This window comes from Thrips palmi, unplaced genomic scaffold, assembly GCF_012932325.1.
Source record: "Thrips palmi isolate BJ-2018 unplaced genomic scaffold, TpBJ-2018v1 HiC_scaffold_19, whole genome shotgun sequence".
Taxonomy (NCBI): Eukaryota; Metazoa; Arthropoda; class Insecta; order Thysanoptera; family Thripidae; genus Thrips; species Thrips palmi.
In genome coordinates this window covers 12,606,039-12,676,641 of record NW_023144628.1, presented here as the reverse complement: position 1 = coordinate 12,676,641, position 70,603 = coordinate 12,606,039, and the positions used below count along the sequence as shown (strand labels likewise).

General features: G+C 45.0%; 5 protein-coding genes and 1 long non-coding RNA gene across 6 annotated transcripts; 5 read left to right on the top strand and 1 right to left on the bottom strand.

The window, feature by feature from the left end:
* The first annotated feature begins 1,704 nt into the window (after positions 1 to 1,704).
* LOC117646041 (mannan endo-1,4-beta-mannosidase-like) lies at positions 1,705 to 6,006 on the top strand. Its single transcript, XM_034386687.1, has 7 exons — positions 1,705 to 1,806; positions 2,164 to 2,200; positions 2,841 to 3,073; positions 3,655 to 3,798; positions 4,318 to 4,458; positions 5,316 to 5,527; positions 5,791 to 6,006. Exons 1-7 carry the CDS (start codon positions 1,756 to 1,758, stop codon positions 5,933 to 5,935), a joined length of 963 nt encoding a protein of 320 aa, XP_034242578.1. The 5' UTR covers positions 1,705 to 1,755; the 3' UTR covers positions 5,936 to 6,006.
* A 1,500-nt stretch (positions 6,007 to 7,506) lies between these two features.
* Positions 7,507 to 8,331, top strand: LOC117646042. Its single transcript, XM_034386688.1, has 2 exons — positions 7,507 to 7,663; positions 8,013 to 8,331. Exons 1-2 carry the CDS (start codon positions 7,576 to 7,578, stop codon positions 8,237 to 8,239), a joined length of 315 nt encoding a protein of 104 aa, XP_034242579.1. The 5' UTR covers positions 7,507 to 7,575; the 3' UTR covers positions 8,240 to 8,331.
* A 5,303-nt stretch (positions 8,332 to 13,634) lies between these two features.
* On the top strand, positions 13,635 to 32,717 carry LOC117646363. The gene is made up of 8 exons (XM_034387244.1): positions 13,635 to 13,705; positions 15,014 to 15,222; positions 20,067 to 20,157; positions 20,896 to 20,987; positions 22,584 to 22,739; positions 26,762 to 26,914; positions 30,644 to 30,925; positions 32,587 to 32,717. Exons 1-8 carry the CDS (start codon positions 13,672 to 13,674, stop codon positions 32,701 to 32,703), a joined length of 1,134 nt encoding a protein of 377 aa, XP_034243135.1. The 5' UTR covers positions 13,635 to 13,671; the 3' UTR covers positions 32,704 to 32,717.
* A 2,754-nt stretch (positions 32,718 to 35,471) lies between these two features.
* Positions 35,472 to 54,143, bottom strand: LOC117646211. Its single transcript, XM_034387018.1, has 7 exons — positions 54,064 to 54,143; positions 40,824 to 41,086; positions 39,849 to 40,001; positions 39,374 to 39,496; positions 38,237 to 38,515; positions 37,803 to 37,871; positions 35,472 to 37,546 (listed from the first exon to the last, which is right to left on the bottom strand). Exons 1-7 carry the CDS (start codon positions 54,101 to 54,103, stop codon positions 37,355 to 37,357), a joined length of 1,119 nt encoding a protein of 372 aa, XP_034242909.1. The 5' UTR covers positions 54,104 to 54,143; the 3' UTR covers positions 35,472 to 37,354.
* Positions 41,548 to 42,339, top strand: LOC117646212. The gene is made up of 3 exons (XR_004587767.1): positions 41,548 to 41,677; positions 41,747 to 41,910; positions 42,118 to 42,339. It is a non-coding gene; the product is annotated as an uncharacterized LOC117646212 (long non-coding RNA).
* Positions 54,144 to 57,203: 3,060 nt separating the features above from the next.
* Positions 57,204 to 59,481, top strand: LOC117646406. Its single transcript, XM_034387303.1, has 2 exons — positions 57,204 to 57,356; positions 59,125 to 59,481. Exons 1-2 carry the CDS (start codon positions 57,279 to 57,281, stop codon positions 59,419 to 59,421), a joined length of 375 nt encoding a protein of 124 aa, XP_034243194.1. The 5' UTR covers positions 57,204 to 57,278; the 3' UTR covers positions 59,422 to 59,481.
* Positions 59,482 to 70,603: the final 11,122 nt, after the last annotated feature.

Genomic DNA, 70,603 nt, shown 5'->3' with positions numbered 1-70,603 from the left:
GTTCCGAGGTCCAGAATGGGATGAGGATAATAAGATTTAATCACGAACTAATATTATGATTTTGAGTTATTCATTAGAGTGGCAGGAGGTTTGTTTGTCCTCGCGATCGCTTTCGGTCCTGTCTCTATGCTACAATACAAGATCGCCAAGGCGAGTCGACTAAACGTGAACCCACGTCACTTGTTACACACACCTGTATAACTCCGATTCATGACGCGGCAAAGCATAACTAGTAACTAGGAGACACACTGAGAAAACCTTACAAACTATTTTGGGCCTTACAAAGAAAAGCAGTTTATACAACAAAGTATTTTGAGCATACGTAAGCTTACAAAGGAAATACTTCGTAATTTACGAACTATTTCCTCGTATAACAAGTATTTTAGCTTGTTATATGTATGTTTAAAATACTTCGTAAGGTTTTAAGAATGCATTCCCCAGACCGAGGGGTTACCCACTCGGTACTTGGGCGTACACACGATTCCGGATTCCCGCGATTCCTGAACAAATCTTGCATAAAAGGAGAGGTTTTTGAAGATTTTTCTTACCTTTTGAGTGTTTTCTGTCTATTACATATCCCTCTCCATTGAAACTTTTAAGATTTTCGATAAAATTTTGAGCAAATTACGAACGATTCCCGGACTGAGTGTACACACGATTCCCGGAGTGGGTAACCCCTCGCCCCAAACAGGCACTTTTGTGTTGTTTTCAGGGATTCATACTAAATTTCGCATACACCGGTGCTGATAATAGCCCCGCAGACGATTGAGAGCCCACTATGAAAAAATTCTATCACATGGCGCCGAGGCTTAGTGAAGTTTTAGCGACTTATCTTCGGACTCTCGTGAAAGAGGCCTCGTGGGGTCCCATGTACTCTCCATGTTTTTTTTTTACAACAGATTTGGGACTGCAAAATTACTCTTTGTCCAAACATCATTTGGCATAACACTATCAGCACGTTACTAACTTTTTTCTTATTCAGTACATATTCGTATAAGGAAGAATAATACTTTTTCTAAGCAAGTACGTCTAATTTCCTTTGTAAAATTATTTACAAAACCAAATTTATTTAATAATTCCGAAGAAGTTCTTTGAAAGACGAACAGTACGTAAAGTGCGAAAAGCACAAATAAGTACTGACAAAATGAGCAAAAAGTCAGAAACGTCCTGAGAGAGCACGGACACTTCAAATTGGATGGAAAGACTTCGCGCCAATATATGGCGAGACTTGAAAGTCTCGCCAAGTTTTGGCCAGACCTGAAAGTATCGCCAAAATTTGGTTAGACAAAAAAGTCTTGCCACAAAATGGTCGGACGCAAATGTCTCACCACAAAATAGCGAGACTTTTGTGTCAAAGGCCGCAATGCGCCGGACAATTACGGCCTAAAGGCCGTGTTCAGACACTAAAGTCTCGCCATTCAGTAGTGAGACATTTGTGTCTGACCATTTTGTGGTAATACTTCTTTGTATGACCAAATTTCGGCGAGTCATTCAGGTCTGACCCGAACTTGGCGAGAAGTCAGACCATTAGATTTGTAGTGGAACCAATTTGTATTTATTCCGTTGAGTTAACTAATTATTTTGTTTTTCGTAAAAACATCTCTTACTAGTACTCATGCGCAGCTGAATTGAAGATAAAAAACTCGGGCATATTGGCGGCTCCAGGTGTGCAAACACGAGTTTGCAAACAAGGGCGATCACCACACCATTATAAATTGCGTAGGTTCCCTCACGGCAGGCACTTGCAGAGACAACATGCTCGGGCGAACAGCTGTGTTTCTTTTGATTGTGGCTTCGGCCTCTCAGGTGAGTTCTTTCGACGAGATTGAGGCATTCACAGAAAAACGTCTGCGAAGCATCGCTTCATAATAATTCGCAGAAAACGAAGGCATTGTAAAGTCTAGGAATAAATGCTTCGTATCGCGAAGCAAAATCCTTCGTGAAATGAAGCATTTCTTCATAATAAGAGGCAGTTCTACAATGCTTCGATTTTCTTCGTAGTTGCAAAGCAAAATCTTCATAGATATTTTTGAGTTCTGAAGAACTATTATAAACTCTAGACGCGGGACGGAGTCTGAAAGTTCAGCGTGAAGTTTGGCCTCTTTCAGGCTGTCGATCGTAAATGATGTTCTGATTGATGGTACTTTATTTTTCACTTTACAGGCTGTGAGTGGGGCGAATGGTGGGCTCCGAGTTTCGGGTAAGCAGGGTGGGAAACGCCCATCCACTGGTGTGGTTTTATTTTCACTGTTAAAGAAACAATTGTAACACAGATAAAGATAGGACTTCACTGCAAAGCCAGTGGTACACTCTAAATGTTGTACTGTGAAGATTCTCCATATCATGCTGAAAATGTTTCATATTACGGTGGTGCAGCTGCCTTCGTACCATACCATTGAGAATTCACTGTACCTTATAGATATTTTGACGAATTTTGTTGGTATTATGGAGAAAATCTCCACCATAATATGTTGGTGCAGCCTTTCACCGTAAGACATTTACAGTGTAAGTTTTCTTGCCACAAATTTGGTAAGCCGTTTTGAATGCCAAAATTTGGTAAGCTTTGGTCAGAAATCTTCATAAGCTTGCCAAATTTTGGCAACCTGTGGGGTATTTCCGGGCCAAGCTTGTTAATTTCTGGCATTCAGACCGGCTTGCCAAATTTGTGGCAAGTAAATATACCACCGGCTTTGCAGAGAATTCACTTCGCTGTTGTCATTTTGATTGTTGAACGATATTCACTTAAGATTTAATCTTGATTCCCAACACATTGTACATGAGCTTCCTAAAATATTTTCTCGCTTCACAAACGTCCTGATGCTGCCCTCTTCCTCTTGCAGGAACGCAGATCCTGGACGGCAAGGGCTACGGCTTCGTCATGAGGGGCATCAACTACGCCCACTCCTGGTTCAAGGACGACGCCGAGAAGTCCATCCCGGCCATCGCGCGCACGGGGGTCAACGTGGTGCGCATCGTGCTGTCCAACGGGGACACGTACTACAAGGACGACGCCGCCACCGTGCAGCGCCTGCTGGACCTGTGCCGCCAGAACCACCTGGTCGCCATGCTGGAGGTGGGCCAGTGTTCGAAGTAACAATTCGCGAATGGGCACTAGAACCGAAGCGTAGCGTTTAGAGAAATGTAAAGGAAACTCAGTGCTAAATTGTGTCGAGGCAAAAAGTGTTGCCAAGTTGTGGCCCGATATGAACGTCTCGCTAAAATGGGGTCACACTTCAATGTCTGGCCGCAAAAATGCTCAGACCGGACGCACTGGGTTTAAAATTCCGACCACGTGGTGAGACAAAATAGTTTCACCATTTCATGGTGGGTGAGACATTGTGTGACCACACTCTCATTCCAGGAACGTGACATCACGTTGAAACGAACGTGACAAAATATCATGCTCGTTTGAGCATTGTGTCACATTCGTTTGGGTGTGAATTGGCCAAAATCAGCTTGTTCACATTCAAACGAACGTGACACAATGCTCAAACGAACGTGACATTTTGTCACGTTCGTTTCAACGTGATGTCACGTTCCTGGAATGGGTGTGCATATTTTGGCGAAACTTTCAGGTCCACTCAAAACTTGACAAGACATAGCTTGAATGAAGCATATTTATACATACGCTTTATTTTTTCCCGCGTCCACCAGGTGCACGACGCCACGGGCTCCGACGACGTGTCTGCGCTGAACCGCGCCGCCGACTACTGGATCAGCCTGGCCGACACACTGCGGGGACTGGAGGACCGCGTCATCATCAACGTCGCCAACGAGTGGCACGGCTCCTCTGGAAAGGTAACTTGGGAAATTATTCTGGAGTTAGTTGCCCTGACGATGGGTCAAACAACTTTAAAAAAATGGACATCGTAATTTTAGATTTACTTCATGGGTATGGCGTTACTTCACGCTATTTCGGCGTTGTCTCAACGACGTTTCACGGGGAGGGTAGACACCAAAATTTAAGTTGCTCCCCCCTCAGCCAATACTTATCCAAACACTGTAGAAAATATAAACATCGAACGGTATAACGAAGTTTTAAATTCTTTGCCCTCGGTGTTCGCGCAGTAACAATTGTGCGGATTTCGTTTGCTTCCAATATTTGCGCTCAGAGAGCATACCTCAGACAACAAAGAAAATGAAAACAAATGTAGTTTTCTTTAGAGATCTTTGCATCGGAAAGACTCTAGAGCATTGCTTTAAGGTAAACCCGCTGATGTCCAAAACAAAAGGCAAAGTGGAGATATGCATTTGAAATACCCGGAAATAGTTCTGTTCCTTCCTTCATATTGATGTGGTTGGTTGGTCGGTGTGCAGGCCGAGGAGTGGGCTTCCGCCTACCGCTCCGTGCTGCCCCGGCTCCGCAGCGCCGGCCTGAAGCACCTCATCGTGGTGGACGCCGCAGGCTGGGGCCAGGACGCCGCCGTCATCGCCCAGAAGGGCCGCTCCGTCTTCGAGGTGAGCAGAGACCCTTCGCCTTGAAAAGTTGCTGTCACTTAAGGACCAAAATGAAATTATGACGTTTTCATCACTTTCACGTGACGATATTTTCACCACTTTTAATGCTGACATTTTCACAACTTTTGAACTATGGCATTTTGCAAATGATGTCTTTTTAGCAGATGATACCTTTAGTACTTTAAAACGTACCTAGAACAATATAAAACACTTAAAGGTGTCAGCTAGCTTTTACTCGAGAGTCCAGAAACCAAGGCTGTATCCTAACAATAATGGGGGCTGGCTGCCCGGGCGGGCTGGTGAGTGAATGAGTGAGGCACAGCCTGCGCGACGCATCGACAACTCCTCCTCCGGGTACAGCGCGAGCGGCACCGGCCAACAATGCCCTCCCCCCTCTCGCACAGTCCCTCCCTGGGTACAGTGCACGGAACAGCAACAATGCCTCACGGCTCGGCACGGCTCAGCGCGCTCGAGGCACGGCGCGGCGGTGCAAACCACAGCTCGGCTCGCACGGCTCGCACCAACACTGTCCAGCTCGCTTAGGTCTATGTATTTTATTGGGCCATCTATTTCATTTCATACACAATTATGAATAATCCCGAAATACTACCTAGAAGAAAACCAAACGAGTATCATCTGCTTTCATTAACGTTCGTTGAATGATATTTTTGTCACAAATTAGGGATAATGTCACCACAAGTTGGTGATGAACGACATGACATTCTAGGAATGTAAACTTGCCTTGAAATTGACTTCAGACAATAGCCGAAATTTGGCTCAGACTCCAAAGACAGCTAATGGCGAATCATGGTCTGACTCCGGTGGGATCACGTGAATTCATCAATCCTTCGTTTCAGGCGGATCCCCTTCGCAACACCATCTTCTCCATCCACATGTACGAGGTGGCCGGCCAGGACGAGGCCACTGTCAAGCGCCACATCGACAACAGCCTGGCCATCGGCGTGCCCCTCATCATCGGGGAGTTCAGTGACGCCCAGACAGGCAAGCCCGTCGACTACAAGACCATCATGTCTTACTGCCGTCAGCGATCTGTCGGCTGGATCGCTTGGTGAGTTCCCAGGAGTATGTGCGTGAGAAAGAGAGTGGGGTAAACCCCCAGTGATGGGGCATTTTTGGCGCACATCTCCGTTTACCAGGAGGCCAATTTGAAGACGACTTAATGACTAGCATCATCTGGTGGGGCTGACCTCTTCACTGAAGTCTCGGATCCCCTTCTTGATTTGAAATAGCTCGGTCCACAGATGATCCTCTTCTTTTCGGCTCCACGAGTGTCTGGCCATGGTCATTTCTGCACGTGCCGCTTTGTTGTAGGTCCTGGTACGGCAACAACGCAGACACGGCCAACATGGACCTCGCCACCGGCCCTGCCGGCGAGCTGACGAACCTGGGATGGGAGATTGTGAATGGAGAGTACGGAGTTAGGTCCACCGCCTGGCCAGTCAGCACCTGGGCTTAATTGGCATCCTCAGTGCACCGCTCTCAGAACTTCCTGAAGACGTGAATAAAAACGCAATAAGATGTAACAACTCTGAGTGAACAGTCATTGAAAACCTGACATCCGCGACACCTTGGATGTTTATTAAACTGGAAATCAACAAACTACTCGACTTGAACAACACCTGCGCGAGTTATCGGCAGCAGACGGCGCTCTGCTTGTCGGCACGGAGTACAGCTAACAAAAATACCGAGCAGTGGCGCACTTATCTTTCGCACAGTACCCCACCGCAATGGAAGACGATGGGCGTACAGGGTTCTATCAACAGAGACCGATGCCCTTTAGATCGATTATCGATTTAACATTGATGTCCGTTGCGTCGCTGGGTCAAAGGCCGATCTCGATTTCCTGACGTGACTCCATTGCAATTGCCCCAGGCTCTATTCGGGTTGGGAGAGTAAAATTTTCTTAGACCTCCTTCCACTGCCTCGGACTCAGTTGCGGATGGGAGATGAAGAGTGTCAAGTGACAAATGATCCAGGAAGCGGAAGAAGGGAATAACTTGACTTATCCTCAAATTGAGTTTTTATTTTATTATTGTGCCTTAGAATGGTTTACATCATTACACCAAATTATTTGACTGAATTCCAAGGTTTAGGAGAAAATCCACATGGAAAAAGGGTATACCGTAGAACGGGGTAGGTTAAAATTTGAAAAGTCCTGAAGTAAGATACTGTCCAAATGGCACCTCATTATTTGATGCAGCAGAAGCATCTAGTTGGCGCAACTGTAGAAGGCATGGAACATTTTATGAAAAAAGATACGTAAATGTCTCTCTTTATTCCGTCTCAATTGTTTTATCTTTTTATTTAAATCTGTATTTCGTGATATCACAACCAATGCACTGATATTTCTATAATGTCGTGTATTATCGCATCCGTTGCAGCATTAAAACTTATTGCGTGACGCAGTGACATTTTGAAGTAAGTGTGCATTTTGAGGTTTCAAAAAATTTGACACGTTTCGATTCATCCATTTGAAACCAAACCGGTACACATGTGTCGGATGTCCTTCAGCAACCGCGCGAGTTCACTGGTGAAACAAAGGCATAAAAATTATGCCCTTTAAGGGCGTAAACGATTTACGCCCTTACAGGGCATAAATCGTGAATGCCTTTAGGAAGGGCATTTAGCTTGAAATTCCCATACCATTTACGCCCTTCCCCAGGGCATAAAAAAGATTTATGCCCTTGTAAGGGCGTAAAAGATTATTTATGCCCCGAAGGGCATAATTTTTATGCCTTTGTTTTACCAGTGTTCAATAAAAGGCTAATCCAGAATCGGTCTTTGTTCGAACGACCCGAAGGACATCGTTCGACGTTCTTTATGCACTCTTTCGTTGATATCAGAGCCTTATGTCGACCCAAAGGACTCTGGCAAAGAGGGCCCAAGACGAGTTTCACGGAACAGGAAAACTGACCCGAATTCGTCGCGCTCTCGCTGTGGTGGTTTTATTTTTAAAATCTTATCTCGTCTGAGATATTGGCGTCCTTTTCCTGCTCCTTTCCTCGTTGCTGGTATAAAGGCGACTGCCACCGTCATTTCCTGCATCGTGAAGCAAGGCAGCTTGGAAAATCTTCGACGTGATTCGAGACAACTACAATGCAGGCGGTTGCCATCCTCTTCTCTGCCCTATTGCTGGCGGCAGCGTGCGCGTCTACGGAACAGAGGGCACAAAAAGCGCTGGAAGGTAAACATAGTGAACAGCAGTTTTCATTTAATCTCTCTTTGACCAGAACTAATATTAAACTTACTTAAAACGGTACACTCTTAGAAAAACCAGAAGTACACATTAAATTTCAGGCAATTTTTTTCTCAGGAATTTATTGTACTCTCAAAGTACAACAACAATTGTTGTACAAAGCACAATGGAACAAGCATGACGAGTGCTGTGCAGTCCAGGCCTCGTTCTGGTTTGTACAATTCTCGTTGTACTTTCTACAGTCCCTGTTCAATTTTTTGTTGTACAGTTTTTGTTGTACTTTTGTTGTACTATTCACAATTTTTCTTGCACAATTTGATTTGCCCTTCTGATTCAGGTGAACGGACCCAAGGCAAGTTCCCAATCATCTGCGGAAACACCGAGAACTGCAACATCATCTGCCAATCCTTCGGCTTCGGCCCAAACCATGGAAGCTGTTATAACATGCAGTGTACTTGCAGCCCGTGCACGTTTGACGGCCATTGTATTGGGTACTGCTGGGCTCAGGGGTACCATGGGCGTGGAAAGTGCGATTGGAGGTCACGGTCTTGCATATGTCAATAGATTTTTGCCCGAGAGGAGCTTTTTGTAGCGTCGACGCAGGTGAATATTCCCCCTCCCGGTTATTTTATAAATAAAGAGTTTCTAAGCGAAAAGGTATGTTTATTCCTTGAATTGAATACACTTCTGAGATGAGTTCTTCTGTTAAATCACCACAAGAAACGGCAACGTGCAGGAATTTGCACACAAACATTCAATTATGAAAGACTAATATTATATACACGCAGCGTTTAAATAATAAAATTGGACTTTATGTACACGCAGCGTGCACATAACAAAAAAAAATTATTGACACGCAGGATTTTTCCCCTCAGACGTCCACCTACGGTGGCCATGTGGGACAAAATGTTCCTGCGTGCAAATAATATTTTGGCTTTTATTTAAACGCTGCGTGTCTCCAAGACACCAAAAAATTATTGGCGCGCAGGATTGTAAAAAGTCTTCCGACCGGCGACTGAGTCCGGCATGGCGGCTTGGTGGATGAGTGAGTCCGTGCTTGTGCGGGAATTTTTTTGACTCGGGTTCGAGACTTCGCCTTTTTCTCAAAACATTTCTGCGTGTAAATAATAAAACTGGGTCTTGCAGACACGCTGCGTGTAAATTACATGTGAATTTATTATAAACACGCAGCGTTGAAACAACACCGGTTTTCATTATTGACACGCAGAAATTTTTTGAGAAAAAGGCGAAGTCTCGAACCCGGGCCAAAAAATTCCCGTACAAGCACGGACCCACTCATCCACCAAGCCGCCATGCCGGACTCAGTCGCCAGTCGGAAGACTTTTTACAATCCTGCGTGCCAATAATTTTTTGGTGTCTTGGAGACACGCAGCGTTTAAATAAAAGCCAAATTATTATTTGCACGCAGCAAAACTTTTCCTGCGTGTAAATAAAAAAAACTGGAATTGCAGACACGCTGCGTGTAAATTACATGTGAATTTATTATAAACACGCAGCGTTGAAACAACACCGGTTTTCATTATTGACACGCAGAAATTTTTTGAGAAAAAGGCGAAGTCTCGAACCCGGGCCAAAAAATTCCCGTGCAAGCACGGACCCACTCACCCACCAAGCCGCCATGCCGGACTCAGTCACCGGTCGGAAGACTTTTTACAATCCTGCGCGCCAATAATTTTTTGGTGTCTTGGAGACACGCAGCGTTTAAATAAAAGCCAAAATATTATTTACACGCAGCAAAACTTTCCCTGCGTGTAAATAATAAAACTGGGCCTTGGAGACACGCTGCGTGAAAATAAGATTTGTCAAGAACCTATATAGCCCCAATCCGACTGACTGACTGACTCACTCACTCATAGAAATGTTTGGGGTCAAGGAGTGGTCGTAGAGACATGCGGTTTTTTCCATTCGATTCCAAATTTTATGGGAAAATTGGGAAAAATCCCAAAAGTTGAAAATTCCTAACCGTTTCCGAGCAAACTTACTTAATCTTCCAAAAAGCGGACCAAATTCCTCACAGTTTCCGAGCAAACCCACTCAATCATCGAAAAAGGGGACCGACCGACTAAAAATTTTTATTCGCCCCATCGGTAGGTCTGGTCGAGACATTTCCGAAACTGTGCCGCAATCGGGTCTCCGTCACTGGCAACATCCTCAAAAAACAATTACATAGGCCTAAATTCAACAAAATCCACTCAATCTTCAAAAAAGGGGACCGACCGACTAAAAATTTTTAATCGCCCCATCGGTAGGTCTGGTCGAGACATTTACGAAACTGTGCCGCAATCGGGTCCCCGTCACCGGCAACATCCTCAAAAACGATTAAATAGGCCTAAATTCAACAAAATCCACTCAATCTTCAAAAAAGGGGACCGACCGACTAAAAATTTTTATTCGCCCCATCGGTAGGTCTGGTCGAGACATTTCCGAAACTGTGCCGCAATCGGGTCTCCGTCACCGGCAACATCCTCCAAAACGATTAAATGGGCCTAAATTCAACAAAATCCACTCAATCTTCAAAAAAGGGGACCGACCGACTAAAAATTTTTATTCGCCCCATCGGTAGGTCTGGTCGAGACATTTCCGAAACTGTGCCGCAATCGGGTCCCCGTCACCGGCAACATCCTCAAAAACGATTAAATAGGCCTAAATTCAACAAAATCCACTCAATCTTCAAAAAAGGGGACCGACCGACTAAAAATTTTTATACGCCCCATCGGTAGGTCTTGTCGAGACATTTCCGAAACTGTGCCGCAATCGGGTCTCCGTCACCGGCAACACCCTCAAAAACGATTAAATAGGCCTAAATTCAAAAAAACCCACTCAATCTTCAAAAAAGGGGACCGACCGACTAAAAATTTTTATTCGCCCCATCGGTAGGTCTGGTCGAGACATTTCCGAAACTGTGCCGCAATCGGGTCCCCGTCACCGGCAACATCCTCAAAAACGATTAAATAGGCCTAAATTCAACAAAATCCACTCAATCTTCAAAAAAGGGGACCGACCGACTAAAAATTTTTATTCGCCCCATCGGTAGGTCTGGTCGAGACATTTCCGAAACTGTGCCGCAATCTGGTCTCCGTCACCGGCAACATCCTCAAAAACGATTAAATAGGCCTAAATTCATTCAACAAAATCCACTCAATCTTCAAAAAAGGGGACCGACCGACTAAAAATTTTTAGTCGCCCCATTGGTAGGTCTGGTCGAGACATTTCCGAAACTGTGCCGCAATCGGGTCCCCGTCACCGGCAACATCCTCAAAATCAATCATCAATTGTCATCAAGAACATATAAAGCCCCAAAATCCGACTGACTGACTCCCTCACTCATCAATCAAGAACCTATATAGCCCCAATCCGACTGACTCACTCACTCATAGAAATGTTTTGGGTCAAGGAGTGGTCCTAGAGACGTGCGGGTTTTTTCATTCGATTCCAAATTTAATGGATTATTTGAGAAACATCTCAAAAGTTGAAAATTTCTCACTGTTTCCGAGCAAACCTACTCAATCTTCTAAAAAGGGGACCGAATGACTAAAAAATTTTATTCGCCCCATCGGTAGGTCTGGTCGAGAATTTCCGAAACTGTGCCGTAATCGGGACCCCGCCACCGGCAATTGGGCAATCATCATCATCAAGAATCTTTATAGCCCCAATCCGACTGACTGACTGACTCACTCACTCACTTACTCACTCAAAGAAATGTTTGGGGTCAAGGAGTGGTCGTAGAGACCTAAGGTTTTTTTCGTTTCACCTCTATCCTTGTCAAAGCAGTCTTCAATATTTTCCGGACCTTGTATGCAGGGGCATTCCACGCCGGTTCATCCGGGACCCCAAATTTCACACCTCGGATTTGGGTTCTGGTGACTTTTTCTTGAAGTAATCATCACTAACAACAAAACCATAAAACAGTTTTTCAAAATTTCAATTTGTATGGGAGATATGGCCAAAAGAAAATTTCAAAATCACACATTTAAAAAAAATATAAAAAAAAAATTTAGAATTTTTTTGTTTGCTTTTTTAATGGAGTGGTGGTCTAAAATAAAGAATGAAAACCCATCTTGGGTCATACGTCTCACCAGTTGGGTAAAAAAGCTGAAAAACATAAAAAAAGTTACGCGTTTTGGATTTCTCAAAAACTGCGTCTCCAGATTTCAACCAAATTTTTTTCTAAGGAAGGCCTAATGGTGCTCTAGGATGCCTCAAAATATTAGGACTGGCAATGGAAAAGGCGAGGGGGTAACCACTCGCGTAATACCCTGTACACCAAAACCGTGTATTACGCGTAATACACGAGATCGTAATACCATTTTTGGATCAAATAAGCCAAATTTTGGCATTTTAAAGCCGTAATACACGTGTAATACACCGTAATACAGCGTAATACCGAGTAGTCTGTACACGATTTCTTGAAGTGTTTACCCCCTCGGGAAAAGGATCTGAGATAAACGACATTTTGTGTTGCGATACTTCAAAAATCAGGAAATATCGACTCGTAAAATACAGTCAAGTTCATACAAAGCAGTTCTGAGACATCAAAAGTTGTTCAGAATTATGAGGTTTGTTTCCAGATGACATGAGAGTCCATAAGGTACAATAAGAACAGTCTTTTTATCCATTGAAATTTTGTGACACTCTTAAATAAAATTTAGACGACCAAATTGTTATCAACGGGTGATGACATGTCAAGGCATGGGTGAGAAGCAGTTTGTCAGGTGTAAGAGCACACCTAGTCAGGTGTAAGGTATGTAAGATAAAAGGTATGTTTAGAGATTTTAAGGCCTAGTAACTGCTTACAAGCATATCTAGGTGTGCACTTCTGACACACTGTTTCTCACCCATGCCTTGATATGTCATCACCCGTTGATAACAGTTTGGTCGTGTAAATTTTATTTAAGAGTGTCACAAAATTTCAATGGATAAAAAGACTGTTCTTATTGTACCTCATGGACTCCCATGTCGTCTGGAAACAAACCTCATAATTCTGAACAACTTTTGATGTCTCAGAACTGCTTTGTATGAACTTGACTGTATCTTACGAGTCGATATTTCCTGATTTTTGAAGTATCGCAACACAAAATGTCGTTTATCTCAGATCCTTTTCCATTGCCAGTCCTAATATTTTGAGGCATCCTAGAGCACCATTAGGCCTTCCTTAGAAAAAAATTTGGTTGAAATCTGGAGACGCAGTTTTTGAGAAATCCAAAACGCGTAACTTTTTTTATGTTTTTCAGCTTTTTTACCCAACTGGTGAGACGTATGACCCAAGATGGGTTTTCATTCTTTATTTTAGACCACCACACCATTAAAAAAGCAAACAAAAAAATTCTAAAAAATTTTTTTATATTTTTTTTAAATGTGTGATTTTGAAATTTTCTTTTGGCCATATCTCCCATACAAATTGAAATTTTGGAAAACTGTTTTATGGTTTTGTTGTTAGTGATGATTACTTCAAGAAAAAGTCACCAGAACCCAAATCCGAGGTGTGAAATTTGGGGTCCCGGATGAACCGGCGTGGAATGCCCCTGCACCCATTGACTGCCACAGTAGCCAATGCAATACAAGCTATGTATTTGGGCAGTAAAAGTAGCCTTATTATATGGTCAAAAGCGGTTAAATAGAGCTTTCAAAGAAGCAGGACATTTACTTCCTTAGAAAAGTTGCCTTTGGTCACCACGGACTTACTAAATACTCCGGCACGCGCTCCACACATGCGGGGGTCTGGGGGCGGAGCCCCCAGCGAGCAGCGCGAGTATATATTATATACACGCTGCGTGCATGTCGCGGAACTGATTCAGTAAACATGTTACCCCAACCCCCATCCCCTCGACTACGGCCTAGGGAGGAAACGCAATCATGAATGAATTATCCTGTCATGCATTGATCCGTTCCGAAATAGGCGTCCCCCGGTCTCGTCGTTCACCGACTGAGGCCAGCATTTCGACGCTCCTGGAGATCTCTCCGCACCACGATCCAGGATGGGTGGCAGAGCAGGGAGAAGACAGAAGGGAGGTAGGGAGCTGGCACCTGTCACGATTGCGAACGCGATAAAAATAATCTCATCAGTCTCCCCCCCAAAAAAGGCAATTGAGAGCGGATTTACCGGCATTTACTCACGTCGTCGGCGTCGTAGTGGTGTCCGCGATTTCTGGTATTTTCCGAACGTAGCGTAAAACGGGGTTCAATGCACGCGTCCAAATTAAGACGTATCGACTATCTGGAAGCTTTGGCGGAAGCGCTGTTCGTCAACGAATGGGACGTCATAATCATTAGATTGTAAAAGCATTTTCGCGTTCGTTTGAATGCACCGCCACATTCGTCTGGACGTGTCGCGGCCGCTTAATAAGGATATCACGATTAATTGACTGTGGGTCAGCGTTAAAGGGGACGTATCAAAGTAAAACATTCATACAAATATCACAACGGTTGTCAATAACAATAACAATATCACAACAGTGCGCTTGTTGTGGACGACCGATTGAAGCTTGTGACCAAACGTGCGCTCCACAGGCTCTAGCGACTTTATCAGGATGGCGTTCAAAGATGAAAACATGAAAGGAAAAAAAATAGCCCACTGGTTCGGTTGACGTTGTCATTTCCCAAATTTTCCACACATAGAATTCTATAGTCAAGGTTCATGCCATTTAAATGTCTTGCCATTTGCGTCAACCTTCTATTTCTGGGAATGAAGTTTGTGGTCCTGAAAGTTTCTTTTCGAGAAATACTTTGAACAAAATGTCAGTTTTTGGCCCGTCCCGTTTATTTTTTGTAAAAAAATGACGGAGGGACGGGCATATAGTATGATCCCTGCTGTGCGTCCGTCCGTCCGTCCGTTCGTCCGAGGACTTTCCGTGGTCCGATCTTGACCAAATTTGGTATGCAGCCTCCCTGGGTGACCCTAAGAACCGCCCGGTGGCAGCAAATCCGATCCGAGCCCCGGGGGCGCTGCTGCAGGTGCATCATGGTCTACATGGGGTCGAGGAGGATCTCGGCAACGGATGCAGCTAGGAGGGCATGTAGGGGTATTTTTGGAATCGGGGCGACGAGAAAAAACCAATGGTGCCAGTTTCGAGCGAATCGGAGAAGTTCGGACCCGGGTTCAAATCCCAGCGGGGTATTTTTTTGAAAATTCTTTTTATTCGAGTTTTTGCATTGTTTCTGATGTTTTTGAGGGTGCTGATGACGAAAACGACATTTATTTTAACCCCAGACTCAGGTTTAATTCCCGTCAGGGTTAAACATAGGCGAAATTCGTACGTTTCTTAATGTACGGGACGGGCCAAAGTTGCCGATGTATATCGCTACTTTTCCTGTTATTAGTCGCAGCAATAATCGACGAATTGATTCGTGGACTTCCCAGCTCCAAATGGAGCCAGGCGTTGCACCTGCTTGGCCTCCTATTTAGCCTTTTGGCCCAAGTAAGCTTCCTCGTCTCGTTCGGCGTGAGCTTCAAGAAGCAAAGCTACGACCAGTCAGCTGTGGCGTTGTTTTTCGTCCTCGGCTTCTGCTGCGTCGATTACGGTCTTTGGGTACGTTCTGCTCGCACATTCAACCTCATTTATCCCTTGGATTGTTGTCACGTTCGTTTGAATGACGATTCATGTTCCGACGGCCGTGACGTGTTCCAACGAAAGTGACATCGTATTCAAAGAAACGTGGCACAACTAGCATTGGAATTGACGTGACGGTTCGTTCGCGCGCACACACACACACACACACACACACACACTCTTCCCTCAGGAGCACCCGTTAAGTTCAGATGGGAATTCTTTAAAATGCTCCACCATCCCTCACGACACGAACCCTTGCATGAACCTTTTACACTGGTAAATCAAAGGCATAAAAATTACGCCCTTTAGAGCACAAGCAAACACTCTTTTACGCCCTATAAATGCGTAAATCATTTTTATGCCCTTGGGATGGGCTCGAATGGTCTGGGACTTTTAAGCAAAATTTTAATGCCCTTCCAAATTTACGCCCTTAAGGGCCATAATTTTAATGCCATTGCTACCGTCAACGGGGGAAACTTGGGACACCGGGGGTAACTTGGGACAGTCTGCCCTGTACAGCTTGTTGGTGCTGCCATTCAGCGACGGGGGTTCCTAGCGTCAAACCCGCAGCAGGGTTTTGTTTCAGAGGCCTCAGGGCACGCGCGGAAAGGTAGAAAAGGCGCACAACATCACAATTAGTATTTGAGAAACGGGAAACTACATAATAGGGTTTTTGACAAAATATGTCAAACATTGACAAGTTGACCCTAGTGCAAGGAGTGAAATGCAGATTTGGCCGATTAGTCTCTCTGGGCTGTTAGATCATACACAGACAATAACGTCCGCAAAAGGCCGTCGATTATAGTTTTCCCATCTTCGGTCCAGACTGCATTTTATCAAAAATCGAAATTTTACGGGGTAACTTGGGACAGTCTTTTCCTCATGTTTCCAGCAGTCCTAGCCTCCAAGGAGTTGACTGACCCGGTTCCTGACATAACATAAACTTCGGATTTTACGCTGGTAGTGGAAAGAGATGCCTTGCTCTGCAGATTTGTCTTCTGGTAATGCATATTTCGAAATTTTCAGAAAATGCCTAGAAAATACCAGTAGAAAAGAGAGTTCCGTGTAGAGCCATAGATATAGTCCAATATCGGTTCTACAAGAGTTCCTAGGCCTGAATTCTTGGTCTACATGTTGTGACTTAAATTTTTTACGTCCATTAACATCAAAAGATGCACGGAGTCATTATAGACACGCAGCGTTTAAATAATAAAAATGGGTCTTATATACACGCAGCGTGTATATAATATATATACATCTTATTTTCACGCAGCGTGTCTCCAAGGCCCAGTTTTATTATTTACACGCAGGAAAAGTTTTGCTGCGTGTAAATAATATTTTGGCTTTTATTTAAACGCTGCGTGTCTCCGAGGCACCAAAAAATTATTGGCACGCAGGATTGTAAAAAGTCTTCCGACCGGCGACTGAGTCCGGCATGGCGGCTTGGTGGGTGAGTGGGTCCGTGCTTGCACGGGAATCTTTTGGCCCGGGTTCGAGACTTGCCTTCTTCTCAAAAAATTTCTGCGTGTTAATAATGAAAACCGGTGTTGTTGTTTCAACGCTGCGTGTTTATAATAAATTCACATGTTATTTACACGCAGCGTGTCTGCAAGACCCAGTTTTATTATTTACACGCAGAAATTTTTTGAGAAAAAGGCAAAGTCTCGAACCCGGGCCAAAAAATTCCCGTACAAGCACGGACCCACTCATCCACCAAGCCGCCATGCCGGACTCAGTCGCCGGTCGGAAGACTTTTTACAATCCTGCGTGCCAATAATTTTTTGGTGTCTTGGAGACACGCAGTGTTTAAATAAAAACCAAAATATTATTTGCACGCAGCAAAACTTTTCCTGCGTGAAAATAATAAAACTAGAATTGCAGACACGATGCGTGTAAATAACATGTGAATTTATTATAAACACGCAGCGTTGAAACAACACCGATTTTCATAATTAACACGCAGAAATTTTTTGAGAAGAAGGCGAGTCTCGAACCCGGGCCAAAAAATTCCCGTGCAAGCACGGACCCACTCACCCACCAAGCCGCCATGCCGGACTCGGTCGCCGGTCGGAAGACTTTTTACAATCCTGCGTGCCAATAATTTTTTGGTGCCTTGGAGACAGGCAGCGTTTAAATAAAAGCCAAAATATGATTTGCACGCAGGAACATTTTGTCCCACATGCACTGATAATCCAAGTGTGGGACAGGCATGCACTAGATAACGTGGGACAAACTGTCCCACGCTTGTAGTAAGCGTGGGACAAAATGTCCCACGTTTGCAAGCGTGGGACAAACCGTGTCCCACACTTACAAGCGTGGGACAAATCCGTGTCCCACACTTACAAGCGTGGGACAAACGGTGTCCCACGTTTGTAAGCGTGGGACAAATCCGTGTCCCACACTTGCAAGCGTGGGACATTTTGTCCCACGTCATCTAGTGCATGCCTGTCCCACACTTGGATTTTCAGTGTGGCCACCGTCGGTGGACGTCTGAGGGGAAAAATCCTGCGTGTCAATAATTTTTTTTTCTGTTATGTGCACGCTGCGTGTACATAAAGTCCAATTTTATTATTCAAACGCTGCGTGTATATAATATTAGTCAAAGATGCATGGGAACGTGGCTAATTACCTACTGTCCCAAGTTACCCCCGGTCATGGGGTAACTTGCGACACTCTTTCGAGACCGCTTGGAAACGATGTAATCGAGGCAAATGAACCGGACAAGCATGAAATCATGGGGAAAGGGTCAAACTTTAACATAGTTGGGATCCAATGGTCTGGGTTGAGAATCTTGCCTCTGGCGTTCAAAAAACGTGAAAAAGTGTCCCAAGTTACCCCCGTTGACGGTACACCAGTGAAAGCGTCAGAAAAGAAAAGGAAAATCTCAACGATCCTTGTTGATCGATGTTCGAACACCTAACATTTTATCCTATGCCGGGGCATTCCACGTCAAACCATCATGGTCCAAAACGCACTTGCTCAGATCCGGCTCCCAATTTTTTCTATCATAGCCTACCACTCAAGGACCACTCATGTAATTTTTTTTGAAAAAATATGCAGAACTTTGGCCGTGGCAATTTTTTGAAATTTCAAAAAAATTTCAAAACCTTTTTTTTTTTATTTTTAAAAATTATGTCTTTAGCCGCTCAAATGGGTTGAAAACAGTAAAAGGCAACATAATAAAGTGAGAAACAAGGTTGGGGCCCTCAGTCTTTGCCTAAAAGGGTGTTTTTGACTAAAAATAAGGGTTTTTTGAATTCTCAAAATACGTCATCTTACTTTTTGACCATATTGGTATCAAAGAGCCCTAGGGGGGTACTCTAACTGCCAGCAAAATATTGGGGACGGCAATCCATAAACACGAGATATATTGTCAAAAAACTCTAAAAGTTATCTTAGTGGATCGTCAAAAATTGACTATTTGACACCTATATTGCTCCCGTGCATGAAAATGTTGTCCTAGTGTCTGTCCTAACTCTCTGGAACCATTTCGAGGTGAAGGTCAGCATTACAAGAGTTGAGGCACTACACAGCGAGAAATCGTAGGCACATGTGTACAGGGTGTAAGCTGCATGCAGACCAATCAGGGGCAAGAAATTTAGCACTTACTACGGGTGAAACATTTTAGCACCTATACGTGCTCTCACTCAACAACTTAGCACTTTTTGGTCCATTTTTGCACTTAGAAGTGCAAAGAGGCAGTTATTGCACTGCTGAGTGTGATTTGACGAGTTCGCACTGGTGAAGTGCTAAATTAGCACTGCTAGGAGCGAAATTGGGATAGGAACTTTTTACTGAGTATAGTTTGTATAGTATGTTTTAGACCTTACGAAGAAAAGTACCTTGAAACACGAAAGTATTTTGAGCCTACATAAGCTTACACGCTAAATGTTTATGTACAATTTTGTACACGTGGTGATGCATAATTTTAAACTTGTGTGCCGTCGTGCATAAAATTGTGCGTGAATTTGCATAAATTTATGCATTTTCACGCATAATATTATGCAAATCCCCCGCATGCACCAAAATCGTGCAAGTGGCACGTACAAAATTCTACATAAACATTTAGTGTGTGTGAAGTATGTAAATTAAAATTCGAAAACTTATGTGCGCTCCAAATGCTTCAAAAGGTTTTAAGAGTGTACGTAGCGACCAAACGCACAGGGAACTTGTGAAGAGAAACATCTGGGTTGGGCATGGGTTATCAGGCCATTCACACAGCCGACGTTACAGACCTCGAGGCTTCCGTACACCTTCCTTGTAGTGCTTGGGGTTGGTCCGGTTGCGTCGAAATATACCCTTGCGCCTGCAACATTACCCGACACTCGTTCCAGTACATTAACAGAATACCAAAGCGTAACTCTTTCTAAAACAAAGAAGCCTGTCCTTACTACGTTTTGACGAAACGTATGCCAACATCCTTCCCTTAAACCGGGCTCCCTGTTTTCTTCTAACTCACTAGTTAGTCACGTGTTTATTTTTGTTCTTCAGTTGACGACGGCTAGGACAGTCGATTGAGATTCGTGGCGTTTTTAGGTTGAATCGTGTCTCCACAATCCCGTTTTCTGTTTGCTTGCTTGACAACGCAAACATTCCATGCCTCTCTGTGTTCCTCCTTCAGCATGGGGAAATAACTCTATCGAAATTTGTACACCAAAATTCAGCAAACATGTAAAATTTATCGAAATTCATCAATTTTTTTTTGAAATTTGCTGAAATTTTTCTGATAATTTAGTAGTGTTTGCTTGAGATTCATCAAAATTCAACTGAAATTCATTGGATTTGTTCATTGAAATTCACAGTGATTTCCCCTTGTCCTTCAGATACGCGGCCGGCGTGGAACTGAGGCCATGGTGAGTCTCGCGTCTCTAGTGGATGTACTAAGAAGCATCGAGACTCTTGCTCAAGACAAAGGTGAGTAGAATGTAGGGCACTTTCAAACCAAGCGTGGATCTCGTCAGAATTTTGTGCAATCGTATTCAATTTTTTGGGAGGGGTCCTTTTTCTTTTAATTATCCTGCGTTTTTCTCTACACACCAAATGTTTATGTAGAATTTTGTAAGTGCCACTTGCACAATTTTGTGTATGCGGGGAATTTGCATTGCATAATATTATGCGTGAAAATGCATAAATTTATGCAAATTCACGCACAATTTTATGCACGACGGCACACAAGTTTAAAATTATGCATCACCACGTTCAATTGTACATAAACATTTAGCGTGTACAATACCTACTGCAAAGTTCAAAGTTAACCAAAATTTAGGTAAACGAAGGAGGAAAGAGAAACAGACGAACTTAAACTCATTTTTGTAGATTCTCCTCCAATCGCAGAGTCCAATTCCGTTTCGTCACAAATATGCTGGATCTTAAAGTGTAGCTGTGCCATGATTCGCGTATTGCACGACTAGCTTAACGGAGAGCTCTATTGCCATTGCCCTCTCGATATATAGTTGGGCAGTATCCCTTCGCATTATCATTCTCTGTTCAGTCTAGTTGGGATCAAAATAGGATGAGGTGGAATTCAGAAGGACTGCATTATGATTTCTAACGAACGTGTATTCGTGACGCTGTGTCTAAAACTGGCCCAGTCAAAGGGAGTATCAATGTAGAAGGAAGAAAGTAACCCTGTACGTTGAACAAACCCAGCAGCCACGACTGCCGTCGAAGACAAGCCAGGACGTCGGAGGGCGTTGCTGATGGAACGCGTTCTGCAACCACTTGCCATCGTGTCGCGCACTCAGGTTTGGCACCATGTACCACAGCTGGAAAATATGGGGAAAATATGCTAGTTTCATCGTTAAAAAAATGTACCGGAGCGATTCTCACGTTTCGGGGTAGTTTCGTTTCTTCTGACTCCTGTGCCCAAACGAGTGCAGATATCGACATGGGGTTTGTTTCTGATGTTAAGGAGGGCCATTGCCCAATGCCCACTAAACGCACACATTTCGAATAGTTCACGTTCGTTGGATTGGTCTACGTAGCGTTTGGAATGCCCTAAATGTAACTTCCGTGATTGTCCAAAGAGAACATACTCGAACTTTCCGCCCCTAGTGTGGCGGTGTGGTTCGAAAATGCTGCCAACTGTCGATGGGGATTCGAAGCTTGGCATGTCTCGAGCTAATTTCAACCGAAGACCAATAGGCCAGACTTCTTTCAAAGGTACTTATGCTGCAACGAAAAATGTCCACCGTATATTCAATTTCACTACACAAATTTCGAAAAGGCAGCTCTGGACTTCTCCCCAAGCCAAACTTTTAACTTTCCATGACACAAGCCATCAAAGTGGAGTCCCTGGGATATAATTGCATGGGTCGCGGAAATCTAAGATGCTGTACACGGTCTCAAAGCGGACTAGAGTATTATAAAATGGCGTGTATCAACAATTACCTGTAACTTCCGTGGCACCCTTTACCCAATGTTGCAGCAGCACTACGTGAAAAAAATTTCCGCTTAAATGTCGGGCTTAGAGTATCATTTGACCCTGGAACGACTTTTAAGCCACAGCAAGCCCGAGTCAGCCGTTAAAGCCGATTTTCACACTTTGTAACTTCCGTGATAACGTAATTTCCGTGATCAAAACACCCACTAAAACGTATGGGAATACCTTATGGCTCATGTTTTTAGGAAGATAGTACAAGGTCTTTACTATAAATACCATTGCCATAACTCTAGTATCATCCAGGACCCCAATAATCAGAAAAACTTAATTGGATATTTCTCACTTTCGGCAAATCAGAGACGCCAAAACTACCCCGAAACGTGAGAATCGCTCACCGAGCTTTGATTGAGAGATAGCAAGAGAGAAATCACCCAATCGCTCAAACAGCTTTATAGGGCAACCAATCATTTCGTTAAGTTTCCATGAGCTCTTAATATTGAGATCTCTAAAAAAATGACTCAATCACACTTCAGATTCCGCCGAGAATGGAAAACTCTTGATCAGTTCTAGGCGAGGTATACCTTATCACCCAAATTTGAGTGAGGATTATTTCGTAGCCAAAATTTCGGCGTGTAAGATTCCCTCATCCAACTTTGGGCGATAAAAAGCACATCAGATACCTACGTAGCTAGACAGTACCTTCACCCAAATTTGAGTGATGCCTCACCCCAAATTTTTATCCTGATTATGGCTTTTTCTCAGGAGTCGGGAGGTGTGTTCCCCTTAGAGACTCTCTCCTCTTTTAAATTCGCTGTGATCGCGTCACAACACGGCAAAACCAACGTCCGGGTTTCCCAGGCGCGCCCTGGAAAAACAAGGCATTTTTCCAGGGTGCGCCTGGGAAACCCGGACGTTGGTTTTGCCGTGAACACACAAACATACCCTGGTGTTGTTGAAGTCGGCCGCTGTGTCCGCTGTGATGGTGGGACTGTTCCTGGTGAGTGGCAGCCACTTCTTGCCGCACTGGCCGACCGGGAACGGCCACGACCTGTGGGAGGTGGCATTCATGCTGCTGCACAGTGGGCTCATCTGCCTGGGTGGCACGCCGTACGTGGTGAGCATTGTGGTGTCCCCGTTGTCGTGGACTGAAAGCGTTTCTAGCTCCTGCAACTCTGAACACACTTAGTAAAGAGGCTCTCCTGTTACTACTCGGTTTGTGAAGGCAGGGGGCGGCAACGGCCTAGGAGGCGCGTGAAGCCATGCGTGAGTGAGGTGCAGGGGTTACTTACTTTGCTTCGATTGTAAGATCTAGCCCGCACTGAGAAAACCTTCCAAACTATTTTGGGCCTTACAAAGAAAAGTAGTTTGTATAACAAAGCATTTTGAGCATACGTAAGCTTACAAAGAAAATACTTCGTAATTTACGAACTATTTCTTCGTATAACAAAGTATTTTAGTTTGTTATATTTATGCTCAAAATACTTCGTAAGGTTTTAAGAGTGCGTTGATTGCAAAACGCTTTGCACAGATCGAAAGAGCACAAAATTTGGGGTGCATTAGGCCTAGTTGACTGCCCGATACTTCCAATTCAACCGAACACAAGGTCGAAATCATTTACATCAACATGGCGCATTCGAGTTTTTTCCTCAATTTTATGATTTTTGTGTTTTTTGGTGTTTTTACTGCTCCTTAATATTAGGTAAGGGGGGGAGTTTCAAGAAGGGCAATAAGCCTAATGCACCCTAAATTTCAAGCCCTTTCCATATTGGTGCAAAGTGTTTTGAAAAACACAGTCTAGTTTTCATAATCTCGAACTAGTGCGCAACCTCTGCACTGACGGCGCGAGCATCGCTTCACGCTCTCCCTAGGCCGTTGCCACTCCCTGGTGAAGGGGGTGAAACACCGGGAAACGTCCACTAGGACTAAAGTTAAGTGACAAAGGACAGAAAACGGAAATCATTGCAGAAGAGGTTCCACGACTCCCAGAATCAGATTCATTTCCTGCCGCTTTTCGTGGAGAGTCATTACAGATTAAGCCGTTTTCATTCACTGTATCCGCTGTGTTTAACATTGTTGTTGTTTTTAAGGAGGTTTATTTTCTTTGTGTCACGTTTTGCTGTATGAGCAAGGTCAGTGTTGTCAGTTGTCCAAAAACAAAAGATTATTTTCGTCGCTCGCAGCAGCCAATTTTTCCGATAACAGCTTACGCTCTCTGCCTCTGTCTTAAAGTAGACTATTTTGTCGGTCAAGCGACAGGCTTATTGCATGTCGTCGTCGATTAAAATTTGGTGTCATGGAGGGGAGAACCTACTTTTTTAAAATATTTACAAAACCTGTCCCCTAAAATCAAAACACGATTACTTTCGTAGAATCCTGAACCGGAAGCAAGCAGACCAGCAGACGCCGAATTGGCCGGAAACTAACCTCTCTTCGGATCCAAAACTATAGCCGAGCTGTACAAAAATTGCTCGCGAAACCATAGCACTGCAAACAAGTATCAAAAGACTGTTTATGTTCAAGTGTGGCCGATACCTTTGACGAACGTCTCTTTCCCATGTCAAGTTTGGATCTACTTCCGCCAACATGGCGTCTGTGTGCTTCCGGTTCAGGGACCTACGAAGGGTGAAAGCACCCGCGTAACAGTATGCATACAGTCGTGCTCCTTTATTTGTGCCGCTTTCCGAGCGAAGCATGTGACAATCAGAAAGCCACTACCTGGGGCCCGGGGTGATCACCGCCGGACGCCGGGGCCGACCCGGGCTGGCCCCCGGCCGGGAAAAGGGGCAGCCGGGTTTAAACCCCTGGGGCCCGGGGCCCAAATCCCCAGGCCAGATCGAACTCCGCATTCGTTCACTTTTTAGGCACGAAGTAGCCTTATAGTATACCGACGATTCAGCCGGCTGGAGATTTGATTTGTATGGCCCTTTATGCATTTCGGAAATTTTCTATACGATTTTAATGAGACTTTGCAGACTTGTAGAACTTTGAACGCTGATTCTCATGCTGAAAACTGGTTAAAAAGTTAAAGGCCAAATTTTTAGAAAATTTTCTGTTAAAATCGCCGTTTCCATGGCAAAAATCGACTCGTCAAAGGAAAAAAGGGGGGTGGGGGGAGTCCGAGCCGGGGCGGACCAATAGCCGAGCTTCTTTTTGGGTCTGTACAGCTTACTCCAAAAGCTGAAATCAGCACGTTCGAAATGAAAAATTTCTTTGACTGCAGGTAGACAAGATGCAACAATAGAATTGGTGTCGGTTCGAACGCAGTTTTTCGGGTAGAACTATCCAATAATACTTCTTGATCGGAGTGTTTTTGGACATGCGCAGTAGGTTTGCAACCTATTTAACAGTTTAACCAACTGTAGCATTTGAAATCTGAATTAATTTTGCTCTCTTTCTTGTTTTTCTTTGTTTCCTGCTTATGAAAATTCATATAAAACAAATTTTCAATGTTTATGTGATGACTTTCTAAAAAAATATTAACATAAAAATTGCAAAACAAAAGTTCTTTTTTTCTGACATAAAGTTTCTCAAATATTACTTTTTTTTCTGTCAATAAAACAATTTTGTTGTTGTTGTGATTCAGTTAGCACTAGGACCACTTCGCTCCACCTCGCGACTTGCAGTGCTCATGTTCCTCGAACAAGACTCACCCGCGTTTCGAAACCATACCTCCCGAGTTTATGAAGTTTGTCAAACCAACCGTTGTGGTGTTGATACGTTGTAAGGGAGAACTATTACACAGAATTGAAGAAAACATGACCAGAGAACCATAGCCTTTTGAAACAAGCCAAACAATTCAACGTCAGCAACAATGGAGGGGCAGTTTTAATGCGCGACTGCTGGTGCTTTCAGCTTCGCGATTTTCACAAGGGCGCAGACGCCGAGAAACTAGTTGCCAACCCGTGAAAGTTAATTTACTGCCTTCTTTCTGCTAAGAACATTTTAATAATGATGGACTTTAAAGATGTTCCATTGTCAGAACACTGCGGATAGCATTGGAATTTTTTGAATTTTCCAGCATTTTGATTTCTATTTACTGTCAAGTTTAAATTCAAAACACTTCTTTTTTCCTGCAACAAACGCAATATTCACTTCGTGACTCCTAGGATTTCGTGAAATCGTATTTTTTAACTTTCTGATTTCAAAAATGGATAGCTGACTAAAAACTACCACAAATGAAAAAAAAATCACCTCAAAATTCAAATTTTGACCCCACCGCGGCGAGCCGGCGCGCCGGGACAAAGAAGAGGACAGATAGAAAATGTGGGCGTTTCCCGTGGTTCAATCACCACCAAATTTTGGCTATGAATTCTTGAATGCGCATCAAAACAGACCATCAAAAAAGGTATGGCTTTCGTCAGATAAAATTGTTAAAATTCAAACATTTCGTTAGAAAAAGGCAAAATCTTGCGCCGCTGGGGTCAAAATTTAAATTTTGAGGTGATTTTTTTTTTCATTTGTGGTAGTTTTTAGTCAGCTATCCGTTTTTGAAATCAGAAAGTTAAAAAAGTGGACGAATGCGGAGTTCGATCTGGCCTGGGGATTTGGCCCGGCCCAGGGGATTAAGCCGGCTGTCCCTTTCCCGGCCGGGGGCCAGCCCGGCGTCCGGCGGGGTCGGCCCACGGCACCTGAGCTCCGGGTGGTGGGGATGACTCCGGGATAAATAGCAAGCCAGAAAAGCGGCACAAATAAGGGAGCACGACTGTACAAGTAGCATCAGAGCCCAAATTTTTCGAATTTCATCTAGGGTAGTTCCAGATGTTCCAGCTATTTGCCGACGACTTTGGGGTGCAATACACGTAGGCGCGAAACATATTTATGTGCCCCTGTGTTTCGACTACAAGCTTCAAGTCTTGTTAGGATGAAACAAATTGGTGGTGCAATGCTTTTGCATCGCGCGTGTACACTGTTCGCTGTTGTGTCTTCCCATCACGCATCAAGTCCTCGAAAATACACATCGCTGTCTCTCTATTGCGGCCGGTCCTTGAATGTTCACTGAAATTCGTGGCTCGTGGTCCATGTCTATTTTCACGAACTTGACAGAGTCGTTTTTTAGTTTTACAGCTTACAGCACACTGCACACTGCTCGCTCAGCCGGCGTCTCATTGTCCTTTTTGTCTCGACGGACGAATGCAGATCCTGATCGCGTTGAGTTGGATGTCGTCTCTGAGTATGGATGTCACGCTGCACCTCTTGGCGGACAACGTGCGGGAGGCCCGTGCTTGGCAGGAGCTTCTGCCCATCATTCGCCTGCACCAACAGCTCCACGATGCGTTCGCAAGAGTGCAGGTGAACGCCGACACACAATAAAGGTCTTTGTGCAGGTTTTGAACGAGACGTTTGGGAGGACAACCGCTTTTGATGTATGGAGACTTGAGACTTCTTAACACAAGAGATTTCGTCAGATTTCGACCGATTTTGCGCCCCACTTTGGCTTGCTTTTGGGCCATTTTTCGATTATTTTTTTTAGATTTGCAGAGATTTTAGGCACTTAAGAGGATACAAGATCTCTTGAATCTTTGGGCCCTCCCCTCGGAGACGTTAGTCTTTTTTTTTTGTTTTGAGTGCAGATGAACTTTTTAGCAGATGATACCTTCACACTTGAAACATACTTAAAACTACCATACACAAATGAAGGTGTCAGCGTGCTTTTACTCTCGAGTCCAGAAACCAAGCGCGTATCCTAACAATATATTAGGGGCTGGCGGCCGGGGCGGGCTGGTGCGTGTGGCTGGCTGGCTTGCAATGAGGCGCAGCCTGCGCGGAATTCGACAATGCCTCCGCGGTACAGCGCCAGCGGCACCGGGCGTAAACAATGGCACCTCCTCCTCGCATTGACAATCCCTCCCCGCCTGCCACGGCGCGGAGTATCGCGCAACAATGCCTCCCGATTCGGCCCGGCCTGGGGCGCTCGCTCGGGCTCGGCGGCGTGCGGTGCAGGCCACAGCTCGGCACGGCTAGTACCAACACCGGCCAGCTCACTCGGGTCTGTGTATTTCGTTTCATACACAATTTTAAATACTATAGATACAAATACAAATACAAAGATCTTTGGAATGATCCCGCATACTACCCCGTCTAAGAAAACCAAACGAGTATCATCTGCTTTCATTAACGTTCGTTGAATGAGATTTTGTATCTATTTTGGCATGATTTAGCTAAAAATGCAGAAAAAGAGCACTTTCCCGTCTGAAAATCATGCACTACTCAAACCTTACGAACTTTTAGCCGTACGATGTCAAGTAAGCTTTGTACAACAAAGTATTTCAAGAATGCGTAAGCTCCCATAGAAAATAGTTCAGATTACTTCGCAAGGGTTTAAGTGTGCGCCAAAAGGTCATCTGTTCCAAAACCTTGTGACGTCTCGTACAAAATTTCACATGACATTATTGAACAGGTTGCGGTACCCTTTGCCTGTTAACCATATTGGATCGGGGACGCTGCTTTTCGTACACAGCTCGATTTTTTAAACATAAAAGAACGGACATGTCTCTGAAAGCCTCTGAAAACATGGATTTGGCTTTTTGCTTAATTAAAAGAATACAATATTTTCGTCTTCAGTGGTCTATGTCTCGTCCAGTGTGTTATGTACGCATCGAGAAAATGTGTCTCAAACAATTAATCGTACGCTCCGTCAAGTCTGCATGCGAGACGAAAAGATCGTTTCTTAGGCTGCTCTAGTCACAGTGTACGTACGTACATTGTAAAAAAATGTTTGGAATTTTACCGTACAGTGGTCTAGGAAAATTCCTGTATAAGAATTGCCGAAATTCCGACACATGTGTAGAAATATTCTGATTTGTGTAGTTTTTTTTTGCTATACGGGCTGATTATAATAATTAAGTAGCACTTCATACTGGTGGTACAATGTCAGGTCTGAAACACAACTGTATTGGTGGAACACAAATAAGTTTCAAGTCCTTCCGAGTGCCAGTGCAATATCGGCCCCAACACCTAATTAATTCGAAGCGTGAGACATGACCAATCAGCGGAAAAACAAAAAGATTCTCTGGAAAAGATCGAACGCAAATGTACATCCGCAAGGGTGATACTCGACCCAAAAGAAGGTCAGACATCAGCAAGCTGGCCCTTGTTTTTCGATGGGAGACATCACTCTTCATGTGCAATACCAAAAGAGAAAAAAACCCTTTTGAGTCTTCGTCAAAGTATCCCCGTTTCCCGGTCATACTTTTTAGTATCGCCCCTTATGGGTCAGACACAAATGTCTCGCGGTTCCAAGAGTGATTAATCTTACATTCAGATTTTCAGTGAAATTGTCCGTTTTCGCGGTTTTTGATTGGGATCCACCTGGCCCAGCGCCTGCGAACTAGCGTTAGGCAAGCCCGCAACAAACTGGAGCTTTGCGGGCTAGTCTAACCGAATGTTCGCAGGCGCTTCAACCAAGAAGTAGCAGTTGTATTAGCCTTGAAACTACCAAGTGGCAGTCACTGTTTTTCAGTGTTATTACTTTTGTTCCTGCGGCCTTTGCCTGTTCGTTAGTATGTAGTCGGTCAGTTAGTTTCTTGAGGATTACAATATCGTACGAAAAGGTCGTTGAAACTACAGTCTTCATCGACAAAGAGTCGACCGGCAAAGAGTCGACTTCGTGCGACGGTCCCCGCTTACGCAAAGGGGGCGAGGTCGTGCCACAATGGTTTTATGCCCCTCCCGAGCTCGGAGCACTACCGGAGCTTTTGTCTACCACCATGTGCTGTTTGGTTTTCGTGTCGGCAAAGAGTCGAAGCCCGGTCCCGAGCCGTCGACTCTTTGCCGATGAAGACTGAATTTGTGGCTTACATTTTAATATTACTTGTATATGCACACAGAATTTGTAGGTTATGAACTGTTTTGTTTCCTACTGAAAACAATTTTGTGGATCACCAAGTTTGCCAACCTTGTTATCACCTAGTGAACTTTTTTTTTTCAATTTCGTCACTAGATTTGGTAAAGCACAAAATTGTTTCCCGCTATGGTATCATATATAATTGGGATACATTATCTTAGAAGGTTTGTTATGATCACAACTTTCAATGGAAATACAAGCACGTGTCGTTCCTCTTGAGCAGTACAAGGCAGGCATACCACATTAAAACACAAAGCCGTAAATTTTTCTATCGCTGTCGAGTTCTCCGTCAAAATGATTATGTCACGAACTGTCCAGGCCGACCAGTGTGTCGTAATACTTTTTTCCGGGCGTTGCTCCTTTATGTGAGGAGGTATGCACTCGAGTAATAATCAGGTCTCTTCGTCCGTAATAGTAGTGTTATAGCCGTAGTGAAGTATTCATTCATGCAAGAATGATACACTAATGCAACGCTTTTGCATTGCACATGCAGTACACTGATCACTGCTGTGATTTCCCATCACGCGGGGGAGGTCCTCGGAGGTACAAGTCGCAGTGTCCATTGAGGGCGCCTCTTAAATTTGCACTCTTGTCCATGTCCATTTCCACCAACGCAAAGCAAGCTTGACAGAGCCGTCTGTCGGAAGTTCAGCCTTAAATCTTAAACTTCAGTAAAAATAGGCTAAGAAGCATCCACTGTTCAAAAAAGGTTGTTATATGACAACACAATTTCTAACCTCGACAACGCTATTGCTTTTAAACAAGTTTTCTTGTTTAAAAACGACGAATTTGTTGCAATTTTTTCTGACTTATGCTTGTTTTAAAACAATCTTTTGCTGTGCACAAACAACCTAGACAATCTAATCTAACAAGTGACTACTGTGGGTCACGGGGATTCTACTTGATCTGTGACTTAATCGGCAATCAAAATTGATGCTCATATAGCTGTCTACTGGTTGACAAACATCTTGTTGGCGAACAACGCAATTCATCAGTAAAAAACCTAAGTCATACATATGTAGACAAACAGTCATTAAGAAAATTAGCAACATATTTACTTCTGAATTACAACACTTTTTTTAACAGTGGATCTGCTCCAAAACTGCGAAGCTTCTGCTTTGAAACTACGAATTCTTGAGAAAATGATGTTTTCGGACGGTGTACCGTCCGTGCAGGGCTTCTTCGCCGAGGACATGTCCGTCTTGACGCGCATCGTGTTCGGGCTGGGCGTGATCGGCCTGCTGCGCGCGGCGCTGGGCACGCATGACATGACGAACCTGGCCATCGTGGCCCTGAACTTCTCGCACATCGCCATGGCCTGCCTGTCCGGCGAGCTGCAGGAGTCGGCCGGCGACGACTTCCACGACGCGCTGTGCGGCTGCGACTGGGCGGCGTGGCCGGTGGCGGACCGCACCGCCCTGCAGATCGTGCTCACGCGCACCATCACGCCAGTCCAGGTCAGTGGCGGACACTCTTTCCAGGAACGTGGCATTACGTTGAAACGAACGTGACAAAATGTGACACAATGCTAACGAACGTGACAAAATGTCACGTTCGTTTGAGCATTGTGTCACGTTCGTTTGAATGTGAACAAGCTGATTTTTTGCCAATTCACACGCAAAGGAGTGTGGCACAATGTTCAAACGAACGTGACATTCTGTCACGTTCGTTTCAACGTGGTGTCACGTTCCTGGAATGAGAGTGGATGCAGAGTCCGAGTCAGTCCCTGGCGGCGAATGAACTGCACAATGGGCCAGAAGACCAGCGGAGGCGATCAATATCCCGGTCGCGTTTTGAGTTCCAGAGTCGCTAAACGGGCCTCAAACCGAACGTGTGGCTCTACCAATGGATTACGCTCCGAATGAGGAATCCATTGGTGGGGTCACACGCTCCGTTTGAGTGGAGGAACTCAAAACGCGACCGGGGTTTTGACCGCCTCCACCGGTCTTCTGGGCCACTGTGACCTGGCCCAGCTCCACCTCTTAAAAGTCTTGTGGGACGTCCACTCCGATCACACACCTCGTGGGTTCACTTCAAATGTTAGTAGTCAGTTTGCTGCTTGTCTCAATGGTCATTCCTTCAGTAAGGGTCTGTTTTTTGGAGCTGGGCGAAAATGTTTCAGGCACACAAATCGCTTTTGCACGCTTTTGCACACAGTTGGTATCTCGTGTCTGAGACGAGGGGGCAAAAACTCGCGCAATCATGTGTACACGGCCCCCGAAATCACATGCGAATCATTGAGAATCACGCGAAATCAACCAAAATCACTAAAATCGACCGAAATCAGGCAGAATCACACGAAACCAGGCAAAATCAGTCCGAAATCATTTCTTTCTGAACACAATCACACACTATCACGCTCAACATCACCCTGGTGCGTCGCGAAGGCAGAATCGGCCATGAAATCAATTAAAACCATGCGCAATTACCCAGAATCACACACAATCGCGCGCAATCAAGATAAAATTTTGAAATCAGACAAAATCACTCTATTCAAAATCACGTGAATTAAGTACGCGAATCATGCGAATCATTGCGTTTTCCGAATCATGTGTACACGAAAATCCCGAGTTTTTGCCCTCTCGGTCTAAGAACAAAGTTCAGGCATGAATGCAATAAGGTAGAGCCATATTCGGTAGGTAAACCAGTTTTAAAAACTACTCCTCACAGATTTTTTTAAAGTTACCGTTTACTAACTGTTTGCTTTGAACGTTGCGGGACCTCATTCGCAAGAAAAGTAAATCTTGGAAGAAACAAGATATTCAGCACAGTAAAAACCCTACGAAGAATCGAAGAAAATAAAGGCATTGTTAAATCTACGAAGAAATGCTTCGTATTGTGAAGCAAAATCCTTCGTTATACGAAGCATTTCTTCAGAATACGAAGCAATTCTACAATGCCTTCATTTTCTTCGCAGTTACGAAGTAATGCTTCGTAAGCTTCTAAGAGTGAGATTTTGCATCTTAAACGACACCTTTCAAGGTATTGTGACCTCACGCTCGATCTTCTCAAAATTTATCGTTTGGCGGGATGCAAAATCTTCGATTCTTCAGAATTTTAAACTGAATTTCCCCTTCCATTAAACTAAAATTGTCGTCTGGTTCCTGCTCCCTCGCAGGTCAAGTTCCGGTACTTTGGAGCCATGAGACTGGTTACTCTCACCAACATCTTCAACAGTCTATTCCGATGTTTACAAGTGTTAAGAGCTAACCTGGAATCAACAAAGTGGGGTTAAGATCCGCAGTCTGTTCATTGATCTACAGCCACTCAATTCTCAAGCATCCTAGTTTCAGACGCACTAAGACAGTCGTAACTTCACTGAGAAAACCTTTTAAACTATTATAGGCGTTACAAAGAAAATCGGCTTGTTATAACAAAGTATTTTGAGCAAACATAAAGTTTTTAAAGAAAATACTTCGTAAATTACGAACTATTTCTACGTATAACAAAGTAAATAGTTTGTATAATGTATGTTCAATATTCTTCGTAAGGTTTTAAGCGTGTTGCCAACACTGCAAATGCAAAGGCGATACTTGAGTACATTTTTTGGCGATACCAGAACGGCCTTCCGAAAAATCTTGCCTTCAGAAAGGCGATTCACAGAAGTAGGGACAAAATTTGGCGATACTTTTGTGTCGCCGTATTGAAGGCAATACTTTTCCGTAAGGCCGTTTATTGGCGATACTCAACTGTATCGCCAAAAACGTTACCTTTGGATTCAGAGTGAAAGCGTGTAGGGCAACAGGGTCTATGCCTGCACTCGCGTACTTTTTCTGCACTTGGATTAGCGGTGCACCTCCCCTGTATCCGCGTCTGATGCACTGCGACAACCTTCGCAGCGCCGCACTGGGAGGGAGGCACCTGCCGTGATGGAGTGCGTGGACTGCTTTGACTCCGAGTTCAGTGTGCCTCTCTGCGCACTCGGACGGACACCCTCGCCAACTCATTTGCGAATAATTGACGAGGGTGGGGTGGTTTGCGTGCTTCCTCCCGCCTGGGGCTTGAGTTTTTCATGCGCACGCGTGCGAGTACCTCGCGCTGTGTCGCGCTCCTTGCTGGCGCGCGAGCAGTGCACAGTGAGCCAGAAGACCGGCGACGGCGGTCGGAATACCAGGTGGGTGTTGAGCTCGAGAGTCGCTTAACGAGACTTGAACCGAACGTGTGACCCGAGTTCCCCTTCGGAGAGTGATCCATTTCACTCATTAAAATTTTGTCGGATTTTAGAGACACATTTCGAGGGGTTCTATTCAAAAGATCTTATCTGCGCGTTCCCCCCAAGACAATCTTATCTTAAACGCAGGCGAATTTCACTCAGTTTGACCATTTGGGATGGGTACGAGAGTTAGCGGGATATATTTCTGCATGCACTATTGGTTTCTTTGACCTTTCATCTTTACATTTCAGTGAATTTAATCAAAAATTATATTGATTTGTCGCTGTATCAAATGATCAAACTGAGTGAAGTTTGCCTGCGTTTAAGATAAGATTGTCTTGGGGGGAACGCGCAGATAAGATCTTTTGAATAGGACCCCTCGATTTATTGCCAATTTTTTAGCGACAATATTTGTTTCGGAACGGATAGCTTGTCACACCACCACCACAGTCGTATTCACACTAAATGTCCTGGGCCTTTTTTCGTCCTACGATTTTTGCAATTGTGAGCACGACGCTGATACAATTTTGTTCCCGCCTGGCGACACATTTTGTCCGACGCCTGCTGTAAATTGTACTTTCACCAGACAATTCGTCCCGCCTGGCGGACACAACATTGCATCACCACCGGATGTGCTTAAAATTGCATCATTCATGGGACAAAAAAAGTCCCATGACATTAAGTGTATTGGAACTTAAAGATAATTTCACAACGACAAAGTTGTAGTAACATATTAACAGTCCACCTTCAAAAGCAAGTCGTTGACCAACAACAAATGTTCTTAGCGAGGGGTCGTCAACTTGCATTTTACTTCGTACATAGGATTGAGTACTTTTGTCGCTGAATTTCTCTTCATGGTTCTACTTTTAAAGATAGCAATTTCCTTACACTGTTATTCAAATTGCGATAACCACCGTATATATTTTGCAATAAAAAACTTATCACATTTTTTTTGCTATAATGACAATTAAATATCTGCAATAAAAAAATTATAGCTAAATTTTGCAATAAAGTATCACATTTTTGCGATAATGACTACAAAGAAAATGCAATAAAAAGTTATCGCAGAAAAAAATGTGATAAAAGTTACTACAAAACGCTCTATTATCGCAAAAATTATGGGGTGGTTATTGCAAAAAAAGTGCAATAACAAAATTATCGCACTCCAGGATGCGATAAATCGTGGGAATCGCAAACTCGGTTTTATCGCAAAAATTTGTAGTAAAAGTATCGCAAAATGAATGACAGTGTATGACTTAGAAAAACGAAATAGATTGATGATTGCAGTATTATTCACCATTTATTTAAATTTAGCACACAATGGCAACAGTTGTCGTTTGCCCGCAAATTGTATCGTAAATGGTGATAACAAGAATTTTGTTCTTCTACAGCAAATTGTCGCTTTCTAGATTAAACGATATTTTTTTCGCTTTGGTTCATGATGACATTCTGTGTTTTGGAACGACTATATTTTTACTCGTTTGATTGTCTCTGTACAACCATTTTTAACAGTGAATGGTGTGGTCACGCAATATGCCGCGCTCTGCTGTGCGATATATCAATGCGATGCACCCCGTGCTATGTTCATTGCATTGGGAATCTCAGTGTAGTCAGCAGTAAGTACTGACATTAGCCCAACTGGGCTGTCTAGTTACGGCCCGACGATTGATTACATTTGAAAGGAGAGTAAAGGCGTGGTACACACGGTAAAAAAGGTACCTGGTTTTCCCAGGAGCCCTATGGTGAAGACATAGGCGATTTCCAGAGGGTTTCTGGGAAAACCAGGAACCGTTTTTACCGTGCATGCTTCGAAATGAGCTAGGTTTCTGAATGCATTCTTTATTTGCTTCTATTTGGCACAAAATTGTCGTTAACTTGGACATGATCACATTTAAAAGAGGTAAGGGAGGGTGCGGCACCTAGTGACAGGGGCACCTAGTGACACAGGGGTGCCCTGGCCACCCTATGGCACTTTCAGACATCTTGAGGTGGCTAATCTAAAGGTCTTGTGCTGCGGAATCATGTTCAAGTGCGAGTGAGACTTTGAACAAAATATTTTAGCACCTAGCATAAAACCAAGAAATAAATTGCCCAAAATCACAGATTTTACGACTTTTTTACAAAATGTTTTCTCGACATTCTTTTAGTAAACGGCACTGCCGATCGTTCTGGCACTTTTAATCAATAATAAGGACCTTTAATAAGTTGTTTTCGCTGAACCAGCTCAAACATATGATTTCATTTCCTGAATATCAAATTTTGAACGAAAATGAGCCCCCGGGGCAGGTAGTGACAGACACTCTATTTACCGTATTTCAACGATTTAAACGTTTCAAAACATCGATTTGGCAACCGCAAAGTAAATTGTCATCGATTGTCACACAACGAAACATAAATGAGACTAATTTGCACGACAATTTCGGAGAACATTGAATTTGATTGGCAATGTAGTAAAATGCAGTTTCTTGGGAAAAATGGCGCCGTTCAGAATGGTTATATTAAAGAAGCTTAAAGAGCCTAAAACGGATAATTTTCAATTAGCAGGAGCGTCGCTCTATGCTGGTAATGTGAGTTATATGACCTGTCACTAGGTGCCCCGGGCTGGGCACCAAGTGACAAGTGCAGAGGTCTGCGGGAAGCTATGTAAATAATAGAAATAGGTGTTGTCAAAACGCCACAACATGTTTTTGCGATCAAGGAAGGATCAAAGCAACCATCTGAAGTGTAAGCGGATTCATTTCTCGCACAGTATCGGAGTGAGTGCCAAAATCCAAAAAGTGTCACTAGGTGCCCCACCCTCCCTTAGCTAAATTTGAAAAATTTAGTAATTAGCAAAAAGTTTACTTGCTGCAATATACAGTTTGCCTGACAAATGGCTTTTCCCCAAGGCGTGCGTGGCAAAGAACACTCCATCTTGAAGCGTTGCTTTGTGGTTTACTCCCAGATAGAACTCACAGGCCTATAAGGTCTCGTTTCCCCTTGAGTCACATTAAAACGAATGTGACGTAGAGTTGAAACGAAAGTGACACCATTCACGTTGAAACGCATATGACTTGAAGTTCCTCGACTGAAAAATGTATACAAAGCATCGTACTACAAAAAAAAAACAACTCTGTTAAAAATTGTTGTTTTAAAACAACAACACAATTACCAACCTCTACAACGCTTTTGTTTATAAACAAGTTTGCTTGTTTTAAAACGACGAATTCTTTGCTTATTATTTTTATGACTTATGCTGTTTCAAAACAATATTTTGCTGCGTACAAACAACCCGGACAATCTAAGAAGTGATAACTGCGGGTCACCGGGACTCTACTAGGTCGGTGACCTAATCAGCAATCAAAATTGATGCAAATGAGGCTGTTTGTTAGTAAACAACTAAAGTCATTTGTAAACAAATTTGATCGTTCAGAAAATTTGCAACATATTTACTGCTAAATTACAACATTGTTTTTAATAGTGGAAGGCATTGTAAAATCTACGGTGGAATGCTTCCTGTTATGAAGCAAAATTCTTCGTAAGATGGAAAATTTGTTCATAGTTCTTCGTAGTTGCGATGCTTCGTAGACTTTTTAGAGCGAGGAAGGAGCCTGTTACTTTCACCTAAAGTGCCTTAGCATGTCAGCATTCACGTTTCGTTAACATTCCTATAAATATATTGGACAGCTTTGGATGTGTCCTCGGCCAGTTCCGGTTGATTTCGGTTGGGTAAGGGTAGAAAATGTTCAGTAAATCATTCCACACAATCGAAGGAAATCGTCCTGTTGCAAGCGACTGTTGAGTGTGGCTCAGCTCTCAACTCGATGAGGACGATGAGGTATGTGATGGTGGCGCACAGCACGGATGTCGCTGCCCGACGGTTCACGTACCAGAATCCAGCAACGCTCACGGACCCCGGGGAGTAGCTCAGCACCTCGCGAAACACCTGAAATCGGAGATCCCTCTGATTCAGAGATTCAGTCTGACAGTTGCACATTTCCTACACGGTAAAAACGGCTCCTGGTTTTACCAGGTGCTGCCTGGAAATCGCCAATGTTTCTACCATAGGCTTCCTGGGAAAACCAGGAACAGTTTTTACCGTGTACAGTGAATTTGGCGGAAGTGTTCGAGGAAATTTGAGCAAACATAATGCGAACCAAATTTGTTTATATTACTACCTGTGTATTATCTGTCATCCTTACCTCACGCACATACGTGTTTCGAGCATTTGTAGGATCCAGCTTGACCAGGGGCAGTTTAAATTTCCCAATCTGAAACAAAGAGAGTTAAAATACAAATACATACACTGACGTTACTTCACATCGCAGAACATCCTCTTCAATGTCCCATGCTCTGGAGACAGACCTAGGTCTTTTCAAGACCCGCTATGAGTACGACAATGCCAAGCTGTTACACTCTCATTGCAGGAACGTGACGTCACGTTGAAACGAACGTTACAAAATGTCACGTTCGTTTGAGCGTTGTGTCACATTAGTTTGGGTGTGCATTGGCCAAAAATTAGCTAGTTCACATGTGACACAATGCTCAAACGAACGTGACATTTTGTCACATTCGTTTGAACGTGATGTCACGTTCCTGGGATGAGAGTGCCGGCCTCCTGGTCCACTGTGTGTACCGCCGAGACAGCCGCGTCCGCCGCCAAGCACATGCTCAGCACCATGAGGAAGACGTGGGGCACGAGCACCAGCAGGATCAGGGTGCGGCCCCACGGCGAGCCGCTCAGGATGCGGTTCACCACGTTGTACAGGCACAGCAGGTTGTTGAGGACGAGCAGCAGCGTGCAGAAGGACAGCGAGGCGGGCATCACCACGGCGCCCTCCAGCAGGTCGCGCAGGGCGAGCCACGCGTTGTGGTAGCAAGCCATCTCGGACGGGGACAGCCCGCGAAGCACGTCCTGGAGTGTGGACGCACCAGGAGCCCGTAAGATTTCAGTTTTTGGTCAGTTTAGGGATGGCTGGCATTGCACGACTAGTGCCACGTTTCGATACATTGCACACTGAGAAATTTGTTTCACATCAAGAACGAAAACTTTGGTCTCCGGGATCAAAATGTGTTTCATCCGTCCAACCTTAACACAGGTACTAAAGTTTCGGTTCTAGGAATCAAAACTTTTAACTCTGAAACGAAATTTTTTGATGCGTAGAACCGAAACTTTAGTACCTGTGTTAAGGTTGGACGGATGAAACACATTTTGATCCGCAGACCGAAGTTTTCATTCCTGATTTGAAACCGACAATCTCTCAGTGCACACTGTGAAAACCTTTTAAACTATTTTCGGCCTTACAAAGAAAAGTGGTTTGTCATGACATAGTATTTTGAGCATACACAAGCTTTCAAAGAAAATACTTCGTGATTTACGAACTATTTCCTCGTATAACAAACTAAATTAGATTGTATGCTCAAAATACATCTGAAGGTTTTTGAGCGTGCACCATGTACACTACGTTATGTTCTTAGCCTTAAGAACCACAGTGTTACCCGTGGTGTTCGTGCAGTCACTCTGTGGGTCAGAAGACCGGTGGAGGCGCTAAAAATCGCGGACGGGTTTTGAGCTCTAGAGTCGCTAAATGTGACTCAAACCAAAAGTGTGACCCCACCAATGGATTGCTCGCAGAACGAGGAATCCACTGGTAGGGTCACACGATTGGTTCGAGTCCTGTTTAGCGACTCTGCAGCTCAAGGTGCGCCTAGAGTTGGGGCTGCCTGCGCCCGTCTTCTCGCCCACTGTGAGTCGTGGCCGCTTGCGCTTTACCCGAGCAAATCGTTGAGTCAGGACATTGGCAGCGTCCCGGATGATAAACTGCACCAAACAGAAGCCCCCCACGACACTGGTCATCATGACGTTGGCCATGCAGTGGGCGAGGATCCGGTAGACCTGCGTCAAGAATCAATGTTTGGTCAGTTCGGGTATTCTGTAACACAGGGTGAAGATGTAGCTGTTTCCTGGTCCAAATTTGTGACATTTCAGGATTGGTGCCGCCGTATCAAATGTAAACATTACATTTGCTTTGGCATCAGGCCAAAAATGTTGAATCTTGAGCTCGAAACAGCCGTCCCATTTTCACCCTGTGTCCGAAAATTACCCCAACTGACCCTAATTAGATTAGCAGGAATCTGCAAACTGCGGTTTTAGGACCTTAAAGAACACCAGGTTGATTCTTATAGTCAACCATATGCTCTCTTCGGTTTGCAGATTTCCCCGCACGAAGCTGCGCTGCATGAAATACCTCGCCCTGTTGGCCTGACGCCCAGAATTGCCACAGTGCAGTCGTGAGGGGGCCGAACGCCAGCATGAAGACCACCATGGCCCACACCATCCGGGAAGTGCTTCGCTTCGGCCACGCCCCTGCTTCCGGCATGCCCATGTCAGCCATAAGTCGCTGCGAGGCAGGAACACACACACTGAGAAACCGAGCATTGAGAATCCACATTTGGAATGCGTAGGTGTGGGATTTTCAGTTTACACAATTGGAAGTGCAGAGTTTACAAACTACACTGCGAAAATTGATGACAATTTCAAGGCTACTTTTCCTTGCATGAATGTCGTCAAAACATTCGATGACAAAGTTGTCACGCCCATTCACTCATTCATTAGGCTAAGTGTCGGAGCTTTGATGAAAATGTCATGTACGCGAGGCGAGGGGTCGTCAACTTGCACATTACTTCGTACACAGGCTGTATATTACTTGTATAATACTCATTTATCGCCGCTTCAAGTCCATAAATATTACCAAATAGACTACTTAGAGCATAGGTAGCATGAAAAATGGGCCTAAAACGGTACAATGGGATGTATATTACCACACCCTCAGATTCTTATGATGAAAGGGCCATTGTAACATACGTTGAAATGAGAACATACGTACTACAATCAAATTCATGCGTAATACGATGAAAAATTAAGCATATTACGTAGGTGCAAATTTATGCGTACCTTAAGATGAAAAACCATCGTAATACGTATAAAAACGATCATAAGATGTTGAGGGAGCATGTTGAGTGATCATCTGACAGAACAGCGTATCTTCATAGGGAATCCCATGCTAGATACGCTGTTATGTGCGAATGCCACACATATATTACTGTATTTCTTTGCACGGGCGATGTGAGTTGACGACCCCTCGCCTTCTTATGACCCTCCCATTCTCAGAGGGGCCGTAGTTCTGCGGATTTTGAGAGCGCGCCCCGAGCAGAGCAACAACCTCGAGTTTGGCGGCGAGGGCGGCCAGCTCCTTGTAGCGGTGCGCCTCGGCCCAGATGGTCACCACCAGCAGGTAGCAGGACACGTGCGCGATGGCGAGCACCGCGGGGAAGACGAACCACGAGGACACCACGTTGCCCACGCGGAGGTTCTCCTCGGCCGTCGCGAGGACGCGGTGCAGCGACAGCAGCCCCGCCACGTGCAGGAGCAGCGCCCAGGCCAGCGTCGAGCGCAGAGGGTGGAAGCTGAGCCTCACGTGCGGGCCTGCCGCCCGCAGGAAAAAAAAAGGCCATTAAAGAGGGTTGTTTCACAAGTCGGGGAGATCACGGAAAAGTCTGTATATTTGCCACAATGGTTCAACGAAAATCGAAAAAAAGGTAAAATTCCTAATTTTTCCGTTGGCATGACCTGGAGGAAGGGGTGTCTCTTCAAATATTTTTGACAATGTAGGCTACTAGTATCACGTGGAGTAACGCGCTAGTTAGAAATATCCTTTAACACTTTACAAACTAAGTTTTTGTCTGTCATAGGGTCAGTGAAAAGCTCCAAATTGGTCAGGATAAGATCAAGTAAATTCTAGAGGAAATGAATCTCAGAAACGTTTGACAACCCTGATGACGGGAAAAATGTGTCAGACTTCCTGCTCAAGCATAGGTTTGTTTTGGTGTTGTGATGGAATAATGCTGTTTTAAGTCTGTGCTTTTGGTTCCAGGTCGACTCTTCGAAGAACACGGAACCCCCTGATTTAACAGCAAAGATCTTTAAGGAGTTCCAAAATGTTGGATGGTATGAGGTTAACCACACTGCGACCTCTTGAATTTGGGGAACTCTTGTTATTTCAATGCGACTGTGCAGGTACGTAATTGTACAAATGTTTCCGCCTGTGTGCCTTGCATATTTTGTCATTTTATTTGTTTTTTTCAGGCTTTTCTACACACACGCCCATTCATTCATTTGATAAAGATTCTCTCTGATGAGCATGCTAAGTTTAATCGGTCCAGATGCACCCGTGTTGTGTGTTCATTCCAGACCACATTCAGAAACATGGTGGATTTGGTCACACAAGCCTTTGACGGACAAACTAGGAGGTACATTTTTATCTGACATCCTGATGTTGCGTTATTTGAACATGGAACTATTAATCGCCTGTTTTGTATGGAGGGATAAACAAGAACTTGAAATTGGACAAGCAGGAGGATGCTCTTGAGTTCTTGCATAGTCTCGTCGACACTATGGCTGCTCAGGAAATCGACCGGCATTCCAAGCAGTAGTTCTATTTATGCATAAACTTGCAGACGATCCCCACGACTGCCCGACTCCGCCCTCCCGTGCCATCCCCATGACTCAGCCGCCAGCGCACACTGTCATCCGTCTGCCTCCGACGCGCTGCGTTGTTTAAATATCCGGTTAAGCCCACCGACCGACGGAGACTGGGCACAGGCATACTGGGCGGCGTGTTGAAACAGGTTCACACCACGGTGAGCGCTAGGCAAGCCAGCCCGGCGGAGGTTTAGAACTGAGCAGTCATTATGGCTAATGCGGCTGACTTAAAGTTTCCTTTACAAATTTGTGTACTGCCATGTCCAGTTCTTGTCTAAGACTAGCGAAAGAACTTTTGAAAGAATTAGTTGTATAAGATATTATATAGTTTGTTTCAGTTTCTTGCGCAGTAAACTGCTTGACTGACTTTTGATATTTAACGTTCATTGTATTCCTGTGTAGTATTATGTATTCAATATTACGTATTAATATTTTAATACATTGTGATATTGGACAGACTTTCTCTTATGAGTTTCAAAGGACTCTTTTCGGCATGGCCCGCTGCACTCTCATTCCAGGAACGTGACATCACGTTAACGAACGTGACATAATGTCACGTTTGTTTGAGCATTGTGTCACATTCGTTTGGGTGTGAATTTGCCAAAAATCAGCTTGTTCACAATCAAACGAATGTGACACAATGCTCAAACGAACGTGACATTTTGTCAAGGGCAAGACCACATACGCCCAGAGGCCTGAAATGTGGGCCCACAGAATCCGACTAGGACTCAATACTAACATGTACTAGGAAGCGATGCACAGAAAGCTGAAGTACATATACCTTGATGGTCGCAAAAACAGAAGAATGGATAAGTGCATATCAGCTTTACTAATGTTCATAAAAGATTTAATGATTGAAAGGATCATTCGTATGAACAAGCACCGACAAAGATAATGCTATCCATCAGCCAGTCACAAACGCAGCAAAGAAAGACCAGATTCAAAAATAAGAGCTTCATCAGTTTCTACAAGAGGGCAGTGTTGTCCAGAAACTTGACAAAACTTTGCAGCTGTGCTCTTCGATGTCTTTTGTGCAAGTTCTGCGTGCACCAAGCCATATGTGACAGTCCTGACAATATGATAGGACTTTACATCTGTAAGCACATACACGCCTGTATTAGAAAAACCCCGGGGTCGCTGGCAGAAAGAGCAGATAATTATCTGGAGGAAGAACATACGCGAACAAAGAGCAGAAGCTGCACTCACGCAATCTGCTGCTTAACTCGTTCTAGTGGGCTCATCAATCAGCGCACGTACAGGACTAGACTGACTAATTATGACGGCATAATTCAAGGAGGCTGCAGCTGCAAACCAGCACATCAAGCTCGCCATTCAGCATCTTGCAATGCCACCGCCAGTAGCAGTGCCTCATCAAGCAGCCCACGGTGCACCAACAATCAGTCCCTCCACCACAGGTGATCAACAGAAGGGGAGCGTACAGGCAAACCACGAGTGTGGTGTTACCTGCGTAACAAGCGCCACTCCATTGCAGCCTGCCCGCTAGCACACCAGTGAAGTTACTGTCTCTGTAAAGTAAACTGTCTACTACGCGAGTAGTATTTGCTTTAGTTCGCTTTGTTCTTTTTTCTACGACGGGTTGCAAATCTTATTTTAAAAGAAAAAACTATGAATATGTACGCACCCTTTTCTGTTCAAGCCTTCGCTCATTTAATTTTTTTATTATACATCTATTAACCTTGCTTTTCGCTCCTGTAATCCTTGCTCGAGGGTGGAAACCTGACAACTTCTGAACCGCACTTGCACAGCTTGCATTGCTGCTTCAATTGAATTGATTGCCTGCATCTACACTCAATAGTTTGTTTGCTAAGCTTGAATGCTTTAATTTTTAACCAACACATAACACTAACTTTATCATTTTGAACTTTGGCAAGAATTTCAGTTCCTGGTTCTTGTTCGTGACAACCTTCAATTGAAACTGACGATTATGACACATCATGGGGGAGTCGACACAGTTAAAAATCGTTCCGGAGTCAAACTGACATGACACGGACTTTAACCCCACTGAACCTGGTGTCATACTGACACCGACCAGTCCTTACTTTCTACTTGCCACAAAGCTTACAACCCATTTGGCAAACCAGCAGTAGAAAAAAACAAAGCTATTCCAAATCCAACTCAGTTGAGCTTGCAGGCCACCACCGGGCGCTGATGATGCGGTACACTCAAAAAAATTTCAATACAAAATTCTGTAACATGGTTACGCAGTAATTTCCACTACAAATGTTACAGAATTTTGTATCAGCACTGATACAAAATTTTTTATCACGCGTTACGGTAAACTGTTTCCCGGTTACAGAATTCTGCAATGCAAAAATCAGAAAAATTTGTCGTTTTATAAACAGAATTTGAACCTCAACGATGGTTCATTCCTACACATTCGCTCCGTCGCTCCTGTACTCCCGAACACCCGGAGAAACCGAACTGCGTTCTCCGGAACCGAACCCCGGTCCCCCGGATTGCCAGCTCGTCATGCTACCGCTTGCGCCACAGCGCCGTATGGGGAGGCACGCCTCAGACTGTCGATGACACCGAGCGGGCACGCTGCATGCCCAGGTAGTGGTGGGAAACGAGCCCTGCGGCGCGACAGTAAGGGTTCCTGGCCCGAAGCTTCTGAAGTACCACGCCCCACGTTAGGACTTTTCGCCCGATCAACTGTCATGTTAAAATTAAGCTCGTAATTTGACTTTAAATTTGCGTTATTAATTTTTGCATCAGACGATATGTAAACTTGTAACGATATGTTACGGTTTTCTGTATCAGTTACAGTTATTTGCATAAAGATCGCATTTTTACGTGGAACTATATCACTGATTGTGAATATTGAAACGAAAAATACAGAATTTTGTATCAGTTTTAGAATTTTGAAGCACTGATTCGTAAATTCGTAACATTCTTGACGTGATACAGAATTTAGGATCAAGGATACAAATTTTTGTATTCGACTGACGTGTTACAGAATTTTGTATCAAGATCGTTACAAAATCCTATATTATTTTTTAGAGTGTACTATACCTGTCATTGAAGGATCTTAGCCTACTAGAATCCTATATCAATGAAGACCTTGCCCTTCTGAATAATTGGTTCCTTGCCAACAAACTATCTCTCAATCTGAAGAAAACTAATTATGTTTTATTTTCTAAACCTTCCATGCTGAATGCTACTTTAAATATCAAGATTGGCAATGTTCCTATTGATAAAGTAAATGAAGTCAAATATCTGGGAGTGCACTTGGACAGACTCCTTAACTTTGAAACCCATGTGAACAAGTTACTGCCGTCACTAAGGACTGCTAATAGAATGATATACAGACTTAGAGGCGAACCGTGCCTTATAACCAGTTGAAAATTCTATACTATGCCTACTTTCATGTCCTATATGTGCTCCATTTGGGGCCTGGCTAATCAATTGATCATTAACAAAGTAAGAGTACTCCAGAACAATGCCATGAGAAATCTCTTAAGTTTTCCTTTTTCGGTAAAGCAGCTTTATTGCAGAACTCGCGCTGCTCCCTGGGGGCTCCGCCCCCAGACCCCCGCATGTGTGGTGCGCGTGCCGAAGTATTTTCAGTAAGTCCGCACGGCAAATTTTCTAAGGAGGTAAATGTACTGCTTCTTTGAAAGGTCTATTTAACAGCTTTTGACCATAAAATTAAGCTACTTTTACTGCCCAAATAGATAGCTTGTATTGCATTGGCTACTGTGGCAGAAAATAGGTGCATACAAGGTCCGGAAAATATTGAAGACTGCTTTGAGAAGGATAGAGGTGAATGGAAAAAACCGCAAGTCTCTACGGCCACTCCTTGACCCCAAACATTTTATGAGTGAGTAAGTGAGTCAGTCAGTCAGTCAGTCAGTCGGATTGGGGCTATATAGATTCTTGATGATGATTTACCCAATTGCCGGTGGCGGGGACCCGACTGCGGCAGTTTCGGAAATTCTCGACCAGACCTACCGATGGGGCGGATCAAAATTTTTAGTCATTCGGTCCCCTTTTTAGAAGATTGAGTAGGTTTGCTCGAAAACGGTGAGAAATTTTCAACCTTTGGGACTTTCCCCATTTTTTTCCATTAAATTTGGAATCGAATGGAAAAAACCGCAAGTCTCCACGACTACTCCTTGACCCCAAACATTTCTATGAGTAAATGAGTCAGTGAGTCAGTCGGATTGGGGCTATATAGGTTCTTGATGAGTGAGGGAGTCAGTCAGTCGGATTTTGGGGCTATATAGGTTCTTGATGATAAATGATGATTGATTTTGAGTATGTTGCCGGTGACGGGGACCCGATTGCGGCACAGTTTCGGAAATGTCTCGACCAGACCTACCGATAGGGCGAATGAAAATTTTCAGTCGGTCGGTCCCCTTGTTTGAAGGTTGAGTGGATTTTGCTAAATTTAGGCCTATTTAATCGTTTTGAGGATGTTGCCGGTGACGGGGACTCGATTGCGGCACAGTTTCGGAAATGTCTCGACCAGACTTGCCGATAGGGCGAATAAAAATTTTCAGTCGGTCGGTCCCCTCTTTTGAAGATTGAGTGGATTTTGTTGAATTTAGGCCTATTTTTATATCGTGTTTAGGATGTTGCCGGTGACGGGGACCAGATTGCGGCACAGTTTTAGAAATGTCTCGACCAGACCTAGCGATAGGGCGAATAAAATTTTTTAGTCGGTCGGTCCCCTTTTTCGAAGATTGAGTGGGTTTGCCAAGGGGTTACCCACTCAAATTTTTAGCGTACACTGGATTCGTGATTACCAAAATTACCTTGATTACCAGGATTACTAAGATTACCAGGATTACCAGGATTACCTACTGATTACTATGATCACCAAAAGATTACCACGATTGCCGCAAGCGATTACCATGATTACCTGATGATTACCATGATTGCTCAGCGATAACAATGTGTATTAGAGCGATTCTCACGTTTCGGGGTAGTTTCGTTTCTTCTGACTACTGTGCCCAAACGAGCGCAGATATCGACATGGGGTTTGTGTCTGATGTTAGGGAGGGCCATTGCCCACTAAACGCACACATTTCGAAAAGTTCACGTTCGTTGGATTGGTCTACGTAGCGTTTGGAATACCCCAAATGTAACTTCCGTGATTGTCCAAAGAGAACATACTCGAACTTCCCGCCCCCAGTGTGGCGGTGGGGTTCGAAAATGCTGCCAACTGTCGATGGGGATTCGAAGCTTGGCATGTCTCGAGCTGATTTCAACCGAAGACCAATACGCCAGACTTCTTTCAAAGGTACTTATGCTGCAACGAAAAATGTCCTCCGTATATTCAATTTCACTACACAAATTTCGAAAAGGCAGCTCTGGACTTCTCCCCAAGCCAAACTTCTAACTTTCCATGACACAAGCCATCAAAGTGGGGTCCCTGGGATATAATTGCATGGGTCGCGGAAATCTAAGATGCTGTACACGGTCTCAAAGCGGGCTAGAGCATTATAAAATGGCGTGTATCAACAATTACCTGTAACTTCCGTGGCACCCTTTACCCAATGTTGCAGCAGCACTAGGTGAAAAAATTTTCCGCTTAAATGTCGGGCTTAGAGTATCATTTGACCCTGTAACGACTTTTAAGCCACAGCAAGCCCGAGTAAGCCGTTAAAGCCGATTTTCACACTTTGTAACTTCCGTGATAACGTAATTTCCGTGATCAAAACACCCACTAAAACGTATGGGAATACCTTATGGCTCATGTTTTTAGGAAGGTAGTACAAGGTCTTTACTATAAATGCCATTGCCATAACTCTAGTATCATCCAGGACCCCAATAATCAGAACAACTTAATTGGATATTTCTCACTTTCGGCAAATCAGAGACGCCAAAACTACCCCGAAACGTGAGAATCGCTCTTGAATAGCTCGTCTCCGGAAGCAGATCTACTGCGAATAATGCATAGTGTATTTGCCGGCCATAGCTCACCATAGGAGCCAAGGTGATGAGAAGTGACGGTGTTGTGCGATTTCGTCTGCTTGGTTTTCTTGGGGTATGGTACAAGATTCTGACGTGGTCGGGCGTAAGAGAAGTTTATTTTGCCGCCATTCCACCCCTCACTTCTAAAGAGACTAATTTAAAACAAGTTCCATTTTTTTTGGTTAAATATGAAAAACTGCAAAAAAAAATTCTTAATAATAAAATATAGTGGAGAGGCAACTTCTTTGAGAGTCCTCTTAAGTATAGTATCTTAGTCAATTTATCAATAGTCAATTTAGTTCACAAAAAATTCAAAATGTGGCACGAGGACGCACATATCAGACACGCCTTCGGGTCACTTCGGGTGCTCGGGGAAGACACCTCCCCGATCAGAGATCGATCATGTCGGCCTCCACTTCCACACTGGTGCCTTGCGGGCCTAATTGGTGGCCTACCTTGCCATTGCCATTAATATTAAGGGCTAGACCACACATGATCGTATGCCATTTCGGGCCCGACACATGCCCGCCTGCACTGCGGGCGTTAGACTCCCGCCCACACAGTTGCGATTACCAAGATTACCACACAATTACTACGATTACTACAAGATTACCAAGATTACCGAGATTACCACGATTACCCATGATTACCGAGTGGGTGTACACAGGATTACCTCAGTGGGTAACCCCTTGGGGTTTGCTCGGAAACGGTGAGGAATTTGGTCCCCTTTTTTGAAGATTAAGTAGGTTTGCTCGGAAACGGTGAGGAATTTTGAACTTTTGGGATTTTTCCCAATTTTCCCATAAAATTTGGAATCGAATGGAAAAAACCGCAAGTCTCTACGACCACTCCTTGACCCCAAACATTTCTATGAGTGAGTGAGTCAGTCGGATTGGGGCTATACAGGTTCTTGACTTGCCTCTAAACACATTGATCGACGTCCAACTGGTCACCATTGTGTACAAACATTTGCATACTGTCAGAAGCATCAATTCCAGTGTCATACCCAATTCTAACGTGCACAACCATATGACAAGGCACATTTCAAATCTCCCGCTTATTCCTAAGGTCAGATCGACATATTATGGGCTAAAAACTTCTTACTATAAACCTATTAAGGTCTACAATAGCATTCCCGTACACCTAAAGGTAAATTATGAGACCTCTTTTAAAGATAAATTAAAATCTCATCTCTTCAGCCGTTTTGCCAACTCTTAGTGCCATTCTTCCTCGCTATCAGCTGTGATCTAGTTGTCCTGTACTAATCTGTAAGTTATCCTGTTTATGCTTCAGTCTTTGTTAATTTCTCTAGTATTTTTCTTTTTGTTATTTACTGTATATTTTTTGTAAATTTTTTGTTTTTTTGAGCACCTTGCCACCGTTACAAATGTGTAAAGTCCACAACAGGGTTCGCCCTAAGGACATGTACTTTACTTAAAAAAAAAAGCACATTAAACAACTATAAAAATACATGCTTTAGATTCTCCAAGCACTTCTTGCCTGTCGAGAGTAAATCTTGAATTGTTTTAAAGACAAAAAAGGACGTGGATTGGCAAGGCAGAAGAACAGTAGGGGTTATCCTTCATGCCAGGCCTAGTATCTCTCACCTCTAACGTGGTGGAATGCCACCCCAGGTGCAGGGGCAGGTATGGGTTCTGGAATACATCACAGTACCGGGTGGTGTTGCTATGTTAAACACGAGCAGAGGGTGCAAATGGTCCAGAGAGTGCCTAAAGGCCTAAAGCCACATCCCTGATGTGTCTACCCAAAGGTGATCTCACCCTCAACCATTGCCACCCCCAAGAACGATGGGTCAAAAGGTCTTTTCAGGGGTCATTTATTACCATGGGCAAAACTTCAACAATAGAAAAGATCTATTCGTCAATTGATTTTTCTTCAAAAATACAGAGATACCGCGTTGTCATTCATTTCGTCGGAATCACAATGGAATAACAGGAAAAGTAGCGATATACATCGGCAACTTTGGCCCGTCCCGTACATTTAGTATGTGTGAATTTCGCTATTGTTTAACCCTAACGGGATTTGAACCTCAGTGTGGGGTCCAAATTTATGTTATTTTCGTCATCAGCACCTTCAAAAACATCAGAAACAATGCAAAAACTCGAGTAAAAAGAATGTTGAAAATATACCCCACTGGGATTTGAACCCGGGTCCAAACTTCTCCAATTCACTTGAAACTGGCACCGTTGGTTTTTTCTCGTCGCCCTGATTCCAAAAATACCCCTACATGTCCTGCTAGCTGTATCCGTTGCCGAAATCCCCTTCGACCCCATGTAGACCATGATGCACCTGCAGCAGCGCCCCCGGGGCTCGGATCGGATTTGCTGCCACCGGGCGGTTCTTAGGGTCACCCACGGTGTAGAGAGATTCGGTGGCGGCACGGGGCTATCCTTCCCATAGCGCGCGCTGTCCCCCAAATCGGGGACGGATTAGGGCACCCGCCAGCCACCAGTATCGCCACTGTCGCCCGGGGGCCAACTACGACGCTCGGCGCGCGTAGCTGCGGTCGGGGCGGCCGATGCCAGCGGCCGGCCGCCTCGGCTCAGCTTCGCGCGGACGAGCTGCGTATCTCGGCCCGCAACTACGCCGCGCCACGCTCCGATCGGCTCGGCCCTGCTCGGCCCTTCTCGGCTCGTCGTTCGGCAAGCGCGCTGCACCGTGCTCGGGTTGACGGTCCCTCCGCGCGAAGCTGACCGGAGGCGGCCGGCCAGCTGCATCGGCCGCCCCGACCGCAGCTATGCACGCCGAGCGTCGCAGTTGGCCCCCGGGTGACGGTGGCGCTTCGCTTGGTGGCCGGCGGGCGCCCTAATCCGTCCCCGTTTTCGGGCCGGCCCAGGCGGGCCCGTGCCGCCACCGAGTCTCTCTACACCGTGGGGTCACCCAAGGAGGCTGCATACCAAATTTGGTCAAGATCGGACCACGGGAAGTCCTCGGACGAACGAACGGACGGACGGACGGACGGACGGACGGACGGACGGACGGACGCACAGCAGGGATCATACTATATGCCCGTCCCTCCGTCATTTTTTTACAAAAAAAAAACGGGACGGGCCAAAAAGCCTACACTGTTGAAGTCTTGCGAACACAAATTTGGGCCTCCATACTTGGCAGTCATTGATTTCCCCAAACAGTAGGGACTGTCATAAAAAGTCACTGAACCCATCCCATGGAAAGACGATATTCTCTTCGTCCACTCGCTCGGTAAGCCAAAACAAGCAGGTTTATCTAAGTTTGGATTGCACAAAGAGAGCGAATCGCACCTCTATGACGTTTATGTTCATAAAACTCAAAGCAACGACCTGGGTTCTCCCGTGAACAATGAGACAAGGTCAAGCGGTGAGTAAAAAGCTGCCACGTGCCTCACCGCCCCGCGGTACTGATTTTCGAACGCCTCAATTGCGTCACCCGGAATGCAGCCATCGGGGCAACCGCATTGCAGAGCAGCACATGGAGTTATCCCGCAGTCTCCCGAGTGATGCAAACCATCGCCGCAGGCGCAGATCTTCGCCTCGCACTTTCCCTGGAGGCGGCTGACCAGGGCGTCGAATCGAGGTTTAAGCACAGGACTGACTGCAGACGGTAAATGCCCCTCGGCGAAGTCCGAGCACTGCGTCTCGTCTTTGTTGGTCAGGAAGAAATGAATAGTTTGAATCGGACAGCATTCTGAACTCACTTTGCTGAACGTCACCACAACGCTGACGACAACAAACACTAATTTGGACATTTTTGACACGAGATTTCGGCACTACTCAAAGAACAGTATAAACTGCACGGATGGGAAATGTTAACAACAACTTCCGAGATTTCACATATTCTCGTGGGCCGCCTTCACTGCTGCCTTCAAAGGTTCGTTTCAATGACGTCTTATTTCGTCTTCACTGCACCTTCAATGTCGATAGAATAACGCTCCACCAACACAGTCCGCCTTTTATTCTGAGGCCGAGTGCGGTGAAGATGTATTGACCCGCGATGATGGTTATGACCACTCTAACTTTATCTCTTCACTCTGAACTTTTAACCTCTTTCGCGTGGAGTGCCAGCAAGCAGTCCGAGTAGGAGAACCAGGGCAGGCAGGAGACCTTGGGCAAAACATTCCAAACGGAGGATAAGTTAGCCCACTATAAAAAGAGGTCGTCAGCTCAGAAGACCTCAGTCGTTGCCAGGCCACGATACGGTGCTTCACGGACGTTCTTCGCGATTACTGTTGCTACCGACCTATTTTTACGGCAAGTCTAGTGCCTACGATCCAGGGACAAGATATGGCAGAGACCGCGTGCGAAACAATTTTCACAGGAGCAGAAACGGGAAACGCCTGAACACCTGTATTCGTATAGGAGACCTTCTATCCCGATGAGGCCAGGGCCTGTAAGTGGAACGGTTTCCGCGCCACTTGTACCACTTGGCTGCCTCAGCCTAAAACAGAAGGTTTTCAGTTACTTTAGCCAGTGTCCGATCAACTAGGAATAGTCTTGTATTTTAAACGGGTAGTTTTCCCCAACTTTAGGGAGGCATTCTGTTGTGAAGGACCGTCGGGTAATTTCTTTCATGTGGTGTAGTAACAGAGACAGCTAAAGGTGGGCTTTGCTCTTCAAAAGTGCAGGACAAAGCATCCAGCAATACTTATTCCCTATGTCGAACGAATCACTTGCCTGTGGTTTTGTTATTGTTGCAAACTTAAAGTTCATTTATGAAAGGAATCTCATTCAACATTTTCTGATCTTTTCTTACAGGATAAGGAATTAAGCGCAAGAACATTCATCTGAAGTAAAATGGCAAAGCTACTTGGGTTCATTATTGCCTCAATGGTAATTCTTGCTCTGTTTTCGCACTGTTACGGAGATACAACTTTTGGCTCCCTTCAAATGTGCATGAGTGGTTGCCGGAGTCATTGCGGAACACGCCCTTGGTCTTGTATGGAATTACGTACTCCTACTCCAAAGTACTCCAAACGCGTCGCCAAGGATCACCGATGCCATTGTTCATGAATCGACGGTTGCAAGGACACGACGGTGAAACCCAAACGTCCGGACCAAGAAACAAACACAATGTGTCCAAAGTCGTACATTTGTGAACTTGACTTGACCTTTAATGTTAAAGTGACGTTTATGGGTCAAAACTGAACGTCTACCCAAAAGATTGTAAAGTGACTTTCATCATCGTAATAAAAAAAAATTGAAGCAGGTTATCCTTTTTCTTTTCACCCGAAAAGTCACCAAGCACCTTTTGACACTCAAACGGCGACTTAAAGAAAAAACGATCGCCTCCTGCAAGCTCTCAAACAGCAGGTGATGCTGCAAATTGGGCCATGGACGTGTTGCAGTGCGGCCATCACAGGGCCGGGACACTGGCCATCACTGGGCAAACTGTACTGATATTTTGGTTAAATTTTCTCAAAGAATAAATTTTATTTTGCTGGTTTTTAACCTGGGGAACCTTTACTTTATTCTTCTTGTATGTTCCTGAAAATTTTCATAGTGGTACGATGTGCGGGACACTTAGTAAAGGGTCAAAGGCACATCAGTGCGCTAAACGTGGCCATCACTGGGCACCTTACCCTATGTAATTAGCACATAAAGTAGCGCATATGTAACACTTACAAACGCATGCTTGGCGCCGTATAACTCCATGCTACAACTGCAAAGCCAGTGGTCAGTTTACTTGCCATAAATTTGGCAAGCCGTTTTGGATGCCAAAATTTGGCCAGCTTTGGTCAGAAATCTCCATAAGCTTGCCAAATTTCGGCACGCTGGGGGCCATTTCCGGGACAAGCTTGCCAATTTTTGGCATTCAAAACTGCTTGCCAAATTTGTGGCAAGCCAACTTACCACCGGATTTGCAGTGTAAGCCTCGAAGCTTAGGCATTTGTAAGTGCGCACTTGCCAAGGATGCGTTTGTAAGTGTGTACATAATGGACAGTTGGGTTTCAGGTGCAATCCTCGTGTCTGTGGCTGGCAGCGTACCATAGGTCACGGCGGCGGGAACGACGCCGAATGCAACCATCGTGACGAGGAAAGGCTTGAGCGGGGCGAACAGCCCCTCTGTCGGGGGCACTGCCTTGCCGGCCGGGGGCTGCGGCGACCCTCGGACCCACGCCGCGAGCGTGTGCAGGGCGAGCCATCGCGACCGAGACGTCGACACGCCGCCCGCCTCCAGCTGCTTCTGGTCGTTCCACGCGGGCATCGCCCCCTGGGACCGCCAGCACTCTGAGCAGCTGCACTCGTCTTGAAAAGGCTTCAGTCACAAGTGATCCTCTGAACAGCGAGAAGAGTTCTCCGCACTCGGTTTCACAGTGTCCCCACGAGAGAGCGCGCTGCACGACATGGACACGGTAGCGCCCCGGAACGCGACTGGGCTCGGGACGCCCTCTGCAGTCCCCCTCCCCCTCGTCGGCACGCATCCCCGCCTCAAACCTCCACCCCGCACAGAGCACACACCTCCCCCTTTCCCCTCGACGCGCCTGCAGGTGCCGACCACGTAATGAAATGACGCCCTCGCGTGACCCCGACCCCTGAACAGCCTCATCCACTCACGTGAGCCAACAGAGGAGCTTACACGCCTCGAAGTAACTTTCCGGGAAGGATAGACAGCCAAGGCGTCGCTGAAACGCTTCGATGGACGATGAAACCGGTCGAGGCAAGGCGACACTTGGGTGGATTTAGGTGGTGAGCTTTTTGTTCTTCGAGTGCCATTGAGGAAGAAAAAGTCTTGATCAACACCCAATTATGGGCAAGGCATAATTTCTCACCCGAATTTGGGTTTTCTGAACCAATTTTGGTTGATAAGGGGAGTATCAGCTGCCTGTACGGCCAGACAGTATTCTTACCCAAATTCGGCCCAAATCTCGGTGATAAAATGATCCACACTCCAGACATTAAAACGAATGTGACACATAGTACCCACGTACACATGTCGTGTCACATCCAAACGAATGTGACACCTATGTACTGTCACGTCGTTTGAATGTGACATGACCACTTCGTCTCATTAAAACGAACGTGACACCCCTTAATCTGAAAATCATGGCGTGTCACATTCAAACGAACGTGACAAAGTGGGCATGTCACATTCAAACGAATGTGACAGTACATGGATGTCACAGTCACATTTGTTTGGATGTGACACGTCATGTGTACTTGGGTACCATGTGTCACATTCGTATTAGTGTGACAGTTCGACAGCTGATTGCGTGTCACACCCGAAGTAATGTGACAAAGTGGTGCAGTATGTCACATTCGTTTGACTGTAAATTTTCATCGTTTGTCACGCTCAAACCAACATCGCCGTTTTCACGTGAAAACGAACGTGACGTCACATTCCTTGGCTGCCGGTGTACAAAGCATTTCTTCTTAATACGAAGCAGTTCTACAACGCCTTCAGTTTCTTCGTAGTTATGCAGCCAATGCTTCGTAGGCTTTTAAGAGTGAAGGCTCTTGCCCAAACCGTTTGGGGTATATCCCTCTATTTCATGTAAATATTTCATGTAACTTTCAAACTGGCGTGGTTTATTCCGAAAGCAGAATCCTACGAGAAGAGTAAGCCGTTTATTCCTTCATCACATGGTTGCATAGCACGTTGGCTGACTTCCACCCGCGGCAGCTGGCTTCTTGACAGCCAAAGCCGCAGCCCTCTCTTTAGCGGTGCAGTCGTAAGCCGCCTGGGGGGAGGCCATGCACGACGCTGGGTACGCTGCGAGGGCCCAGGGCAGAGCGACGGCCACCTGGAACAGAGCACCAGTCAAGATAAAAAACAAAGACAGAACTCAAACATTATCCACCTTAACTCTGAGAAGGTCGGTCGTTGGAGAAGTTAAAGAAAAGAACCTCATTCGTGCGATTTCATTTCGGAGATAATAGGGTGGTCAAACAAGGCAACACGTCCGCACCGGAGTTTTGGCTTTGTTTTTCACTTGAACGAAAGATAATTCGCCCAGGTTGTCTTTTTTGACCACCGCAGCCTCTTCCTACCATACACTTCTCTCAAAAAAGTCAACCGCGACATCACGGTAAAACCGCACTGAAAACATTAGTGTGTACTGAGTACGCACTTAATTTTTCAGTGCGTCTCCTGTGAATAACCCTCCAGGGAATCCGAGGAGATATGTTTACAGTAAAACGCGTTTCAGTGACAAAGGGAGGCAAGGACGTGAAATTTGCCCTTTCGCTCTCAATGGCTCACGATCTGCAGACTTACGAGGACAGCGAGAACAAAGAAGAGGGCAAGTGTCTTGGACGCCATGGTGACTCGTTTGAATACTGTGACTTGTGAGAGCCCTCTTATACCGATTTGAAAGTACTCGTCAGTTGACGACTTGAACGTCGTGCTGCGAGAAATCGTGCACTACTCGGATTCGCTCGGGGACAAATGTGAAAGTCGTGACAGCGCAACAACATAATGCAATAAAATCTCATACATTTGACGAGTAAAACTATTGCAGAAACTATTTACAAAAGATGAGCCTGTCTTAACAATAGAAGGGATTTTAATTAATTTTGGAAGTGGAGATGAAGCGCCGTGCAAATATCGGGTCACTACTTCGGAGTGGTTTGCGAACCACTGATGACGGCCCTATTTTAAAGCCATGGGGATTGCAGGTTAAACCGACGATGGACCTAGGAAGGAGGGGGAGAGGAGTTGGAGGGTGCATTAAAGTAAGACATATGTAAGAGATCTTACTAAAATAATGTGACACAGACAAAACTGGACGGGCCTTCTATTGGGCAATAGAGGTATACAGATGTAAAATACGTTTCTTTGGGTTGCTTCGGGCGACTTTGTAACATGTCGTGATGGACCTTTTTGGGAACGTGCATGGGTGTGGCTTCGTCTCAAAAATTCTCTTTTGCGTGCGGTTCATCATAGTTCAAAATTAGTGTGTGCCTAGTCCACCAAGACCCCTTAAAAAAAACACAGAATAGAAGAAATATTTATAATAATATTAATAGAAACAACAACACAATCGAGGCGTAAAATTTGTACGGTGCCCCGCGGTCCCACGATAAGATTGCACATAGTTATTCGTGCCATAAGTTTCATGAATCAGACTTGTTTGTATAAGGGAGAATGGCAGCAGCTGCGCGTGTCACGATTTTCGTGGTATTCTTTCCCACCCGGGGAGCGTACCGGAGAGCAATAAGTACCGCGGCGGGCCGTGGGTCGGGACAAGTCGCATCCCGCCATGAAGGTCGCCACAGTCATCCTGCCCGCCTTGGGGCTCCTGCTCGCCGCGCAGCAGGCCGTGTCCGACACGCATTACGTATGTTGGAGTAAACGCTCGATTTTCTACTGAGAAATGCTGCGCTGTAATTATACCGAGCTCATGCTACACAAACGTATCATACTACTGAGAAACTTTTCTGTACTGCAGGGATCCTTAACTTAACATTTAACTAACACTGCTTTCATAACGTAACATAAGACAATGTTCGCTCAAGGTTAAGGGTACGGACTTATGAAAGTACTTGCAAAAGTATATCGACACAAATTCGAGACATAAAAAATAACCTACACTGTCCGGGATTATTTTGTGAAATTACGATTAATTGTCTGTTAAATCTGTACCACGAACTGCTCGTAAATTTCAAAAACGATCTGATCATCCATCTTTTTTTCGTCAATTTACAAAAATATTCTTATTTACAAATTAATCCTCAATTTGGTCGTTCAGATTTTTTATTCTTTAGGGGGGGAAAAACCGGAGCAAAAGTACTTTCAGCTGGCTTCAATGGTCTTGTAAAGTCGATCCCTGCAAATGAAGGTCGCAAACAGTCATCCTGTCAATTACATTGGCTCCTGTACAAAAACGTGCAGTCGTGTGACAGATTACGTATTCTTGGAAATAAAGCTCGTTTTTGTGAGAAATGCTGCGCGTTATTAAAACCGAGCTATGCTAAGAAACGTATCATAAAACTAGAACTTTTCTGAAACTGCAGATTTCTTAAATTTAAACATTTATCCCTAAACTTTTGATAACTTTTAACATAAGAAAATTTGTTCGTCAAGTTAAGGTAGTTATTTTATGAAAGTATTTGCAAAATTACGACACAAATTTTCGGGATATAAAAAATTTTTAACATTTACCCTTTTGAAAAGATGTTAGAAGTTAAGGGTAATAACACTAACTCTTATGATAACGTTATGATGCCCTTATGAGGTAAGTTAAGGATCCCTGACTGTACTGTCACTCCAAACCGAAAAGGTATACCTTTGCGGGCGATACAGATGTGTTCGCCAATGAAGGGCGGCACAGAAAATCTAAGAGGCGATAGACGAAAGTATCGCCACAATTTCGCAAGGAACTTAGAATTCATTAGTATTTATTGCCCAATTTTGTCCTCCCTTCCACGCGGCGACAGGCACGTTTTTGTTTTTAGGTAGGCAAAAGGCACGTCTTTACCCCTAGCATTTCACTGACAATGAAAATGTCTTGATCAATACCCCATTTTGAGTATTGATCCGGCCTTGATGAAATTTCTAATGCAATCCTCAAGAAAACAGGAGAAAATCTTTTAAAACCGCTTGCCCATATTATCGACCTATCTTTCCAATCTGGTATTTTCCCACATTGTTGAAAGTATAGCAAGGAAACAGCTCTCTGCAAGGAAAAGGGTGATGGTCATTACCTGATAGTTTTCGACCCCTAAACCTTTATTTGGCTAAAATGTATGAAAAATGCTTCCATAATCGTATTATAAGTTTTGTAAAAATATGAATGGAATTTTAGTTAAGGAACAGTTTGATTTTCGAAAGGGACTCTCCACCTCTCACGCAACTACTCTTGCTATGGAATTAAAAACTGATGCTCTTAAATGTAACCAAAAAGTACTGCATTAATTTTGGACATGTCCAAAGCCTTTGACCATCTTAAACTTCTTGAAATACTTAACGATTATGGCGTGCGAGTTATTCCAAGTACATGGACCAAATCCTACTCAGAAAAATTCCATCCGCGCCTGACACGCGCAAAGGCGTCCTTTTTTTAAAATGCTATTTGACATCGGATCCGCGCTGTTTCTCAATTTCAGGACAACTTCGTCGCGACGCACGGCTGGAAGTTCGGCCACTACGTCGGGGCGTGCACGCTGGCGGCCTACAACAAGTACCCGCAGTTCGGCGCCGCTGCCTGGGCCGGAGTCTGCACCTGCCACACGAGGGCCGTGCAGGTGTCGCAGGTCGGCGGGGTCAACATCGGACCCTACATGCGTAGCGTCATCACGTGCACCCTGACCAGCGTCGTGCCCGGCGTCGCTGTCATCGGAGCCGAAATCATTCACTGCACTGCAGGCAAAATCAACACCTACGTGGGGCAGGGCGGCAAGTAAACCAGGACCAAAGAGTAACTGTACTGCGAAATAAACGTGAAACCATTACTGACAACAAATTGATAGTACACCTGACAACTTCTTTTAAAGCTATCCCAAAACATTTTCGTTGATTTTTTTTTTCGTGAGTCCCAGTGTTAGGTGCATGAGAGCTGCGGTGGCCGCTATGCTACCGCGGCACTTTTTCAAGCTGTATACTCTGAGACGGATGCTGGATGTCCGATTTTGTATGCGTGACGGTCCTTTCGAACATGGCTGTTTTGAGGTGCACGAGAGGGGTGACAAAGAAAAGCAAACTGGGCCATTGAATTTTCTAAAATTAATTTTTATTTTTTGTACAGTACAGAAGAACTAATTTTTCTCTATATTTTCGTAGACTGTCTCCTGAGAGGGAAAAAAGCATTAAAGTCAACTATCTCATTTCATTGGCTGAGTGGGGTTGAAAAACTTTTTCTGTCTGTCTGACTGTCTGTGTTCACTACTCCTCCTGAACGCCAGGGTGGCCCACTTTTTCTTAAAGTTTCAAAAATTGAGGAGCGCCGTCCAGATTCTGAAAGTAGGTGTAAAATCATGAATTTTGATATAAATATGATTAGATTTGGACCATGTTTAGGGGTCCATCAACGCACCTGAACTTCAAAGAAAAATTGAAAATGGACTGGTTTACTAAAATCGATGCTGTTTCGAGAGTCTTTGACCGATTTTCGATTGCAAAACGGCGATCTTTTCGGAAAAGTGCGTTTCACTCGATGATGTACATTACATGACGATCAAACGCATTGCCTATTTTCCAGGGGCGTGCAATCTCGTTTTTAGCCCCTAAATCCAACATGTTCCTGCGCTTTGAAGGTGTTTGAGTCGTCTGATCGGATTGTTTGGGGTACCATTCGACGCGCCTGATCAAAACCATTCAAAAAATGTCTCGGGCGTCAAAATCGGTTAGGTTGCCTACTGTACAGGAGCAAAAACCACTGAAATTTTCCGGTAAAGTGCACTTTTGTGATACAAAATATCTGGTTTAGCATCTGGTCGGATTATTTGTGGTGCCATTTGACGCGACTGGTCAAAAACTTTCGAAACCGTCGCAGACGTCCAAATCCGTGGGTTGCCTATCCTCCAGACGAATTTTTGACATTCGACATTTTTTGCTTGAAGGGTCGGCAACCCACCGGATTTTGGACGTCTGCGACGGTTATCGAAAGTTTTTGACCAGGCGCGTCAAATGGCACCACAAAAAATCCGACCAGAAGCCAAACCAGATATTTTGTAACACAAAAGTGCACTTTTCCGGCAAATTTCAGTGTTTTTTGCTCCTGTACGGTAGCAACCTAACCGATTTTGACGCCCGAGACATTTTTTTGAAAGGTTTGATCAGGCGCGTCGAATGGTGCCCCAAGCAATACGATCGGACGACTCAAACACCTTCGAAACGCAAGAACATGTTGGATTTAGGGCTAAAAACGAGATTGTACGCCCCTGGAAAAGGCAATGCGTTTGATCGTCATGTAATGTACCTCATCGAGTGAAACGCACTTTAATGAAAAGATCGCCGTTTTGCAATCGAAAATCGGTCAAAGACTCTAGAAACAGCACGATTTTAGTAAACCAATCCATTTTCAATTTTTCTTTAAAGTTCAGGTGCTTGATGGACCCCTAAACATGGTCCAAATCTAATCATATTTATATCAAATTCATGATTTTACACCTACTTTCAGATCTGGACGGCGCTCCTCAAGTTTTGAAACTTAAAAAAAAAGTGGGCCACCTACTGAACGGCTCGGCCGATCTGGCTGAGATTTTGCACGGTATTGGGTATGTCCTTGGCTCGCCACACGCCAAATTCACCCTTCTATCTTAAACCATTATTCGGTGAAACCAATCAAAAAACACTTACAAATCGGCAAAAAAGGGCAACTTTTCAGTGCCTTTTAACTTTGAACCAAGTTTTATATCGCTTCTTCTGTCTTTGAGGGTGCTGATTACGAAAATAGGGTACTTCGGAGAAAACCCAGACCGGAAGTCAGTGACAGAACGGGAGAAACAAAAGGGCGTCGGGAGACCGTGCTGAGCGGTGGAAGGGGTCGAAATCGGCGGGGTGGGGGCAGAATGCGCGCGCCGCCTTCACCCCCACCACCGCTCAGCACAGCCTCCCGACGCTCTTTTGTTTCTCCCGTTCTGTCGCTGACTTCCGGTCTGGGTTTTCTCCGAAGTACCCTATTGAACCCATTCCGACTCTTTGCGTGCCGTTCAGCAAGGGACGGAGCCTGCCGAAGGCAGGCCAGCGCCGCAGGCCAACGTAGGTTTAAACGCTAGGCGTGGATTGTCGTGACTGGCGCAGCATCGCGAAGCCTGTTACGACAAGCCATTGTCTGGCGTACACCTACCTTGTATTCAAAGATTACATGCACTTGTATTGTGAGGCGTTACTTATAGATTCTGGCCGTGAAATGCCATCCTTTTCTTCAAAGACAGACTCATAATCTTAGGCAGTCTTCTTTTCACATGCAACATAAGTATCAGCGAATTTTAGTGCTTCTAGCCTAATAGGTATAATTTTTCAATTTTCAATAACTCGACAGTGAATATATGACTTTCTTACCTGCTGTTGTTTAGTTCTTCATGCTTGGTTTGTCATAAGCTTGACAAGTAGTTGACTGTTCTGAACATCTTTCTTCTTGCAAGATTCAATTATAGCTTCCAATCCTTTCTGACATGACTCCACTCTCATCCCAGGAACGTGACATCACGTTCGAACGAATGTGACAAAATGTCACGTTCCTTTGAGCATTGTGTCACATTCGTTTGAATGTGAATAAGCTCATTTAGGGCTGATTCACATCGGAACAAACGTGACACAATGCTCACACGAACGTGACATTTTGTCACATTCGTTTGAACGTGATGTCACGTTCCTGGAATGAGAGTGTCTTCAGCAGTTTCTGACATGCCTACCTTTACAGCTTCCAATTCTTTACAGTCGTCTTTCACAGCTTCTAATTCTTGCTCTCATATTCTATTGTGTTCCTTGTGGACTTCCTTGTCCTCGCACTGCCTGACCAATTCTTTGTTTTGCTTGTCGCATTGTTCTTGAAGCATTCTTATGGGAAGTTGCCAAAAATGTGGGTCCTTTTGGCCCCCAATTTGTTTATTCCGAGGGGGAAATCACTCGCGTAATAGTCGGGACACCGATTCCTAGTATTACGCGTAATAGTAATAGCGTAATAGCCAAATTTTTAAAGATTTTCCCTAATTAGGGTCCGATTTTAGACTAAATCTGGATATTTTCGAACATAATAAGCCTGCTGTAATAGCGTAATAGAACGTAATAGGGAGTAGTCGGGTCACAGTTTTTAAGAGTGATTTCCCCCTCGGTTTATTCTTGAAATGCTTTTAATAAAAAATTCGCAGGTGTATGGGGCTAGTGTTCTAGAACTGATTTCTGACTTGGGCCAGGATTTTCGAGTGATAGTGACGAAAATAGGGGTAAAACCTTTTTTTTTCGTCGGCACGGAAATTACACGACTGGCTCGGAAGTTACATTTTCACATGGTAGGCTACTGAACTTGGCCAGTTGCTGTGGGGAATGTAGGATTACTCTCTTCAAACGGAGCGTTGTGAGCTGCGTCCAACTTTAAGGAACGTTGAGCCCCTGTGGGGTAGGCCAGCCACCGCGCTTCGGTGGCGTGCGGGCGTGCCTATCCTATATCATCATCATCATCATCATCATCATCAGAGGCTGGACCACACATGATCGTATGCCATTTCGGGCCCGACACATGCCCGCCTGCACTGCAAAACGGAACATGGTCGTCCTTACTAAGGTGACACTTTAACTCGGCGGAGGAACTCAGCGGCTGCACGCTCCGGCTCGCAGTACCAGCCTTGGGGTTGGGGGCCTGTGTTCCCCCGGAAGGGGTCACACAGACCTCCGCCCCGGGACAGTCTCTTTGCGCACTACCGAGTCCGGTGCCCCCCTGCTTCGTCCCACAATCGTGGGAACCAGGAGAAATTCTTCTTTGTCTTCTTTCTTGCGGCGTTGGTGCTATGTTTTGATTTGGTTCTTCGCCCTTCCCCTTTCTTCATGCGACCATGCTGGCGATGACTTGTTCAGAGCGAAAGGCGCCGACAGACTCGCCAGCCGCACGCCGACTAGTTGCCCCCCAACGCTGGGCACGCCGAGCTGCCGGCTACACTCCTGGCTGCACCTGCAATATTGGCGAAATGCCTTCGCTTTGACACCCCCTGCCGCCGTCCCCGCGGCAGAACTCGGCCGGGTCGCTGCCCGAGCAGGCCAACACCACGTGCTGGCCCGGCATGCCCGTGGCCGGACAAGCCCGGACTTGTCGAAAACCTCGGCGGCGGCGGCACTCGCGTCTGAAAGGCGCCGCGGCCGAAGCAGTGCGAGCCGGCGACACGGCTGGAGAACACCTGCAGGCTGTAAAGTTGTTGTCTCCTGTCGCCCGACGCCGCCCGGCCCGGGCGACTCGGCTGCACTTCCTAGGAACTGGGTAGGCAGCGACCGCCTCCCCCCCCCCCTCCCCGGGGATTGGCATGCTGTGCGCGGATCGGAGACAAAGGGCCAGGCGGCCAAAAGGGCCCGTCCCGCTGCTGACGTCCGCTGGCGGTCGGACCCCACTCGTGCGCGGCCCCGTCGCCGCATCGTAGGGGCACAAGTCGCCGGTTTTGGTCTTCGGCCGCAAGGGGTCGGGCAGGGTGAGTCGCGCCGTCGGTCCCTCCCGCATGGATACGGCGTGCGTGGTGCATGGCCAAAGCCCTCGGTCGCACTGCAGCCTGCGCCGCCAGCGTTTCGTGGATAAACCTGTGGAAAAACCCGCCACCAGGCTGTGAAAATTGTCAGGGGCTGCGTTCCGCGCGGTTAGCTGCTGCTGGACCCCGCGTTCGGTTCGCAGGGCCGCGGGGCGCGCCTACGGCCCCTTCGCATGTCCTGGTACCCGCGGCCGTGACAGTGGGTGCACCGGTGCACCCGCGCAGGTCAAAGCTGGCTGAGAGTCGGCGCCCGGCCGCCGTTGCGACAAGCGGGAAATCCACGCGGAGCCGGGAAATCCTTGGTGACGTCGACCCGGTGCTCGGCGTGGTGAACGCGCGGGGGATTCTGGGAAACTGCGGCCTCTCTCCTCACGCAGCCGTCCGTCGCAGCTCACCTTGCCCTTGACCGAGACGCCACACTGTGGCAAGAAGCTACGGAAAATTCTGTAAACAGCTTGTGGTAATTCTCCGTAGGCCCCTTATCAATATTCTCCGTAGGCTCTTACAGTATTTTCTGTAGGACCGCACAGTATTCTCCGTAGGACCGCACAGTGATCTCCGTAGGACTACACAGTCTTCGAGGTCCTACGGAGAAGACTGTGCGGATTTACAGAGAATACTGTGCGGCCCTACGGAGAATACTGTAAGAGACTACGGAGAATATTGATAAGAGGGCTACGGAGAATCCTGGCAAAAAAATTAACAGGATTTTCCGTACCTTTTTGCCACAGTGCACAATCTGACCTTCCGCATGCTCTCCGGCCGGCGACAGCTGATTCCTGTTGATTCGGATACTCCAACAACCCGTGGTCCCATTTCTTCAGGTGCCCGATCCCGGAGGACCCTGCGCCTCGCTGACGCTGAGGCCTGGAGCCGCGACTGCACTCTCACCCACAGCGGCGACCCCGTCACTCCCGACCGTCACAGCGCCACGCACACACCGGGAGCGACACACACACACGCACACACACACATCATCGCCATCGCTATCGTACACATCGCCGACCAGTAGGACCGACGCGTCGCGGACGCGGTCAGGGAAGCTGGAGACGCCGGGCGGCGCCATTCTCCAGTCCGCAGCCTGTAAACCCTCAGGGCGCCCTTGCCCGGGTGACCGGCGGTCACCCCAAACCTTGAGTTGCAGGGGGCGCGCAGAGCCCCCCTTCCCTTTCACTCCCTCTCGCTCCGGCCCGCGTGCTGCGTCGGATGGCCCGGCTGGAGTCTCCTCGCGTCGCGTCGTCCTCTGCGTGTAGGGCTTGCGGCGCTGCGACGAAGTCTCTCGGCGCTGGGCTTGCAGTATCCTCAGGATGTGGGTGGTAGCACGGCACGATTTCTAACCCTATCGATAGACTCGCGGCACTACCCTGGCTAGCCCGGCAGCGTGGCTGCCTGGCTCGACTCGGTCCTCCGTCCCGCGCCACGCGCCGCGTGCATCTTTGCCTGCGGCGACGGTCGTCCCAGCCAAGGGAGGCCGATTTCGCGTCCCACTGCCAGGTAGCCCTACGCGCCGCGTGTAGTTTGCCTGCGTCGACGGTCGTCCCAGCCGAGGAAGACCGATTTCGCGTCCCTTTGCCAGGTAGCCGGAGGACGATCCGCTCGCCTCCGGTGCCTCCACGCGACTCTCCGCCTATCCTATCGTCGGCAGGCGTTCCAGGGCTGCATCAGTGCGCACTCTGAGCTGTCTTTAAATTGAAAAAGCGGGGATGATGAGAAGGAAATGCACACTATATCACTTGTTGGGTGGTTTATTTAGCATCATAGTAAATGACTTCTCAGCATTGAACATACTAATACTAAATAAACATGAAATTTGTTACAACTAACTTAAAGAAAATACTATCGCATTGAAGTCTGAGCTCAGTACCACCATACCACATTTAAAAATATATAAATTTATTTATATCTAAACAAAAAAAATGGTTCTACGACGGTTCACACAAACTTTTTCACATACTGAAGTTTTGCCTAATGTTATTTCACATAAACGGTTTCACACAAATTTTTTCACACAAAGTACCATTTCACATTTATAATGGTTTACACATTGTTCACACAATTTTTGTGTGAACCCATTTATTAGCAGTTCCTTGCCGATTGACGGTAAGGATGTGCGAATCAAGGATTTTCATTTCGAATTGAATTCGAATTGAATCTAAAAAAGAAGTTTCAAATCGAATTCGAATCGAAAAAGTTGTCTAATTAAATCGATCCGAAGTTTAAAGATTAAGAATCGAATCAAATTCGAACTGAAACAAAGAAAAAAATCCCAAAAATGCTGTGTTTCAAACCACATTATCTGTATAAAGAAAGAACATAGAGCAGGAATTTTAAAAAAAAATCTGGTCTTGCTTCAATAATATAAAAACAACGTCTTTTGACCGGTCCCGTGCAACCGATTCGAAGAGGAACCAACGTCTGTTCGAAATTCAGAATCATTCCGGTCAAAGCAAAGATATCTATCTGTCCCCGAATCGAATCACCCCTGATTCGATACCGAACTCTATCCCTAGAATCCCCCTCTATCCCTTACCCCGTAACTTCAAATTTTTGTGTGAATTAGTTTTGAGAAACTCGCAGGAGCGAGTTTAAAATTAATGTGCGGGGTGTTGTGGGAAGCCGACTATACCCAGCGGCGAGGCGCGGACGGGGCGCGACGCGGCGAAGTGCAGGGTAAGCATGTCGCGGTCGCGTCCCGAGCGCAGCCGCTGGAGAGGCAGTCACGCACTGGCCGTCGCAGAGGATGGATACTCGCGACTGGTTGTTTTGGTGCCCTCATTAACTTGTGACCTGTGACCTGTGACCATTGAACCACCGGAATAGAGTGACAGTTATCGTGACCAGTGTACCACCATCATTCAACCCTCCCCTGAGAGTCCCACTATTCTTCGGACTCAACAAGACGTCCCCTTCCTGGAGTACTTGGCTCGCCGTGGCCACAATTTAACGTAGTGGCCTTGATGGCTTGTGGCGTTGGTGGCTAGTGGCCTCGTGTCCCTTGAAACCCCTTTGAAATGAAAGTGTGTTAACTGGCATTGTACGTGAAAAGAAATTTTTGTGAAAAAAATTTTGTAAAACTGTCTATGCAAATTACATTAGGCAAAAATTCAATATGTGAAAAAATTGGTGTGAACCGTCGTGTTACCAAAAAAAATCTATTTCACAGGAAAATAAAACTCTTGTGACATAACATCATAAACATATAAAAATATTAAACGAAACAAAAAAAAAGTGCTGTAAAGAAAACATGAGAAATCAAGTACCCAAATATTTGAAGAAAAAATAAGTCTCAGCACTTGCGCTCAGCAGGGCCTTTGGTATGGCAGCTGCTTTAATCAAAAATTTAAAAAAAAAAAAGTCCCAGCACTTGCGCTTGACAGGTGCCTTTGGCTGGCAACTTTTGGCTTGGCAACCTTTGGCTCGGAAGTCTTTTTTTGGGAAAAGCTTTGGGCTTTTCGTCACTTTGGGCTTAGGGTTTTTCCCGCAGGAGTGGCCACCTCGGTTTCAGCTTTCGTTTTGGTTTGAGGTTTCTCTTTGGGCTTGGCTACAGTTTCATCTTTCAAAGGCCATGACATGACTAATCTATGGTGCGGGCAAGTGCACTCTCATTCTAGGGAAAGTGACATACGTTGAAACGAACGTGACAAAAAGTCACGTTCGTTTCGCATACAAAAAAATTATAGTAAGACTGCAGTTGGACTTATGTAGATACAGCATTTAACTGTAGTGAAACTACAGTTAAACTGCAGTTAACTACAGTTTTCTTGCAAATAAACTGGTAGTTTTTTTGTAATACTGCAGTCAAATCTGCAGTTTAGACTACGGTCATCTCTCGTTTTAAAAATAGCAGTTAAAACTGGAGTTGCAAAGTATCTTTTAACTATATTTTAAAAAATTTATTCTTTAAAACTTTATTCCTTGTTCTTCGGGAACTCTCTCCCACCCACCCAACCCCCTTCTCCTTCGTTACTCAACGACTTTTGATGATGAAAGTTGTAGGCGGCGATGGTATTCGAACGACGATCCTCCGGGTCGTGGAGCGGAGGACTTGACCACTACACTGGCAGGCGGGCGTGTCCGGAGACGTGCACGACCCGGACCACATGACAAGACCCCATCCCGTGACCCACTGATCGGGCACTGCAGTTCGACTGCAGTTTTAATGCAGTTTAAGGGGGCTCATACATGTTAAAAGCACTTTTTTCAAAAAAAATTTTGATGTAGACGGATTAAGATTTTACAATTTCTGTGTTAAAATCCTTTTAGATAATTGAGTAAGCTTCATTTTGGCTTAAGGGAAAGTGACTTTGGACATTTTTTGGAGATTTAGTCGAAACGTTTAAAATTTTGCTTCTCGTAAGATTTTGTTCGCATACTTGCTCAGATCTGTGGGGAAAAAATCAGGGAGACTCATCCCCAGTAGTGTCATAGAATTGACTACAATGGGCTTTATATCTGCAATAGTTTTCAAGAAAAAAAATAAAAACAATTTTTTGTTGAAAAATTTGTTTAAAAAATTGTTAAAAAAATTGTTTTTATTTTTTTTCTTGAAAACTATTGCAGATATTAAGCCCATTCTAGTCAATTCTATGACACTACTGGGGATGAGTCTCCCTGATTTTTTCCCCACAGATCTGAGCAAGTATGCGAACAAAATCTTACGAGAAGCAAAATTTTAAACGTTTCGACTAAATCTCCAAAAAATGTCCAAAGTCACTTTCCCTTAAGCCAAAATGAAGCTTACTCAATTATCTAAAAGGATTTTAACACAGAAATTGTAAAATCTTAATCCGTCTACATCAAAATTTTTTTTGAAAAAAAAGTGCTTTTAACATGTATGAGCCCCCTTAACCATAGACAATGTGCACTTGGCTAGATAATGTGCACTTGGCTATCACAATTTCTACGCAAACTGACGTTTTATACCGTAAGTCTCACAATTTTATAAGCGGAGAAGCATATCCATTTTTATAAACGATAGGGCAAAAAAAATCCGTATTAGAACCGCTGCCGTTTCTTTATCTTAACGAATTCCGCGCAACTGACTGACCAATATTCTGGTTATTCAAACACACAAAAGGAACTAAATTTGGAGAATTTAGTTAATTTATTTGGAATTGGGACAAAATAGAACACTGATTTGGCTGAACTATGAAGTTGCTTACAAAACTGCATAAAAGGGCAACCAAAATTGTAGTCAAACAACAATTTAATTACACTCCCCAAGTGTGCTTGCTTTTTGCAAACGTAAGTACAATTTAAATTCTGACTACAGTGGAGTTAGAACTGCATTTAAGAACCGATTCGAAGAGGAACCAACGTCTGTTCGAAATTCAGAATCATTCCGGTCAAAGCAAATATATCTATCTGTCCCCGAATCGAATCACCCCTGATTCGATACCGAACTCTATCCCTAGAAGACGTCCCCTTCCTGGAGTACTTGGCTCGCCGTGGCCACAATTTAACGTAGTGGCCTTGATGGCTTGTGGCGTTGGTGGCTAGTGGCCTCGTGTCCCTTGAAACCCTTCGAAATGAATGTGTGTTAACTGGCATTGTACGTGAAAAGAAATTTGTGTGAAAAAAATTGTGTAAAACTGTCTATGCGAAATTACATTAGGCAAAACTTCAATATGTGAAAAAAATTGGTGTGAACCGTCGTGTTACCAAAAAAAATCTATTTCACAGGAAAATAAAACTCTTGTGACATAACATCATAAACATATAAAAATATTAAACGAAACAAAAAAAAAGTGCTGTAAAGAAAACATGAGAAATCAAGTACCCAAATATTTGAAGAAAAAATAAGTCTCAGCACTTGCGCTCAGCAGGTGCCTTTGGTTTGGCAGCTGCTTTAATCAAATATTTAAAAAAAAAACAGTCTCAGCACTTGCGCTTGACAGGTGCCTTTGGCTTGGCAACTTTTGGCTTGGCAACCTTTGGCTCGGAAGTCTTTTTTGGAAGAGCTTTGGGCTTTGCGATCACTTTGGGCTTAGGTTTTCCTGCAGGAGTGGCCACCTCTATGGTTTCAGCTTTCGTTTTGGTTTGAGGTTTCTCTTTGGGCTTGGCTACAGTTTCATCTTTCAAAGGCCATGACATGACTAATCTATGGTGCGGGCAAGTGCACTCTCATTCTAGGAACGTGACATCACGTTGAAACGAACGTGACAAAATGTCACGTTCGTTTGAGCACTGTGTCACGTTCGTTTGAATGTGAACAAGCTGTTTTTTGGACAATTCACACTCTAACGAATGTGACACAATGCTCAAACGAACGTGACATGTTGTCACGTTCGTTTCAACGTGATGTCACGTTCCTAATGAGAGTGTGGCATCTCGGGGACAATAGGGAAAGGATAAAGCTTTTAACTCTTTTTCCATCGGTCTGTTTCGAACCCATGCACTACCGCGTTGCCACTTC

Bases quoted from the DNA above. Each gene is read 5' to 3' on its own strand.
- LOC117646042 (XM_034386688.1), top strand. From the start codon at position 7,576: ATGCAGGCGGTTGCCATCCTCTTCTCTGCCCTATTGCTGGCGGCAGCG. The intron at 7,664-8,012 runs GTAAACATAGTG...CTTCTGATTCAG, and splicing joins GGCACAAAAAGCGCTGGAAG to GTGAACGGACCCAAGGCAAG.
- LOC117646363 (XM_034387244.1), top strand. From the start codon at position 13,672: ATGGGTGGCAGAGCAGGGAGAAGACAGAAGGGAG. The intron at 20,988-22,583 runs GTTTGGCACCAT...GTGTTGTTGAAG, and splicing joins CCATCGTGTCGCGCACTCAG to TCGGCCGCTGTGTCCGCTGT. The intron at 30,926-32,586 runs GTCAGTGGCGGA...GCTCCCTCGCAG, and splicing joins GCACCATCACGCCAGTCCAG to GTCAAGTTCCGGTACTTTGG.
- LOC117646211 (XM_034387018.1), bottom strand. From the start codon at position 54,103: ATGGTTGCATTCGGCGTCGTTCCCGCCGCCGTGACCTATG. The intron at 38,516-39,373 runs GTAAAGCGCAAG...TCCACACTCCAG, and splicing joins TGACTCAACGATTTGCTCGG to GACGTGCTTCGCGGGCTGTC. The intron at 37,547-37,802 runs GTAAGGATGACA...CTCCGATTTCAG, and splicing joins GAAACACGTATGTGCGTGAG to GTGTTTCGCGAGGTGCTGAG.
- LOC117646041 (XM_034386687.1), top strand. From the start codon at position 1,756: ATGCTCGGGCGAACAGCTGTGTTTCTTTTGATTGTGGCTTCGGCCTCT. The intron at 1,807-2,163 runs GTGAGTTCTTTC...TTCACTTTACAG, and splicing joins TTGTGGCTTCGGCCTCTCAG to GCTGTGAGTGGGGCGAATGG. The intron at 5,528-5,790 runs GTGAGTTCCCAG...GCTTTGTTGTAG, and splicing joins TCTGTCGGCTGGATCGCTTG to GTCCTGGTACGGCAACAACG.
- LOC117646406 (XM_034387303.1), top strand. From the start codon at position 57,279: ATGAAGGTCGCCACAGTCATCCTGCCCGCCTTGGGGCTCCTGCTCGCC. The intron at 57,357-59,124 runs GTATGTTGGAGT...TCTCAATTTCAG, and splicing joins CCGTGTCCGACACGCATTAC to GACAACTTCGTCGCGACGCA.